Below are 72,089 nucleotides of genomic sequence, written 5' to 3' on the forward strand. Positions count from 1 at the left end.
CAGGAGCCATGAATGCAACGCTGACCAGTGTCGAGATTAAAGCCGTGAATGACTTGGCTTGAGCTTTTGTGAGAGAGCCGAATTGTGTAGCACAGCGATGTTTACAGGTTTATAGATCTGCCTGGGGCACCCGACACCCTTGACTATGATTTATTATTACAGGACAGAGATTATCTCAGACTGGGCTGGAAATGGATCTTGGCAGAGTTATTTAACTCAGCGGATGCAATGTGTGAGAGTTGATGGCCTTGTTTCTCAATTTGTCAGTTGTAAAGGGAGTCCCCGAGGCTCAATTGCAGACCCAGGATTGTTTACATAGCCCGGCAATAATACATCACATGTGGCAAAATATTACAAATTCATTTTTATGCTGATGATACGGCTCATGCATAAGAGCGGCTAACGTGCTTGTCCTTTCGTTTGAAATTGCAGCAGTCTCTAAAGGCACAAAGGGCCTTTTGTGCTTTGAACCATAAAGAAGAGAAAGTATATGACAGCTTCGAGAAGGACTAATGAAGGGTTTGATCTGGCTCGGCTGCCATCTGTAAAGCAGGCCTATTATAGCAGTTATGGCCATTATGATGCCATGCCATCTGAAGGTATCTGGCAAGATCGTCTCAGACCGTTGTTATCATTATTATTGTTTGGGAAGCCATTTCCCATGGCTTCCCATTTTGCTGGTCACATTTAGGCGATGGGAAAGGAATAGCAGGAGAAGTAATTTCCATCTGGTGTTCGGTTCAAATGCCCGGCACCAGCTTCACAGAGATGACGGTTTAGCATGTGTATTAAATACACAAGTATGCTATGTTTAAAATGTGGAGGCTGCTTTCAGCAATCACTGAATAAATCAACTCGTTATGAGTCACAACAAATTGCCTGCACTCTGTCCCTGAACAATCTTTAGCAGGAAAAAAAAAAATCTTAAACAGCTTATTTTAGAGAACTCAAAAGTGCCCCCAAAGTGGTAGAAGCTGCATCAAGTTTCCAAATGTGGACTCGGAGAACGCGAATCCTAGGCAGATTTCTCAAGTAAGAATAGAGCCTTCAAAATAAGATTTCATGCTCTGTGACACTCACAAATCAACAAAATAAACATATAAAACATCGACTTCCTTGGGAATTCAGTGTTTTAAATGAACATTTACAAAGGGAAAGGCCTGAGCAGTAGAAATGGCTTTTTTTTTCCAGATATTTCTTCAGCCCCACAAAACTGTATCTTTCTCCACACTAAAAGATGGCCAGTGGCTGCCTTTCCACGGGTAATTTGCATTTAATTGTGTTTGTGTAAGCCATACATTCCTACATTCCACTCCCAAAGCAGAAAAATGAACCCTAGACATTACAACAATTTGAAACCCCTACAGTCCATTGCCCTCAAAGAAAGATTCCCAGAAAAGTTTTATTGCAACCTCTGTTTATTTTGGGGATCTTTCTAACACACACTAAGCTATTTAGAAGGAGGTAGGAGAGACTGAAAGATGCAAACATAGCGCCTCCAGGTAGCACTGTCATGGCAGGGGTTAGCCGGAGAAGGAAAAGTAGGCTCTGATGCAGGGCCTTGGCTGAAGTCTGCTTGGCAATTGCTCCTGCGCACCGAGGAGACAAAGGACAGTGACAAGAGCTCATCATCTCTAGGGTTGAGGTAGGAAAATAGCTCTTGACTTTCTGAATGGGTGGGCAAGCTTAAGAAAGCTATTTGCCCCAGTGTAGCCTCACTGCTGTCTGCTGTGATTTGAGAGTGTCCTTCCAAGTTAATGCCTGGCATTAACACCCCCGCCATCTCTTTCCACAGAGAGGTGAACTCTGGCCTTACCAACAGGTTGAGTCATTACAGAAGGGGGTGTTATGAAAGCAAGTCTGGTCCCTCTCCCACTCTCTTCCCCTTCTGCCTTCTGCCATGAGATGCTCAACACACTGGACCTTGACAGATGTGACACCAGGCCCTTGGACTTCCAGAGGCTGCTGTCCACAAAACAGGCCAAGACAAAAAACAGTGGAGATTTTTCAAAGAGTAAGATTGGCTTCGCAGCTGGCACAGCATGGCTAAGACAAGACTGCCTTGCAGGGTGGCTAAGGATATGGTAGAAAATGGATGGACAGGGTCTTATTGCAATTGTTCTTCCACTCGTGTCAGTAGGCCCTGATGTTTTTGGATTCGTGGAGATGACAAGCAAAAGAGCAGTTATTCTGTTCTGTGGTGGGGCTGAAAATCAAACTGAACCAACCTTGGGGTGGGAGAATACAATCTTGCTGAGATTTGATCAAGGCTCTCCAAGGGAAGTAAAGCTTGAATTAAGTTTCCAGAACAGATGACAACCTAACCAGGCAACAGAACGGCTCACAGTGTGACCAGGCAAAGGGCTGAGTCTGTGGTGTACCCGACAGACAGCCTGGTGCAGTTCTTCCAGGCACATGGACAAAAGAGTTGGGCTACCTGCAATCATCTTCTATGTCCTCAAGGCTGCGGTCTGGGCTGCAGAATACGCAAGAATCCCTTACATTTTCCAAGCAAACCAAATGCTGGAGTCCGAGCCATAAGTAAGAAAGCCACCTGCAGACAGGAAGCTGTGCCTTACAGCCTTAACTGCTGGGCATTTGGGAAGCCCCAGGGCTTAGTCTGTATAGAGTGAACCAGAATCTATGCAGGAGCCCTTGGAAATCTTACTGCACCAAAGGACTCAACTCTAGAAGATTTCTGGGGTCAGAGGTTTAACACTTTTAGCCTGCTTTAATTGTGAATTTTTGGGCATAATTGCTAATTTCATTAATTTTTCTTTCCCCTTTTCCTCCTTCTATTACCTGAGACTTTGTCTTTATGCTGTACCTCTATTCCTTGTGCCGTAAATGACAATAAGAAGCAGCACCCATTGATCTCACATGCTTAATCTGACAAGGATCTACATTCATCTTTAACTGACCATTTACTCCTTCGCGACAAGTTCTTCTTACGGTCTCTCTGGCAGTGCCTGTGCATTGCTTTCCTTTCCTTCCCTCTGAGTTTCTCTCTCTTCCTCCTCTCCTTTCCCTACCTTGCTTCTCTTCTATCTGGCCCTGTTTGGATTTGTTTTCATTAACGTCTAGGAAGACAAATGGTGAGAGAGAAGGGACCATGGTGAGAGGTGCCCCACAGGCAGAGGCTACAAAAAGACCCAACATTCTCTCTCCCTTTGGATACACCTAGCCCCTCTTTGCCCCTGCTGTCCTTGAAGCTACCCTCAAAGACAACCTAAGTCCCACTACCATTCTGCCACTGCCACCAGTGATTGACCTGGCCAACTTCTTAAAAATACACTAAGGAAGAAAGGAAAGGTTGGAATTCCTCAAAGAACATTCAGAGAAGGAGTGGAGACTCACCTTCAGCGAACAGTGAGTCACCCCCTTCCCAGGCTGCAGCTTTATGCAGAACACACAGAAGTTGCTTTAGTGAAGTTTCCTTCTGAGGTCATAGCTGTCAGGCCTGCATGTTTGGAATCTGGTGAGTGACAGAAATCAAGAAAAACAAAGTTAATTCCTTGGTACTGCTCTGCCCCTAATACAAGGGTTTGAACATTGTTCCAGCCTGTATACAGATGCTCAGAGAACAACAGAATTAGAGGAAACTGGCCCATGTATTTCCAGGATATGTTCCCGGGCCTTCCCAAGCCAAGGCCCAGAGTAAGGCAAGTAAAGCTGAGGTACTCTACTTGGTTGTCTTACCAGAGCAGAATGCTATTCTGAGAAAGAATGGAGCCCAGCTCCTGAGCTCTAGGCTACTGAAGACATATTAAAGCAATCCAGGTACCTGCTTCGAGGGCAGATTTCTCAGACATGCCCAAAGGCTCTGCTTCTAGGGTGTGAAGGCCAGGAGCCTCTGTGGTTTGCCAAAGACTCCAGCAGATTCTGATGTGGGCAGTGACGGCTGGCCATTTGGAAACACTGCCTGGATTAGACACTGAGATGTCTTTGTGCACAGTTCTTGCTTTAGTGTCATTGTGGGTTTCCTTTCTCACTCTTCTAGGGCAGCTTCTTACCTAGGATGTGGTTTACAACCTGACTGCAGCTCTAACCTGGCCCATGACATCTAACCTTTCTCTAAGGAAAAGAAGGCAGCGCTGCCTTTCTGACTCCACACTCCAGCATGCTCCTGTGTGCCAGCTCCGTGGGAAGCCCCACTCTGCAAGGGAAGCAGCCAGCCTGCACTATGCCTTCGAGATCGTGTGTAGCTGGCCAAACCAGGGGTGAGTTGTTCTGCCAAGTAAACCTGCCATAATGGCTGCTTGGCGCAGAAGACACAAGCAGCTAAGCCGCTGTCAAAGACTGCTCAGAGGGAGCTGTCACCAGGATTTGTCCTGGATTTGTCCTGGAGCCCCTCTAGTTCAGGATGAGAGGCTGTCGTGCTGAGCTTTCTAAAGCTTTGGGTATTGTTCCTTTGCTGAACTCTCCAGCTTCTGTGGTTGTTTTAGGGTTTGGAGGCATATGCTTGAGTCCTGAGAGGGGATGTGCTAAAAGAAGCAGCTAAGATGGAGAAAGAGGTGAAGGAAGGCAGGTAGTGGAAGTGTGCTCACACACATTTCCTCCACTGGGAGTAGCCGTAGGCACAGGAGAGCCTTCAGAATCAGCAACAAGTTCTGCTTAGTAGCCCCACGATGGGAAGGAAATTAAGAATGAGTTACATTGGAACCAAGGCTTAAAGATTAAATTGGAACTTTTCTACCCAGCCAAATCTTGCAAACCTTTCTCCAGAATCTAGCTCCATGAGTCTACCTGACCCTACCCACTATGCAACCTCCCTAACCTTCCAGAGCCAGCATGGGTACCATCTAATCAGATGACCCCAGCCTGCACTGGAACCAACCTCCAGGCATCTGATAGGGCCCACCCTGCCTGTCACCAACACCCAGGCCCCTTCCACACCACATCCAACCATTCCATCCAGCAAGATCTTCTACACTCCAGGCTTGGGTCAGGAAGACACAGTACGTGCACCTGCCCGGTCCCCTTTGTCCCCCTGACTTCATTCCACCCAAGTCATTCCCAACTTCTAGGGCCAACCCACATTTACATCCTCTCTTTTGCTCCAACCTTCTCTGTTCACACGGACACAGAACTAACAAAAGAAGTCCACATGCCCAGATCTCATGGCAAAAATACCAACAATATGGAAGATTATACCAGTATCTCCCTTCCCAAATCCACCAGTCCTGTGGAATAGTTCACCAGTGAGAACTACCTCAATGAACCCCAGGACATGGAATTGAAAAGAACAATCTTTTTTTAAATTGATTTTTACTGAGCTCTATATTTTTCTCTGTTCCCCTCCCTGCTTGTCCCCTCCCCTTCAACCCTCCTGAAAAGAACAATCTTGAACTTCATTGACGAATTCATGAAGTCTAAAGAATACATAAATAAACAGCCCAATGAAATTATATTTATAAAACTGAAGCTCTAAAACATCAAAGAAAAACAAACACTCAAATATTGATGCTAGAGAGATGACTCAGTCATTGAGAACACTTCCTAGTCTTGCAGACCTGGGCTTGGTTCCTAGTACCTGCAGAAGGCTGCTCACAGTTGCCTCTAACTTTATCTAGCTTCATAGCATCTGATGCCTCTGGACACCAGAGTCACCTGCACTCATGCACACACACACACACACACACACACACACACACACACACACACGCATGCTTGCACGTGCCAGGGAAGGGATAAAAATAAATCTTTAAAAGACAGTAAAGGGGAATCACAGGGTCCAAGTGATCTGAAGAGGGAAATGGGGAAAGGATGTTCTAATTAGGAAGAGGGGAGACAAGTACAAAAGGAGGAGAGAAAGTAAACTAGTGGTAAGAATGTCTGAAAAGTCATAGTGAGGTGGTTTATAAATATGCATGCATAGTTTAAATGAAATGTTCTCATCTGGGCTGACAATGCTCCTGCCAAAGAGCATCTAACAGAAAAAACAAAAAAAAAAAAAAAAAAAAAAAAAAAAAAAAAAAAAAAAAAAAAAAAAAAGAACTAAGAAACTTTCAAACACTATAGCCTCCTGCTACTGCCCTTGGTTGCCCCCCAGAGGTGGAAGTTGAGTCTCTATTACTGAAGACACCATGCACTTCAGGAACAGGGCCCAGAGGCCCCTGAGCCGGAACTGACTTGAATACCTCCTCCCAGGGGACTAGTTTACATGGTGCCAGAAGGTGCCATGCAACCTTCCAACACTGGGAAGCAACCATCTGTCCTACCCACCTATGGTGCCTATGAACCCAAATAGAGCCAGCATGGCTTGATAACACTAAGGGCATAGCAGTGGCATGAGTCCTTTGGCAGTAACCAATGGCTCTCTAACTGGACTGAAGACCCAACCATCAAGAAGGAAACCATGCATGATACTGGAAACCCAGCCAACCGCCCAGGGCTAGTGAAGCCATGGATCTTGAAGGAGAACCTACCACTGCCACTTCACTAAAACAGAATAAATACTCAACTACTTTCTAAATATTTATCCTCATGCCCACAAACAAATGTAGTCTCACCCCTCATCAAGAAAACTTCTTTTTGCAACATATGGAAGCAATTAAAGAATACCACAGCTAATCAAAATACATAATTGTGGAGCCAAGTCCTAAATGACAAGTCTACAGTGCAGCTCCTGCAACTAAGGCTCAGAGATCTAATGGAAAGTGAGGCAGAAGCATTGGAAAAGCTAGAGGAAACTTGCTGGGAGATTACATGTATAAACGTCAGAAATTACGCACATACAATCTCATCAACATGACTGTCTAAACATGGATGAACAAGGGCAATGGCAGTAGACACACTAACCTTGATTGGACAAGAGCACAGGAGATCTCAATCCTATACAAAGAGCTACAGACACCTACGGAATGCTGAAAGAGGGAGAAATAAATTCCTCGGGGAAGAGCACACCACTGGTTATCAAATCCCAAATTTTCAGCCCTGAAAATATACATATAAGTAACTCACAGCTTGAGCTGTGTGTGTGTGCATGCGCATGCATGTCAGAGTGCACACATATACACACATACATCATTACTAAAAAAGAGGGCAGGATTTGAAAGAGAGCAAGGGGGTAAATGGGATGGTTGGGTGTGAATTAGTTATAATCTCAAAACATTTTTAGATTTTTTTTAAATCAGGGTTAAAAAAAACTGCACTGACCTTATCACTTGGCAATACAGCCTATGTTGGTGTCTCCTCTGCGTCTCCAATTTTCATAATGCCTTAGATCATGCAAGAAGATAACAACAGAAAGGAAAAATATTATGAAAAGGGGGAGAGTGAGACGGTGACCAAACACCTAGATAGACCCGAAGGACTCCGTAATTGTTGGGAATTTATGGATACCACCATTTTGGTTCATATGGTGAGGTATATTGACCAAGACAGTGGTAAAGTCATATGACCATCTTCCTCTTGATGAGATCAGCAACTAAGAATGCCAACATGATTGATCACCTTTTGCTTCTGGTGAGCTCAGGTCCATGATCAAATGGGCCCTTCCCCATCAAGACATAAGTTCCTGTGGCATGTGTGCAGCTGGCAGATTCAATGTGTACAGTTACCCAGTTTTCTTTTTAAAAAAATATTTTAAACCCTGAGATGTGTAGGAGGAGAAAGTACATGTGGTGTTTAGTCCTGGAAAAAGACAAAGAAATCAAAACAGAGGAAGAAACACGTGGCATTGTTGTGATTTTTTTATTCTACAAGAGCAAGTCCTGGAGATCAGTGAGTATGTAAATCCTGAATAAGAACATCAGGACTGGAGAGATGGCTCAGTGGTTATCAGCACTGATCGTGCTTACAAAAGGCTCAGATTTGGTTCCCAGCACCCACATGGTGCCTCCCAACCACCTGGAACCGAGTTCCAGGGGACCTGTTGTCTTCTGACCCCCACCAGCACCAGCATCATACGCCTGTGAGGTGTACATACATACACACAGGAAGGCATTTATACACATCATAAAAATCAATAAACCTTGGCATGAAGAGTTGGCTCAGTAGTTTAGATCACTCATTGCTCTTGCTGGAGGAGGTGTGTTCAGTTCCCAGCACCCACATGCAGCTAACAGCCACCAGTAACTCCAGTCCCAAAGGATCTAACACTGTCTTATGAACTTTATGACTCTCAGACACACACATGGTACACAAACATTTAAGCAGACAGAACAAAAAATTAATTAATTAATAAAATATATAAAAATAAAATAAATCGTAAGAACAAAAAATTTTCAATCTAATGCATTCTGGGTAGGAGGGTATATATCTTTAAGTCCCTACATCCAGGAGGTCAAGGCAGGCAGATCTCTGAGTTCAAGGCCAGCCTGATCTACGTAGTTTCAGGTCAGGCAGGACTACACAGTGAAATCCTATCTAAGAAATAAAGTATAATGGATAACAAAAATGTCAGCCGTATTTTAATATCTGTCTTTGCCCATGACTTTGCAACTTCGCTGCTTAAATTTGAATTTGTCCATATTTGTCCTTAGAGCTTGCTTGGTCAACGAATCACGAGTAACCACAATGCATCAGAACTCTAAAAGGTGATCTTGTACTGGCTTTCCCCGTTAGGTATAGTATAGCCACTTTTTTGGGCCTGCCCCTAGAGAGCCCTACTGAAAGGTGGTAGCCAGACTGAAGGGTGACCACCATACTGGATGACATATGACTGACTCCTCCTACAGCAGCCAGCAAAGGAAGCTGTCAGCTGACTGCAGAGACTGACTCCCTACTTCCTGAGCAGAGCTAACTAATCAAACATGCTACTCTTAAAAACTTCTACATGTTATAGACAGAGGCCATATTTGTTCTGTTACTATAAGGTTGTGTTAGATTCTTTTCTCACAGCTGTGACGTAACAACGGTTTGCTCTGGCTCACAGTTTGAGAGTCCATATCACTACGACAGAGAAATCGCCGTGACAGAACTCTGAGGCAGTTTGGTCATATCGCAAATACATTGGAGACACATGGAGGAAGGTAAAGGCTTATTCCCTGCTTTCTCTTCTTCTTAGGTCCAGGGCCCCAGCACATGGAGTGCTACCACTTACACTTGGAGTAAGTGTCCCCCACCTCAGCTAACACAGCCTGGATGCTTTCTTACAGATGTACCCACAGGATCATCTCCGGGGTAATTCCATATCCTCTTGACAATATCAGCCCACACAAAAGTCACTTATCTGCTAAGGCAAGTACTAAATGCGATGTGTGCTGAGCACTGTGTTAGACAGACTCTTAATATTGAAAAATGCATGTGTCAACCATTATTTTTACCTTAACTCACAGAAAGAATTGCTGGAAAGAAGAAATACATGCAGCATGCAATTACATCTTACATGTAATTACCTCTCTCTCTTTTTCTTTTTTCTTTTTTGAGCCAAGGTCTCAAAATGCTGTCCATTGAGGACACAAACTTGGATTTAAGGAGTTCTCTGCCTCAGTCTCCCAAATACCTTGCAAGCCAGGTAAATGCCACATCATCCAACTTTCTAAGCTTTCACAATTGGTGTGTGTGTGTGTGTGTGTGTGCATGTGTATATATGTGTGTGTATGTGCGTGCATGTATGTATGTGTGTACATGTGTGTATGTTCGTGTGTGTGTGTGTGTGTGTGTGTGGTCTTCCAGTTATAAATTGCTTGGAACTCAGACTCATGTCTACTGAGTTATACCTCCAACCTTGATTTCATTTTTAAAATATTTCTGAGACGGGGGCCTGGAGGAATGCTCAGCAGTCAACAGAGCTTGCTGCCCTTGCAGAAGACCTGGGTTCTGAACCCAGTGGCCAGAAGGTGGCTCATGGCCATCCTCTACTTCAGCTCCAGGAGTTCCAATCCCCTCTTCCAGATAATGCTCACATGTTATATATATATACATATATATATGCGTGTGGGTATTTATATATACATATATATGTATATATGCAGATGAAACATTCACACATGTGAATGAAACATATGTGCATATGTGATATACATATATGCACACATACACAAAACATTCATACACATAAAATGAAAATAAATAAATCTTTAAAAAAATAAAGTAAATATTTTTGTGAACTATTTTAGGGGCCAGCAGATGACCCAGTTGAGCAAGGTGCTTGTCACTAAGCCTGACAACCTTAGCTCAGTCCCACATGGGGTATGTGGAGGAAGCAGAAAACCAGTTCCCACAAGCTGTCTTCAGAGCTCAGCTCATCGAGGCACACCTTCCCTCAGTAACAGATGAATGGAATGTAAAAAGCATTCTGGAAATTCCCCAATTCTGTTTCACAGTCCTCGAGTGACTCTCAACCACAGTCTGAGAAGCATGGCGGCAGCACTGAGCAGTCCCAGCAAGTCTTTGCGGAATTAATTGTCATGTAGGAGAATTTAGCACACTCGTGGCTACAGAACATGTGGCATCCACACAGGTCATCCAGACCCTGGACGACCTCATCCCTCTACCATCTGTCCTCACCTTTACTAGGTCAGCTGGACAACCTCATCCCTCTACTAGGTCAGTTGGATAACCTCATCCCTCTACTAGGCCAGTTGGACAACCTCATCCCTCTACTAGGTCAGTTGGACAACCTCATCCCTCTACTAGGTCAGCTGGACAACCTCATCCCTCTACCCTCCAATAGTGGGGTCTGGGGTGTGAAGACATGAAGTGTGGAAGCTTGCTGGCCACCAGCCTAGGCAATGGGTGAGCTTCATGTTCAGTGAGAGATTCCACCTCCAAAGGGAAAAAAAGGCATAGAGGAAGACCTCTGACCTGCACAGTCACACATGGGTGTGACCATGAGTCGCCATGTCCAGCCATATATCCTACCGTTGCCATGAGTACCTTTCTTTAAGTAACTGCTGTTTCTGAAAATACCAGTGTCTTCCCCCACTCCAAAGGTTTTTGCTTGTTTCTGTGTGTGTATTGCATGCCACTGTGTTTGTGCATGTGTGAGCAGGTGCCTGCAGAGACCAGATGGAGGTACCAGGTCCTCTGCGAAAGCATCAAATGCTCTTAACTAGTGAGGCATCTCTCCAACCCCGTAAGTATATGTTTTTAATTGTAGGGGAAAGAGGGCAACATCTTTCTTCACTCATTGCTAGGACCCCATTAAAAAAAGACAAAATACCAAGCAAAAGACAAAACAAATTTACTGAACAAGGTCACATTCAGAAAGAGGGATGACAGATATTATCACAGCAATTTTAAAAGATAAAAGATTTAATCCATAACTGCAGTGGACTGAGCTATGAACCACAATGTCAACTTTTTTATTTTATAGTAGAAAACAGACATTTCCACAGTTCCAATATTTCATTGTGCACAAAATATGTTTTCCTCATTCTCAGGACCAAGTATGAAATAGTCCTCTGTGAATTTTGCTGGATGACGAACTTGACTAGTCTGAAAAGATACCCCCTAGGCTGTAGAGTGTTGACCTAGCATGCACAAGGTCCTGAGTTCTATCTCCATGCATAAACCCAACGTGATGATCCATGCTTGTAATCTTAACACTTGGAATACAGAAACAGGAGGGTCAGAAGTTCAAAGTTATCCTCAGCTACACAGTTAGCAGGAGACCAACTTCAGCCATGTTAGCCTCTGTCACAGAAAACAATTTAAATGGGGCTGGAGAGACAGTTCCATGCTTAAGATTGTGTATTTCTCATATGGAAGACCTAAGTTCAGTTACAAGTCTCAGCTGAACTTGTATTGGTTATTGGGTAGCTAATAACTTCCTGGAACTACAGCTCCAAGGTATCTGGTGACCCCTTCTGGCCTCTATAGGCACCCAGACACACACACACATACACAGAGACAGACAGACAGACACACACACACACATACACACACAAACACACATAAAACAATGCAGTAAATCCAAAATAGAAAACTTTTCCTAAAGTCTCCAAATGATCTAATTATAATCTCCAAAATAAAAATATATATACATACACACATACATATATATTTATACATACATACATAGGCATGTGTGTGTTTTAAAATGGTTTGGATAGTCATAAGAACAAATGCTATTTAGTTTTCAAAGCCTTTCTCCTAAAAAATAATCCTCAATACAAGTCCAGGAATTTCAAACATTAGCTTATCATTCATAGTTTGTATAAAATGTGTATGTTTGAAGCTACTTTATAGTGTACGCCAATCCAAACCAAGCAGGAAATATATTACCTATATTAGTGAACCTCAAAAAAATATTTGACATAAAAAGGATCACTCTTAAGAGGTGAGGGGCTGGCAAAGGACAGGATGGCCCAGAGGGTAAAGGCACTTTCTGCTGTGCCTGGCACACCTGAACTCGATCCTCAGCATCCACAGACCCACACGGTAGAAAGGAACACTAACTTCCACAGGTTGTTTCCTGACCTTCACATGTGTGCCCCCACGTATACTCTCATACACAACACACTTAGTAAATAAAATATTAAATAGAAAAATTCAGAAACAAAACACCTTGTGCATTTAAAGTTGCACATAACTGTAAGTAGATGATGCAGTTGTATACCCCGGGTTTGTCCCACTCAGGACGGGAGCCACTGTCATGTTCACTGCCCTGTGCTGCAAATGTCCCTCATCTCATGTTCACTTATCTCAGTTATCACGGCTGATAACCGGGCCATAACTGGGCCATACACAGTGCTTCCAGTGCTAGCTACAGCTTCAGGCATCTTCTGGGAGATGTGGGACATAGGGCTATGCATAAAGGTGGACGATAGTAAAGGGACTGGTGTAGAATTTCCAGAGGGGGCCCTCCAGGGTTGAGAACGTGTGATGTTAGAAAACTGTTCTCCTTTACTCTGGGGAGATTCGGGTGCCTCACGATGGGCGATGCTGGCTTGATCCAGAGCTGCCCAGTTGCTAATTTTATTTTGGGAAGACAGAAGTGTATATGAACACGACGTGTAAGTAGAAACATGGTTATGAACTCAGGACTGGACAGTTAGCAAACAAAATCAGGTATGAGGGATGGGTAATGGGAACAAATGCCAATGAGGGAGTTGGCCCAGGTTGCCAATTCCAAAAGGAGCAAAAGCAAATGGAGTATGGACGAGTTGAGAGACCAAGAGGCCAAGCTGGAGAGCAGGATTTTTGTCTGTATGGAGAAGGAAGTGCCCGTGGGAGGGAGCTGCTGAAGCCTGATTGGAGGAAAATGTGGCTATCGAAAAGCTAAGAGAGCTGCTTAGTTCCTTGCGAGCCATTCCACTGGGAAACAGCTAGAGTGCAGTGAGATGTATGGAAAACTCTACCACAATCAAAACAGAGGTGGTGGCATCGAATTAAACACCCGTGTGGAGATACCAAGCACATCCATCCTTGCCCAGAGCAGGAACCTGCATCCTTTGGTAGGAGCTCCAGGCTGTCTGCTCTCCTCCTTCCTCGTGCTTAGCTGTGAGGGCACAGCAGTTCCTAGAGCTGCACACCCCCATGCAGCTCGCCAGGGAAGCACAAAAGCAGGGGTTGGGGATTTTGGTTTTTGTTTCGTTTTTGGAAAAGGACAAAAGAAGAATTATCAAATTCTTATAACAGCATTTCCTGAAGGGTAGTTTACAGGATACTGGTTCCCCAAGGAAACACTCTGCAAACTCCAAGGAAGGGAATTCTGTGGCTTAATAGCATTGAAGAGTCCGGAACAAGAGGAAATGGCTTTCGGGCTGTAGGATTTCTCCGGTCTTTGGTGTCCAGCTGTGCATTGTCACCCTTGCTAGGCAGCTCTGTTATACACACTTGTCCTCAACCAAAGAGATGGGAGAGTGGATCTAACAGAACAAAAGCTGGCTCTTTTCAGAAGGAAGATTTTGATCCGTAAGGACCCTTACATCAGAAACCCTGCCCCCCAGGGACATTGCCCTAATCCTGAGGGACTGTTCCTCAAGCAAGTGGTTTTAGAGGCCCAGCAGCAGCAGGCCTGGCTGTCCCTCCACCTGTGTCACCGCTGCATGAAAACCCCCGAGTCTTTGGCAATGTTCCCTCCACCAGTGGAGGCTACAGGCTCCCACTCCTGAGCTCCTGCTATCTGGGACCTGGATAGCTGATTTCCAGGAATGCATCAGAGCAAAGTCTGTCTGCTGGGATCAAATAAGAGATTCTGATTGATCTGGTCTGTTTGCAAAAGATGGTGAGAGACGGCTGTGCTGAGCATGAAAAGAGTCTTCAGAAGGCCTACTAAGGACTGATGGGACAGTGTGGGAGGGGAGGCATGGACAGGTATGGACCCAGTAATGTTTCAAGCCTGCATATTCATAGACCTTGATTGTAGTTGACTGATAGGGCCTCAGATGTAAGGGACCAAGAAAACCTGGGTTTGGACAGCAGGGATGCGAGGGCTATGCTGTCACTCTGGATACCAAATGGCATTCCACAGAAAACAAGAAGCGCTATTATTCAAACTCTTACGCATGAGCACAGTTGTAGCTGACTACCAACAGGCTCTTAGCAAGGGCAGTTCAGATTTACATAGCCTCCAAAGGCAACACTGTCTGAGCTTGCTCTGAATCACATTCACTGAGAGCAGTGATGCTACAGTGTTCACATCTCAACCCCAACTCAAACTGAACCTCACCCCTGCCTAAGAGCCAGATTCCCATGACTAAGACCACTGTGGAGCACAGGCCTCAGAATACAGAGATGCACTTTGAGTTTGGTCACGTGTGGCTCAATGGGAGAGCATTGTTTAGCACTCGCGAGGCTTGAGGCCCTAAGTCCAATCCTAAGTAAGCATTTTAGGCTTGAATCTTTTTTGGAAGAATTCCAGAGCCAAGACCAGGAGTAGTCTCTATCAGTCCAAAGTGGAGGGACCAATGCCATTCTAAGAAAAGAAGGAAAGAGAGCAAGCCCTAGCCTTGGGGTGCTCACTAACAACCTCAAAATACCAACTGGATTTATAGTAGTCGTCCATGCCAGGGCCTGGACCTCTCCTTAAATACTTGTATGATCCATCTAGATCCATGACTGTAACTAAATGCCCAGGCTGAACCCACAGGTGTGATGTCTCTGGATCCCAGGTGCTCCCACTCTTCCAGATCAAAGCCTTCTCAAGCACCCTGGCAGTCCGGCACCCCTCCTGGGCCTGCCAGCATGGACAGCAGTGAGTTCATGCTCTCTCTTGTCTTGTGTTTCTTTGAATCCTGGGCACACCAGAGTCGCACATGCCTGTGAAGGAAGAGAAGACTGGAAGAGATATGTGGAGTCATGTGCCAGTGATCTCTAATGCCTGCCATGCTAGCCATAGTCCCCTCAAGCCCCCTTCCCCGTGTCTTCCAGTTTCTCGTCACCATCACTGGCTCCCAGAACTTGTAAGAAATATAGTTCCTGCCATTAGACTTTCTGAACAGGTAGAGTGAGGTGCCAAGGAATCTGTGCTCTGAAACCTTTGCTCCAAGATTCTTCTGCACATAGAGTCAGAAGCGCTCTTCTGGTTCCGGCTCCCACTCTCAACCTAAGGGAAGTTACCCTCCCAACAAAGGCTAACCACACACTTGCCCTCACCTACTCAGCTCCATGTTCCCTGAGAACTCTGTAGGGAAAAAGGGCAAGTCAAAGAAATACACCCTGACCAGAGCCAAAGAAACACACTTTGACCCTGTAACTAGAGTCAAAGAAAATACACACGTTAGCCCTAGAATCAGAGCTGGTGGAAGAAACATGTCCTGGCCCCGAAATTAGAACCATACAGCTAAAAAGGGTCAGTGAAAGAAACATACTTTGGCTTTGAAACCAGAGCCAAATCTGCCCCTAACCATCAAAGCAGAAAGCCAACCTGAGCAGGAAAGCAAACCAATCCCTGAGCAGAAAACCAACCAATCCCTGAAAATGAGATCTAGCCAATCTAAGCTCAAGGGACTGAAATCTGACCAATTCCCACCATGTAAACCTTCGCCCTGCAAAAACTCCGCCCCTAAGAAGCCCTATACTAGCTCTGCACCTGTTCTGTTTGCTGCTGCCTCCTTCCACCCTGGCAGAGGCAGACACTCTCCTGGATTCTTCCCTCCCAATATATCTCTTGAATGGGGTTTGGGTGAAGACCTTCTTTTGCCAGAGCAGAGACAGAGCCTGGGTGGAACAGAGTAGAACAGGGCTGTAACATTTTCCTGGGATACCTTGGTCTAGCAAAGAAGGATTGTTACACTGCCAGGGACTGGGGCAGGGGTGAGGAAACTGTTACATTGGGGAAGCCTTTCCCTAGAGCAGGGCTGTAGGCCGCTATGCTTACTCTGACCTGTGGTATTCCTTGGCTCCTGAGTGCCAGAATAATTTCCCATCCAAGCTGTCACGCTTACACACTGAAAATTCCCTTTGTGCTCAGCTCCATGGTCCCCAAGGACCCAGAAGATTTTCTTTGCACTCAGCTCTGTGCTGTCCACAGAGAACAAGCAGACCTGATGCCTTCTCCAGCATACAGCTGCCTTACGAGCGCGTAATGGACACTCCCAGGTGCTAACAAGACGTTCTCTGTTCCGCTCCACGTGCCCATTCTGTGAAGCAATCAGATTGATTTCCTTCTTCTTCTACCTCCAAACCCACTACCACTACAGCCTCTACCTGTGATGGCGGAGGATACAAAATAATCCCACACTAGTTCAGAATCACATATAATAAAAGCTTATCCATGGAGGGAAGACTTACAGATCGCTGTCCTAGATCACAATCCTGCCTGTGCACTAATAGGGAACAGGAACAGAGTCTAGCAGCCAGAAGTGAGAGCCAGAAGCAAGAAAGTGAGCACAGGCTCTACAGCTGCATTTATAGTACAAGAGACCACATTCAAGTGTGCTGGTATCTTAAAGGCTATTGGCTGAAGGAGCTTCCACAGCTTTTGTTTAAATAGGAGAGTTCCAAACTCAATACAAAACTATATACACTAGGAACAGATATCAAGTATAAGATTAGAATTACAACCAGCATAAACAATATTAAGCAAGGAACATATGCTAAATGTTTTCATAAGCATTCTATCCTAAAGAGTCTAAGCCTTGTATTGAAAATGGCTTGGCTAGACCATAAGAGGACAGTAACTACGAGTAACTAATCTTCAACCCAATCAAAGGCCTGAGAAGGGAGATAATATTACTTGAGTAGGCAGGAAGTGCAATCAAGTAGCTTCTAAAACATGCAGTAGATGACAGAGACAACTGACTATCTGAGCAATCACACAAAGTCTCATTTGCAATGTTGAAGCAACCAACTTTGGCTAAGTCCTAGAGTAACTGACAGACCATTTTCAGTGGCAGTAAGTTTTTCAAAGCCATCTTACCCTGTCTTGGCAAAATTTGACAGTCTTTTTTTTTTCTTGACTTCTGCTTGTCCAATCCGGACTTTGTGCACTATGTCAGTGGTTGAGGCATGGGTAGTTTCTTGCCCAAAGGCCAGTTATGCCAAGAAGACAAGCTCCAAGTGGAGTGTCTTTGGTGCTCACCAATCTCTTGGGAATAGATAGGTGCTGCCAGGAGCAATCATGTGTCACATCAACAGAATACTAAGTTATGTAAATGCCATATTCTACATCTCTTTGAAGTGATTGAAGGTTACCTATCTATGCAGAATACAATTTCTATGTACCTAAAGAACCTCATTAGTCTGATTAAAAGTATAACAAACATGAATGACTATTGACTTAGTACTTAATACCTATATAACATAAAGATTAAGACTTCATAACGGAATATTAAACAATCTTTAAACAACTGTTCAGTAAAGGAGGACACTAACATCAAAATATAAAAAATCTATAAATATCTTGATCAGAGGTAGAAATATAGAATGAAATATGATAAATATATCCTAAAATTGTATCAATATACAAAATGTCTTGAAGAGAGGTAGAAATATGCATGCAAACAATACAACAAAACAACTTTGCATAGGTCTACAAATGTTGTAAACAGAAGTAACAAATATAATTTGAATTTGTACCAATATACAAGAAACTATACCAGTGTAAATTGACCATAAATAATAGCTCACAAGTATTCACTCTATTACTCACGATTATTATGAGTGTGAATAAGTTAACACTAAATTACCTATCATCCAATTTAATCTTCCCTTTTTTCTTTTTTTTTTTGAGAAATCTAGGCCTACATAGTTTCCACCCCAACCCCAACCCCAACCCTATGCGAGTAATAATCAACCCCTAAATGGTGTCCCTAACCATGAGGACAAACTTTGTTGGGAATTTTTTAGAATTGCTTCTTGCTGTCGTGGGGGCAATGTTTTTCCTATGGGATCCTGTAAAAGAAAAATGATGATTAAGTTTCAAGATTGCTGTTCTGTACAATGACAAATGGCCTCTGAGTAGTCGATAGGGTCTCTTTGGAGTTCTGTCCAGAACACTGTAAGAAGCTACACCACTTCCACAGCTGGTACCCAAAAGCCAGTCCCATAGTAGCACTTTCAGCATCATGACGTCGTACCAACCAAGTGGAGTTGCTGTTGTGGGGCCCCATCTTCTTCTTGGATTACTTCAAAGATTACTACAGAAAAATCTACTATTCGTTGTGGAAAACTTAAGCATTATTCATATAGACATATATTCAATGAAAGATATGATATAAACAAAATGGGCATAGAGAAAAGTAAAATATTTCCTTAAAATCTGTCTTCTTTTTGTCCATACCAGATGTCTCCTGACATGAGACAGAAATTCTGAACTTAATTTTTCTTTTAACAGCATGCTTGGATTTAAAGAAGGATAACCATTGCCCAACTCCAAAGCCAGCTCTTATGTTGAAGTAAAGATGTATACGTGCCCAAATAATCAAATTTTACCATGAAGATAACACAGCATCATAAGGCAGATTTATCTTTTCTTGTGGATTCCTTCTGGATAGCTATATTTTTATGGTGTATGAGGTCCTTCTGTATCTGTGTTGCTTTCATTGGTTATTAAAGAAGCTGCCTTGGCCTAGTTGATAGGGCAGAATTCAGGTAGGTGGGGAAGACAGAACAGAATTCTGGGAAGGGCAGTGTGGCAAACACCATGAAACTCCTGCCCGAGATAGACATAAGTTAGAATCTTTCCTGGTAAGCCGCGACCTCATGGTAATAATACACAAACTACTAGATGTGAGAGTTATATCCAGATGTGAGAGTTAGCCAATAAGAGGCTAGAGCTAATGGGCCAGGCAGTGTTTTTAATTAATACAATTTCTATGTGGTTATTTCGGGTATAAGCTAGCTGGGTGGCTGGGACCAAGAGCAGGCCCTTTCTCCCTACTACATTTTTATCTCTATGCATCTAGATGTCCAAGGTCTCTCCACTCTTTGAAGATGAATGTTTTACTGCAAAACAAGAACAGAACCCTGCCCCAACACTTTTGAGGTTTTCTTACCATCTGTATGATTGTCACCTCTGTGGATGAGCCATCTTTTCTCTTTCTCAAGAGATTTCTCTTTTTCAAACTGAATCTTTATCAATTTTGATGGTATCCATAACTTTTCTTCTCCTGTAGAAACAAAAGAGAAACCCCTTCCTCAATGTGGCACATCTCCTGTTTTCCATTGTGAGGTCAGCACATCCTTGAAATATACTGGCTGTTTTAATTCAGAAGATTTTTTTTATTATCCAATGTCTATCTGCTGCTGTTGTTCTTTTCTCATTAGCATTAAGAAAATTCAAGTTTAATAAAGCATTATGCAATCCTTTTCTGGGGGTACTTTCCATTCCTTTCTGTTTGTTTAGCATATCCTTTATAGTACGATTTGATTTTTCTATAACTGCCTGAGCTGTAGGATTGTTTGGCATACCTGTAATATGCTTTATATTATAATAAGCAAAAAACTGTTTCATTTTTTTAGACACATATGCTGAAAGATTTTCTTTCTTTAATTGTGCAAATATACCCATGATGGCCATAACTTGTAATAAATGCATGATTACTGAATCAGCCTTTCCTGAGCACAAGGCAGTTGCCAATTGAAAACCTGAATAAGTGTCAATGGTGTGGTGTACATATTTTAATTTTTAAAATTCTATAAAGTGGAACACATCCATCTGCCAGATCTCATCCTTTGAGTACTCTTTTGGTTAATCCCTGCTGGTAATCGTGTTTGGTTATAGAAAAAACAAGTAGGACACCTCTTTAGTCTCCTTAGCTTGTTGCAATGTAATAGAAAACTCTTTCTTCAAACCTTTACTATAGACATGATGTTTCTTATGAAATTCTGAGGACTTCAGCACACTTCCAACCAGTTATATGTCAATTTCTGCATTATCTTGTGCTAGAGGACCTGGCAGGCTTGTATGGGATCAGATGTGTGTTATGTATATGGGACAAAGCCTGTTCTTGATTATATCTTAAACCTGTATGAATAATGAAGTCAATTCTGTATCATCTGGTATAAATTCAGCAGTTTCAATATGCAAAACAATCCGTTCTGCATATTGTAAAACAGCAACTATATTGAGAGGTTCTTTAAAATCCCTTAGTACCATAAGAATAGCATATAATTCTGCCTTTTGGACAGAATTATAAAGGCTTTGTTCTACCTTACTTAATTCTTCTGATTATCCAGAATAGTATGGTTTTCTACAGGAGGCACTAGATTGTTTAGTTTTCTGGGTGAGACATGTTCTCCACAGTGACTGGGAATGACTAGGCCTTGTTTGACATCTGGGCCTACAAGAGGCCCCCTAAGGAGTTTCCCAATGGAATTGGGTATCCTTGTCTGTCTCTTGTTGACCTAAATTCATTAATCAAATGTCGGCCTTTGCCATACCTCCTACATATCCCAGAAGGCTGAGTCCTCCTATTCTTGCCATTCCTAGAGGAGACATTATTCCTAGGAATTCCTTGTCTACAGTCCCTTCTTAGATGTCCTATTCTTCCACAATTAGAACATTTGGCATTTTGGTGTCTCCTCATACCATTGGAAATTGCTTCTTCTACCCAAGCTTCAGTACTATAGTCAAATGTTTCAAAATTCATTGTATGCAAGATCCATTCATCTATGAGTGCTGATATAACCTTTAAAGCCCCAAGGATCTTCTTACATTCTACGTTGGCATTTTCCTTTTGCTCCTCATTTGGACCTTGGGAGATCAGTCCAGTGCTCCAATGTGGGTCTCTGTCTCTATCTCCATCCATCGCCAAATGAAGGTTTTATGGTGATATGCAAGATATTCATTAGTATGGCTATAGGATCGGGCCATTTCAGGCTCTCTCTCCTCAGCTGCACAAGGACCTAGCTGGGGACATCTCTCTGGACCCCTGGGAACACCTCTAGTGTGGCGGTTTCTCAGAAAATTTGGGATCATCCTACCCCAGGACCCAGCAATACTACTCTTGGGAATATACCCAAGAGATGCCCTATCATACTACAAAAGTATTTGTTCAACTATGTTCATAGCAGCATTATTTGTAATAGCCAGAACCTGGAAACAACCTAGATGCCCCTCAATAGAAAAATGGATAAAGAAAGTGTGGCACATATACACATTAGAGTACTACTCAGCAGTAAAAAACAATGACATCTAGAATTTTGCATGCAAATGGATAGAAATAGAAAACACTATCCTGAATGAGATAACCCAGACTCAAAATTATGAATATGGTATGTACTCACTCATTAGTGGATTCTAGCCATAAACAAAGGACATTGAGCCTATAGTTCGTGATCCTAGAGAACCTAAGTAATAAGGTGAACCCAAAGAAAAACATATATAGATCCTCCTGGAAACTTAAAGAAGACAAGATCACCAGGCAATCCTCGTTAGTATAATGGTGAAAAAAAAAAGATTGCCAGGCAAAAGTTGGGAGCATGGGGGTAGGGGTGAGGTGAGGAGAAGGGAAGAGGGGGAGAGAGAAGGGAGAAGGTGAGGGTTGGGGAGAACTTGGGAGAGTGGAATGGTTGAGATGGAGGAAGGACGAATATGGAGCAGGGAAAAGGATATCTTAATTAAGGGAGCCATTTTGGGATTGGCAAGAGGCTTGGCTCTAGAGGGGTTCCCAGGTGTTCATGGAGATATCCCCAGCAGGACCCCGGGCAGTGGAGGAGAGGGTGCCTGAACTGTCTTTGTCCCATAGTCAGACTGATGACTATCTTGAATATCACCATAGAACCTTCATCGGGCGACAGATGGAGATAGAGACAAAGATCCACATTGGAGCACTGGACTAAACTCTTAAAATCCAGTTGAAGAGCAGAAGGAGGGAGAAGATGAGCAAGGAATTCAGGACCTTGTGGGGTTGGTCCACCCACTGAGACAGTGTGCCTGATCTAATGGGAGTTCACCAAAGCTAGCTGGACTGGGACTGATGGAGCATGGGATCAAACTGGACTCTCTGATGTGGCTGACAATTGGGGCAGATTGAGAAGACAATGATAGTGGTGCTGGGATTTGTTTCTACTGCAAGTACTGGCTTTTTGGGATCCTTGTCTGTTTGAATGCACACCTTCCTAAGTCTGGATGGAGTGGGGAAGGCCTTAGACTTCCCACAGGACAGGGTACCCTGCTCTTTCTTAGGACTGCAGGGGGAGGGGGAAGGGGGAGGGGAAGTGGAGAGGGAGGAATGGGAGGAGTGGAGAGGGGGGAATTGAAAGAGCAGAGGAAGTTTTGAATGGTATTATTTATAAAGCAATAAAAAATAAAATAAATAAGAAAAAGAAAGAAGCGCTTATACAATCTTCATCAATGGAGAATTGATATCCTTGGTTTTCAAAGAGTCACTGTATAAAGAAATTCACTGATAACAACACATTGTCAAGTATTGCTCCGAACTACAGGTCAAGGTAATCTCCTGGACCCAAGCTAAAACATTCTCTCTGGTCCTGCCCACTCCAGTCTGAGATTGGGGAGACCCAGCCCACACACTGATTCCTTCTGGTTTATTTGAGAGGCTAGGTCCATTCATAGAAGACCAGAATCAACCTTTCCCCTCTCCAAATTCCAGGCCCTTCTCAGGACCTACTCCTAGATATTGTTGTCCTACCTCTGTTGAGTTCCCAGAGAAGAAATTCTAAATCAGTTTAATGTTCTTTTATTCCCAGGGGCTCATGACTTTCTTCAGTTCCTATTGCAGTAGAAGAAGTAAGGCAATGGTCAGCTGGACATGACTTTCCACATTGTGAGCCTTTCCTCTAAAATTCCACATGGAAAATATCACGTGACAAAGCTTAGCTCCCACAGTCCACCATGCTTCATTCAAAAGCTTATACTGCCTAGCATGGCTTACGGTGTCTATGATATTCATATACGCACACAACACAAAGGTCACTGATGTTGGTGTGGACGTGGAGGAATTGAAACTCTATGCATCACTAGCAGGGATATATCATTGCACTCGCTGTGGGAAAGATGGAAGGTCTTTGAAAGAACAAAGCATAGAATTCTCATTTGATATATCAATGCCACTTCTGGGCACAGATACAATATAACTAAAATCAGAGTTTCAAAGTATAACTTGCATTGCCTTGTTCACATCAGCCAAGAAAAGAAGAACATGGACAGAAGAATGAATAAATGTTATACATGCATGCAAATATCCCACTGTAAAAATAAAATTCTGACAGAAACATCACAACTTGGTTTGGTAAGTGTTCTGCCACTGAACTAAATCCCCAGCCAACACCACAACTTGGATGAACCCTGAATAATTGTGGGAAATGGATATGGCCAGATATAAAAGAAGAAGTAGTATATGATTCTATTTATACAAAACACCTAGAGTAGCCGAATGTGTAGAAACAGCAAGTGAAATGTTGGCTCTGTGTAGATGACAATGAGAAATTATTATTTGCTAGAATACAGATTTATATGTCTAAGTGGATGGTAGTAATGGTTACACAATATAAATGTTCTTGATGTACAGGGCTGAGAACTCTAAAATGACCAAAATGATAGATAGATAGATAGATAGATAGATAGATAGATAGATAGATAGATAGATAGACGATAGATGTCATATATATATATGTGTGTGTGTGTGTGTGTATACATATAAATATCTTCAAATACCAAAGATCAGAAGATAATCCCAGAAGTATTAACATCCTTTTATACCAAACCGAGACTTTCTACTTGACTGAACTCTAACTGCAGCCAGAAAGTAGACAAGGTTGACTCGAAGTGACTTGTTATTGTGGGGAGCCACATTTCACTGTCTTTGTCACTGTCCCAGATTTTAGGGAAAGACTCTCCAGCTATGTGCTGACTGTACAGCAGAGGACAACACACTCTGGATGTTACAAAGTGGCCTTTCCAGCATCACATACAGCAGGTGTGGCTTGGCAGGTGGTCCCCTAGATCCTGGCTGGACGAACCCTGCTAGCCCAGACTGGTCCTTCTCCCCCACAGCCCACTTCTTCTCCTTTGACATCCCAGATGCTGACCTCATGGTTCTCCTACTCATTTCCTTTCTCTGTATTGTTGTAAAGGGTTTTCTGTTTTGAAATTTCAAGTAGCATGTGGTTTTACAGGGAAGAAAATGAGCAGAAAGTGCTGAGTATTTCTCTTTCTAGACAAATAAATTAAAATTTTAGTCAATTGATAAAAAAACCATTAAGTCGATAGCTCAAAAGGATATGTCAGGAGAAAGGTCCCTTTTGATGGCACCTGGAGAATGGTGCTACATAACCCCCTCCCCAGCACCCCAATTATTAATGTCTTGCTCTTTGTGGGTCATCTGTTAGCTAACAGTGTGATGTTCATTTGGAGAAATGACTTGTTCCCACCATCACACAAGACACTTTCTTGACCTGAAATCCTGCTGGTCTCTTTTCTTACCCAGGATTAGACAGTCTCCAAGTCCTGTCCGTGGACATTTGCCCCCCCTGCTCTATTCTCTCCCTGGAATAATTCTGACCCTTCTCCTTCTCCTTTGAGGCAAAGGCCATGAGAGGAAGGAGAAGGCGAGACAGGTTGGAGGCACGTCTGTGAGGGGCTCAGACTCCCTGGCTGCAGGAATCTATCTTCAAGTCCTCCGACCCATACAAGGCAAATGGCAAAAGTAATGACCTGGTGAGCTGGCAGCCACGCACACAGAAGCCCTTCTTTGTAGTCAATCTGGGAAAGTCCTTGCTCTCTTTCCTCACATCAAACAGGTCTTCCCCTCCCCACCCCCTCTGCCGCCTTTGATGTCTTTCCTCCTGACATGGGTCTTGGTGCTGGTGGGAAGACAGTCAGGATCAGACCAGATTTGCTGATCACCCACAGAGTGATGGAGCTTATTGTCTGAGGTCAAAGTTCAAAGAACTCATTACAAGTTTCTTTTCAAATATAAAGCCATCATTCTAATTAAAAATTCACAGGGCTAAGAATCACCAGAAGTCTCCCCTCAAATAGCTCATGGGGCAGTGTGGAGAAGTCCAGGGGAGTCACTGATGAGCCAGTGATGTGGTGCCAAGCTCCATGAAACCCTGGGGCTCTAGGCTGCTTCTCCATCTCTCTAGCTGTCCCCGCCCCTCCTGTTTCTGATCTTCACCTTCAAGTCTACACAATGACTGCTCGCACTCCAGACACCATGAGCTCTGTCTATGGAAACTAGGTCAAAGTGAAGGCTGAGAGGCATGTGCCCAGTGAGACTGTCCTTCCTTAAAAAAGAAAAGAAACAAATTTGCCTGGAAATTTCATCCTGTTGATTTCTGCTCTTGTCTCATTGGAGAGAGTGGTGCCATCAGGCAACCTGAGGTGCCAGGGAGCCATTGTAACGTGACCACAATGCTGTGCTGAGAAAAACTTGAGAACCGTAGGAAAGGAAGACTGAAACAAGCCGGCCACACCTCCATCAGCTCTGGGGAAGTCCCACGTGGCAGGTCACTGGGGCATTCCAACTGCTAGCACTGACAAGCTAGCCATGGAGTGCACTCTTGCAGGAGTCCAGGCTAGCTCACCACACAGACAGTTGCAGCCCAGCTCAGCTACATGCACCCAGCTAACCCTCCTGGATTTGTCTTGTCTGTTCAACATGCTATAACGATGCCATAGACTCAGGCCATGGCTGTGGCTCAGTGGACGAGTACTTGCCTAGCGTTCTTCGGGCCTTGTGTTTGATCCCCAGAACAGAAAAAAAAAATGGAATGTTTGAGGCTGGTCTTGGTTACATGCTATTCCTTAAAAAAGAGGTGAGGGTAGAAAGAAGGAAAGAAGGGGGAAATGAGAAAGGAGAGAGAAAGAGAGACAGAAAGGTTTGCTTATATCCGGTGACTTAAACAGAGCAGGAAAGTTATTTCTCAGAGCTCTGGAGTCTGAAAAGTTCAAGATCACGATGGTATCAGGGTCTAGTGAAGGTCCGCCTTATGGCCCATAAATGATTATCCTATTGCTGTCTCCTCACGTGGCAGAAAGAGCAAGAGAACTCTACAAAGTCTTCTCTATAAGGACACTAACCTGGATCATAAGGACCTATGCTCCTGGCCTACTCATTCCCCAAACTTCACCTCCTCAAACCACCACGCTGAAGGCTAGAAGTTCACCATACAAACTTCAGGGCGACTCAGACATTCAGACCACGACAATCAATCCCTTACACTCAGAAACAGTATGAGCTCATAAATGATTATTGATGCTTTCATTAAATCTGGAGATAATCTGTTGCATACATCAACGGAAAGCAAATACAGAAAACGAGAAGGGAGAACGGAAAAGAATACAGACTGGGCAACCGGCTCCACCCATGACAAGGAAGACAGATTTCGTTTCCCATCAGAGGGAGAGTGCAAACTTTAGCAGAGGAAATAATCCTTCAGGGAAGGATACATGCACAGATGTTTGCCAGAAGGAAAGCACGTGGGAAAGCTCCAGTGGATCAGAAGGGAACCTGTGCAATCACAATTCGAAGACCAACAGGCAGGGAGGAGTCTGTGAGCTGTAGAGAGCACCAAAGCCTCCATCTTACTTCACCCTCTTAGTGACCACACAGGCATCAGGGGGAACAACATACGGGGAGAAAAACGATTGGAAGGAATTGGAGAATTTGAAAGAGCTGGACCACAGAGGTCTTCAAGTCCTTTATAGAAGCTTTGGGTTTTGTCTCACAAATGATGAAGAACTATTGTAGCTCTCCGAAGGGATGACCGTGGTCTGGTACATTTTTAAAAGATCACATGAACCATAAACTAGGTGAACTTCCTGTATCATTTGAAAGAGGATTCTGCTTACACATTTACACATGCAGTCATGGGCAGCCACACAGCATTTAGCTACTTCTCACAAGTTTCAAAAACGACCAAAGTTTTCTGTACCATGTTATCTAAAACACAAGTTGCAGGCCATGAGTAGAGCATGGCTGGCTGGCAAGAGAGTTCAGCCTGGATCGGACTCTGTCCTTAGGAAGTGCTTTGCCCCCCTGAACCTCAGAGCCATGGTGAGGATTAGAAGTAACCTGATGAAGATGACAGACAAAGCCCTGCTGGGCCCCACTGTCCTCGGAAAACTGCTCTCTCAGCACTTAAGACAGTGGTCGACAGTGTAACCCTCTTTACCAGCAAGAAATCTGAAAGACGTAGGCAGAGCCAGGGTTTGAAGCTGGGCATCCCGATTGTCAGCCCAGTGCTGCTCCATTCAGACATGATACACAGCCAAGACATTGCATGGTGGCTTGTTCCAGGTCCCAAAAATAAGAGTTGAGAAACCTCAGTGAAAAATAAAATGCAGAGACAAGATGAGACCTGAGGAGTATTTCACCAGCAGCTGGGCATGCTTCATCCCCCTGCTGTCAATCCAGCTTGCCTGCATCCCCTCTGGCAGCATGCCTTGAGCCACGAGCGGAAGTTGTACTTATGCCTCTGTGAATAGCCACTTGGCTGTTCCATGAATGGGAAGCCCTTGGTTTTGTCACAAGGCATGTGTGCACTATTCTCATTTTGAAAAAAAAATGTAGCTCTCTTTTGTGCTGGTTATTGAGTCTGTCCAGATCAAGAATCAAGAGTCTAAGCCCTGGAGAAGTTTAGACTAGTGGAGAGACAGTATTTGAACAAGCAGTTGTCTTAACAGAGAGCAAGTCTCCCCGGGGGGCCGCACAGTCTCCCCGGGAGTGCACAGTCTCCCCTGAGAGGACAGACAGTAACCACTCAGTTCGTTTCACAGCGGCCATAAAGAGATGGATGCTCCCAAGGTTTTAGGGAGGGCAAACCCTTGAACTGGGTTTTCAAAGATGAGTAGAAGCTTACCAGAAGGAAAGGCAAAGGAGCCAAAGGAGATTAGCATGATGGCAAGGGTCCATAGGCTGCGTGGGAAAATTAAAGAACTTGGGTCTTGCAAGCAAAAAGGGTGCCCAGTCAAGCTTGGCAAGAGGCAAAGCTGGAAAGATAAGCTGAGGCTGTGGTGTAGGGAGAGAGATAAGTTAGGCTGGGATTGGAAGGCCTTGGAAAGCATGGGAGATGTTTGCACGCTCTGAGCTCACCATCAGGTGACGCTCAGGGTGGTTCCTTGAACGTCAAGCCTCCTCTCGCAGTCCTGAGTATTCTCAAGCTGCCAGCTCCACAAGGCACGCAGACTAACCACTTTATTGGACACCGAGTCTGGCCCCCGGAGGAAGCACTGGAGTACAGTGAGACACAACACGTATAAACTGCGTCATCGGGAGACATTTAATCTGGGCCGAATCCATTTGGTCACGAGGGTGATTTATCAGGATGCAAACACACTGCCAACATATGGGAGGGGGTGGCTCCTGGAGTTGATTTACATGCCCAGCAGAACACTAACATCACTGCGGGGCTCTCTGGAGCCAGCACAGCTCCTGGGCCGCTCACAGTCCGCCCCCCCCTCCACGCACCCCACCAGTCTCTAACAGTGGAGCCTCACCTTTCGGACCACCCCACTGGCGACGCCAACCAACCAGAAAGGGTCTGGGTCGGTGGAAGTTGTTGCAAGTTCCCTTAGTGACACCAACGAGACTTAAATTGTGCACAGTGACCTCATCTAGGGGCCACCTGGGCGTTCTTGGAGACACTGGGCGCCACTGGGACTGAAGAAATTAATCACCTGCAGTTTCTAGGCCCAGGAAACTTCACGGCTCCCATGGTTCAAGGAACATCCTGCCTAAATATTATTCTGCACCAGGCGTTTACAGCTTTCTCGGTTGCCTCTGGATTCTGGCTCCGGGCTCCCACCACACTCTGGGGGAGGAAATCCCCGAGTGCCCCCATCATCCCATCCAGCTTCTCAGGTGACATCAGCTCCAGCCAAGGAGCATCCCAATCTCCCTAGCAATGGAGCTTCTGGCCACCAGGGAGACACATTAGACTCTCGGGGCAGGACCCGGCATTGTTTTGTAACATAAACGCTTTGCACCCAGGCTGAATGAGTCAAGGGGAGTTGATGTGGAGTCGGGATGGTCCCTATCGCGCTGTTATTGTAGCCTCCCGCTCTTCCTCCTGATTACAGAGCTCAACATAATCTACGGCCACTGGGTGATAAACCCGCTGCACTCAATTTATAAGCAAACTATCCCTGTCTTTTTTTAGGCACTTATCTCCTCCAGCAGTCAAAGGAAAACTGTATTTAGTGTCTCCCTGGCGTCTAACCCCCTCTTCCCTCCTCTCCTCCTTCTTCTCTTTTGACACAAGAGAGGCAGATTTTATGTTGGGTAAAGGAGCAGATTTTAGCTTCTTCCTGAATCGTAACAAACCGCTTTCTACCAAAGAGCAGGCTGAGCATCCGGGACTGGTTGAAGGAATCAGAGTGTGGGCAGGGCTGACTGGAGGCAGGGTCCTCATGTGGCCTACTGAGGCTGTGTCTGGAAGCCCAAGCCACAGGGGAGAGAAACAGTCATTGGGAAATAAAATGGCAAGGGGGCTAAGGACCAATGGCAGGCCTGTCTTACAGTGCCCAGCGCTTTTCCCAGGATCAGTACCAGTGATGCCATAGCAAAGCTGCTGCGTTTATACAGCATCTTCACAACATTCCATGACATCCCTGTAATGATCCCTTAAGGCTGTTGAGATAAGAACTACTGTTTTTAGATGAGGAAATGCGGGTAAGCAGGGGGGTGAGAAGGGTAGGGGTGGGAAAGTGGAGGGAGAGGATGGGGGGGGTGAAGGGTGTTCTGATGTTTTCCTGGTAGTATTTCTTCATCTTGGGCAAAACCACTTGCACTCCACATAGGAGCCCACACAGCCTCCCCCAGCACTGGAAGGACTCAAGTGGAAACACAGAATAGCAACCCAAACTTTTATCTACGGAATTATTTATTGTATTATTCCTGTATAGATGTGGTTAATTGCTACTGAGAAAATAATCTTAGCATTCTAGAAAAGAAAAAAAAAACTACTTAGAAGTGCAAAAGAAAAACTTTCTTTTAATGTAATGTTTTCCATACCCCACTTTTAGAGAGGTCAGGGGATTCCAAACACAAACTGACTGAACAGCTGCTCAGTTCTCTTCCCAAACTTGTTGTGGTTCCTGCTGGGACAGGGAGCTTACAGCGCTGTGTTCCTGATGGTACAGGAGAGAGGTGTTACTGAGGAAAATCTGCATCAGGGGCTTACAAACAGGAGTTTTCTGTTTCAATGTATTACATTTGATCTATTTATATACGTCTCTCTGTGTGTGTATACATGCGTGTGTATACACGCATGCTTGCATGCTTAGGTGCGGCCAAGCACATGCTGTCACACATGTATGGATGTTGGAGGACATACAGGACTCAGTCCTCTCCTTCTACCACGTGGGCTTCCAGGACTGAGTTTGTGTCACCAGACTTCTCAGCTAGGACCTTTACCCGTTGAGGACTCTCACTGACTTCAAAGGGAATTTTTAACTACAAATTCAAAGGAGTAGCGTTTCTCATTTCCCATGTGTTCTGGACAGTGGAGGATTCCTGTGCAGGACTCAGCTGGCTTCCCACATACTTCTCAGAGCAAAGCACACTGGCCACACAGGATGAGATCATCTGCCTATCAGCCTGATGGATTTTTAAAGATGAGACCCCTCCTTTATCCCAAAAAAGTCTGAAGCACGATTAATAAACACTCAGAGACAGAAATTAGGGTTCAACCTGAAGGTCAGAAAAACAAAACAGCCAACCACTGACTCTTACCTCTACCTCAGTACGAAATGGCGATCCTGCCTCCAGGAATCTCAGAATAAGACTGTGTGTGAGAATTGTCTCCTCTTGTTTTATATTCCTCTCTAGTTCTGGGATTAAGGGCGTACACCACTACTGCCTAGTTTCTATGGCAAGCTAGTGCGGCTACTGGGATTAAAGGTGTGTGCCATTGCTGCCTGGTCTGTAAGGCTGGCCAGTGTGGCTGTTTTGCTTTTCTGATCTTCAGGTAAGCTTTATTTATTAAAATGCCACTACTTCACCAGAAGTGTTGTGACCACACTATGTCCCTCTCCATGTTTTTAGTTCTGGCCAGGCTCATGTCTAAAGGAGCATCTTCTAGAATGAGGATTGTTCTGGAAAGCAATGCATGGTGCAGACCTAGTGAGAAGCAGGCAAACAAAGCAGGGACATGTTGCAGATGTTTGTGGTGCTTGGTGAGTGTGTATCAGATGGAAGGCAGAGACAGGCAAGGCTTTGGAATGTGGGGGGCATGTCATGTGACCTCCAAACAGAAGACATCACTGGAGCTTAGACAAAAGCTTTAGTTAGTCCTCATGAGTGAGAAGAACTGGTTGTGGCCCTAGGAGCAGAGGACAAGGTTCTATTTGAGGATCGTATGCACGGCCACATGGGAACAAAGTACCCAGGCAATAAATGTCATGTCAACAGCAAAGGCCTACAGGACCAGCACTCACCATGTGTGTGACAGTGTAGGTCATGAAAGGGTTTATGGCGAGGGTGACCCATGGAGGAGAAACTTGAAGAATCGCTCTAGGTAAGAGGGGGCTTTAGTCTTGAAGGAATACTTAGAGTAAAACTAAGGAGGTTGTCATGGGTAGATCAGTGGTCCCCTGAACCATATGACACACACCTCATCCCTGGTGTAATGTGTACGTATTTGGAAAAAGGATCTTTTTGGGCGTTATTAGGTTGTGTATCTTAAGTTTAGACCTTACTGGATAACCAAGGTGAGTACCAAATCCAATGACAAGTGTCACACAGAGAACAGGGACAGGCCTTGGCACAGTGGAGAAGCCATCAGAGACTAAAAGAGCTTGCAAAATGATGTGGCTCCACCAGTTCCTTGATATTGGCACCCAGAACTCTGAGGGATAAATTTCAGGACCCTAGCTCTAAGAACTGGCTGCTGTGGCCACAGCTCCTGGCAGAGCTGTAGGAGCATTATCCTCTGCAAGCTCTCCTTGTCCCCAGACCCATTTCTTACCCTTGTTCTGTTCTCAAAACTGGATGGACACCTGCCATATGTACCTTCACATGGAGTGGCCTCTGTGTACATTTGTGTCTGACTCTCTTTTCCTATGAGAATGCCACCTGTGTTAGATTGGAGCCCATGCTAAAGAAATCATCTTGACTAATTATCAGCTATAAGAAGAGCGTGTGTCCAAATACTGTCACATTCTAAGACATAAAGTTTTAAGAATGAGCATGGGAATTCTGGGAGACATAGCCCAGACAATACCTAGACTTATGCAGTAGTGGAAGATTGGGAGATGGTGAAAACCAAAACACGTCCAGGGGGAATGAGAGCAGCAGTTTCACAAGAGAAGATGGGATCCAGTGAGCTGGTAGGGGGGAGGAGCACTGGGTCGAGGCTGCAAGATGCTGGGTGGAAGTCAAAATCCGTAACAAGGGGAAGATGCCAGGGTGAGGCATAGGGAAAGGAAAAAAATGTGTCTTCTAGGAATCCAGTAGGGAGAGAACAAGACTAGCTTCTAAGCGCGTGTGAGAAACCTCAGAAGCTTCCAGGAGGCTCAAGCTGAGGATCTGGTGACTGGGAAAAAAAATGTCAAAAGTAGAAAGGTGTCCATGCCAGGCATTGAATCCCAGCTAGTTGGAAGGCTAAGACAAGAGGATCACAGGTGAAGGCTCTCCTGGGTTACACAGAAAAACCCTGTCTATAATACATATATAGTTAGGGGTACAGTGATATATATATATATATATAGATCAATGGTAGACTGATTACCTAGCATGCTCAAGAGCCTAGGTTAAATCTGTAATATAAGAAAGAAGAAGGAGGAGGAGGAGGAAGAGGAGGAGGAGGAGGGGAAGGAAGAAGAAGAAGAAGAAGAAGAAGAAGAAGAAGAAGAAGAAGAAGAAGAAGAAGAAGAAGAAGAAGAAGAAGAAGAAGGGGGTTTCATCATTTATGCAAGTCTATGAGTATCCACAGGGAGATGAAGCCCCTAAACTGAAAGTTTGTACATTTTGAAAGGAATTAAGTTCTTCCCACAGCCTAACCCTCCACATGACAACACAAACATACACACTTGGCCTCTGGTCTTCTTTATGTTGTGTCCCTGTGAAAACAAAACTCAGGCTTGCAAAAGGTCACTGCAGGAAAGGGAGGCCTCTAAGAGAGGCAACAAGCTGGCTAGGAGCCATGCCTGTGTGTTAGCCACACACAGCCTGCAGCCCCATTAGGGCCGTGGTCCCAGGGACCGTACACACGTGCTTCTGCAGATGAGCCTCCATTTATTAATGCAACGCTCTGCAGGGTGCGGTGCCGTAAATTGTAATGGGTGAAATTTATAAACTGAGATAGTACTTGCAGGAGGTCCCGTGACTTGTAATTCTCTGGACCTGACAAACGAACGCCTTTGAGCAGGGACAGCTTTAGCAGAGGGGGAGAAATACATCAGCCGGCTGAGCTGTGCTAAGAAAGCAAGCAGTTTTATTGGTCTATGGATCTGGAGAGAGGTTGATTAAGTCAGGTTTGGAATCCCCCATGGTTGTTTTACAAGGTGCTTTATCCCGGAGACCAACTGCGCTCCCCCCATATTACCATAACCTCCATGGAACAGTGAGGAGTGAGTTACATGGTATTTAGGATGGGAAACAAAAATATATCTCTTCATGGTCCTGGAACAAGGTGAGTGTGACATCCTAGGAGGCCCCTGGGTGCCAAAGCCTATATTAGAGGAAGTTCACAGGTGGCTTTCCACAACAGTGATAAAAGTCCTTGATCACTTGAAGGAAAAAAAAAAAAAAACAAAGCCAAAAATGCCTTGAGTTGCTGAGCCCATTTTATGAGAATATATTTAGAATAAGTAGGACTGGCCAGAGGTTAGCTTGTTAGATCACAGAAGTCTGGGCTTACTTGGCAAGCTGGGGGAAAACCCCAGAATGCAACGGGCAGCAGTTAAACAGCAGACACTAGAACAAACTGCTTTTAATTATATTTATGTCCTAAGAGAATCAATTTGCTATCAAATAACTAATGTGCTAATTATATCCACTGGCCTGTTGGTTGAAGCAAGTCCCCCAAAGACTTCATTGGAGGAAACAGTTTGGTTTTGTAGAATAGTTAGACGTTATAAAACAGAGCCTTCAAAAGCCAGATAGTCAAAGTTTGTCTTCCTTCCAATTACCAGAAAGGAACTATTAAATTCAGAAATGTATTTGTTAAAAAAAAATCAGACAGGGAAGAGCAGAGTTCCAATTAAGCGGAAGGCAGGGGAACCAACACCGGATGACCTCTCTGCTCCGAGGAGTGGGCTCGGGGTTTCAGGGTCCTCCAGAAGATCCTATCGTCGGGCTTCAGGGTCAAGAACACCGTTCAGGGCACGTCCCCACCTTGCTGTAGTCTCACAGCAGTGGTTAGAAAAGGCAGGAATTAAGTGACCTTCCGTGTCCCCAGCCTCTGCCTGAAGACACAGATTTCCTCGGCTCCTAAACTTGATCAGTGTCTACCGCATTCTCCATCACACGATGTCTCCACAGACAGGGACACTTGATTGGTCCTCCCCTCTGACCCCCATGAAGCAGAGCCTACAGGGACATGGGACCTTTACTAATTTCAGAAGCCGCTGTGCCAAGGTGGAGAAAGGCAGGGCAGAGTCTTGCTGTGGCAAAGACCTGAGCAATTTGTCGCAGCCACAGGAGACTTCCGAAATGTCTTTCCCAGAAGCTGTGCCTGCAGGAGCGTTTGTGTGGCGGCAGGGCACCTGCCTCGGAGCCCGGGACTATCCAGGCTCCCTGCCACAACGGGAGCAAGAACGTCAGGGGGTCGGGCACGTAAACCACAGCACTGGGATCTGACGCAGAACACAAATCCTGGAGATGTTCACTGCCGGAACTCTTGGTCTGAGCCAATCACCAAGATTCCTGCGGTAGAGGCAGGGTAAGAGCCGAACCTTTCCTTTCCTGTGGAGATGGATAGAGCTCACCCTACCCCACTTCACCCTGCCTACTCAGGCTGACGCTCCTGCGGTCTTTCACTCAGGAGCAGGGTTCAAGGGCTTTTTCCACCTAATCTCCCCCTGGAACCGAAATCTTCCTCTCTCGCCCTTAGTCTAGACCAGCACTGGAATAAGAATCCTAGAGCAGACTGTAAATCAGTGGTTTGCAGCAAAGTGGTTTGCTAACAGGCCCTGAGATTCAGGGATCAGTCATGAATGGGGTAGTCCAGTAGAGACGCCTCATTTTTCTAAGACTGGTGTTGAAAACCGGTGGCTGCTTCCCCAGAAAACGTTCCCAAGCCCCCCTGTGCAGGCTTTAGACAGATGCCCAACATCAGCTGACAGAGACACTTTAGCCCTAGCTCACCCCATGTACTTCCATCCCTGCCACCCCCCCCAAGGCATGCACCCTTCTTTGCCACTGGAATCCTGCATCCAGACACGTCCTAGCTTCCCATAAAACCCATTGTCTGACCAACAGGAAGAGCTGAGTTCCAGTTATTGGAGCAAACTGCTATCTCAGGAAAAGGCAAACCCGGGTGCTGTTTGAGGGAAAAAAGACAGATAAAGACCACTTCCCTCCAATGCAACAAGCCCCCGAGGAGCTGCCTGCGCTGAATCCGCTGCAGTCAGACCCCTGCCCTAGGACAGAAGAACATTCACAAGACTTTAAGATGTATGACCATCTGGGGACCCTAGGGGACTTGAGTTGAATACCATGAGAACTAGCTGGGCCAGTAGAGTTCGGCTTTCCTGCCTCACCTTGATGGGGCTAATGAAAAGCAGATCCTGAACTGCATACCTTCTATTTGGGGACACTCACTGGGAAATGACCACGGGGCCCTTAGACGTTCTTTGTTAAGGATGAAATACTCAAAGCTTTTCTCTTCACAAAGCCCTCCATGACAGTTATCTGCAGCTCTTCCCTCTCTTCCTGCTTTACTGTAAACAGTGAAACCGCACCTGGGTCTTCTGATTGCAGATCCTCTGCTGCTCCTGGTGCCTCACGAGGAGGGATGGAAGGGAAATGTCTGTCCATCTTGTCTGTCTTGTTTTGCAGGGGAAGGTGCCTTGATCAGTGTGCAATGGGGGCCAGGGAAGCTGTCAGCCCCACAAAGAATAATAAGTTTTCTCTTCCTCAGATTTGCTGTCTGTTGTTTTGAAGGGAAGTAGGGGCCAGATTTTAGGATCGCTTGGATTTGAAGAGATAACATTGATTATAGGCAGTTGTACTTTCTGATTAAAAAAAAAAATACATAGTTTCAAATAGTTCCATAATGAGTCACTACTGAGTAGTCAGAAATACATTTCCTGTCATTATTCTTTGGGACTTGAATTAATAACTGTATTAAAATGACTGCCTCAAGAATTTACTTTGAGCGTTAACAAAGTATCAAAATTGCTCAAGCAGTCTTTAGAGACATACTAGCAAAGAATTCAGTATCAAGAGGAGCATGTCCTCCACTTCCCCAAAGCAGTGGCAGCCCGGCACGGGAACACAGGTCAGATAAAAGTCTGTCAACAAGTATGCAGGACACAGGTCAAGGTTAATCCAGCCTCTTCTTCAGCAAAAAGCAGATACCACATGTCACTGATGCGTGTCACAAAGGCCTCGTCTAAACATTCAGTGAAGCTTCAAGATCTTAAAGGGGGGAAAAAAGCCAAGTTATCTTGGTGACATATCGGGCTGCCCTGCTGCTGAACTACTTTGTAAAGCTGGGTGTGCCTTGTAAGAAATCTGGAAAATGTGGTTGCGGACTACTAACCTTGCAGGGGCCCTGTGACAGTCACATCAGACTGTCCCTCAGCAACCACTATGTCAGCTCACAAAGAGATGAAAACCCTGTGGCTGGCGCAGTAGCTTCAGCAAGTTTGGGAGTTCAGCTAAGCTGAAAAAGGGAGAAAGGAAAGCAATGGACAGGTGAGAGGGACCAGAATCCCCTCCGCTTTTACATGTGACTCGAAATCTCTCCACCGTGGCTTCATACTCAGTCCTCGAACAAATTCTCGCATCACATCTTGTCTGCCCTCTCCGAGACACTTGCTGCCTTTTCTCCACCCTGGGGAAGAGGCCACCATTTTGTCTCAAAGGAATATCGCCTATTGTCTTCTCCAGATGAAGGAGAAAGAGACAGGGGTGTAGGAAAACAAAACCTGTCAGAGATAATAGGGCTTCCTGTAGGGCCGAAAGGAAAGGAGACCTGTAACCCCCAAGTGTGGAAGTTCTACCTTTCTGGTAGTGCTCTGGAGAGGTAGCAGGGACGGAGCCAGAAATCAGAGCTGGGGTAAAGCTTTGCAAAGAATCACTATAGCACCTCAGGGGTCCCCTGTATGATCAGAGGACCCCCCCAGGGCATATTTTGAATGAATGTCCAGGAGTTGGGAATGCCCCAGGAGACCTAAGGCTGAGTTTCAACCCAGCAAATTGACTATCACAGAAAACTAAAATTTAAGAAACAAAAGGAACATGCATTTCTTATGCCCTACCATGGCTGTGGAGCTTCCCTGCATTCTTTTCAGAACATTCTTTAAGATAGCTCTGCTTTCCATGGAGACTCCAGACTTTAGAATAAAGAGTTTTAAGGTTCAGCACAAGTTTTCTGAAATTACCCCCTTCCCTGTCCCCAGTCTACACCGGGAAATACCAGCCTGGCAGATACTTCCTCTGTAATCTGAAATTCAACCCTGAAATCCCCACTCCGCCCACAACACTTCCCAAAAAACCTGGAGCAGAAAAGGTTTTATCTTTCTATTATGCACACCATAAACACACCAAGAAAGAGAAACAAAACTTTACAACGAGCAAACACTGCAGAGTGTTAGCAGACATGAAGCCGTGCTGAGCCCTGCTTACCAACGAAGGCTCGCAGACATGCTATCTTTAAGACTGAAAAAAATGAGAATTAAATTTAAAAATTAAGAATTAATTAAATTAAGTTAAACTAGGATCTGTTAATAATCTTGTCAAAGATACCACACAAATACCCAGCAGAACTGGGATTAGAATCCAGCTCTGGGGCTGAGGGTCCATGGTCAGCATAGGTGAGGCTCCAGGTTCTCTGGGTGAAGATTGTTCAGTTATCCGACGTTATTTAGCAGTATGCTCCCATTTCTTGGGCACATGTGTAAAGACTCTGAAGCATGACTGTTGCCATGTTTGTTAGCTGTGCGTTTTAGTTGTGTCCACTGGGTTACGGCTGAACTGGGCCAATGGGTTCGATGACTGTGACGAGCAGGACAGGGCCCTGGTGACAGACCATAATGCATTGGATGTTGTGCTGTGCTTTGATGTTCAGAGTTTGTCAGAGCTTCACTTCAGCACTCCAAAAAGTGCCACGGCTTCATTTGTCCCACACTCCACCTGCCGAAACAAATGGCAGGAGAGTGCTCATTACCCATCCTAAGGTCGTCACAGGCTTAAAAAGTGCCAACCCTTTCTGGAGGCCAGTGACAGATACTACGGAACCTTACCAGCTCATACCCAGGGGCACCTTTCTCTGCTTTCTGTCACCAGATGAAGGGGACCTGCAGATTCCTGAACTCAGCTGCAGGTTTCTGGGGAAGGGGACCCTCTCTCATACCTTTGGTCATGAGCTGAGCTTCAAGCAGAAGGACAGAGTTCTCATGGAAGGATGAGTTGGCAGGCTGAGATCATCCCTATGGCCATCCTCCTTCTCAGAGTTGGTCCCCAGCAGCGGCTGGGCCAGGAAGTAGTCACAGCCATTTGGCAGTCAGGGTCACGCAGGCCTTCATGAGCAGGAATGCATGCTGATACTAGGTTCCAGGGCTAGATGAGTCATCTGGGAACTGGACAGCTTGACCACAATCCTTTCTGAAGTGTGCTCTAACCCGTGTGGAGACCTGGGATCCTGCTGGCACCTGACTGTGGATATCATAGAGGCTTCTCCAAGGCCTGAGATTTCTGAAGGGTCGCCCTGCCCTGTAGAAAGAAAGGTTTGTCTAAAGTCTACAAAATGCTAGAGTGCCATCGAGCTGTCTTGTATCGACCTCTGGGTTGGTGGATCTCAGTCTATGGCAGAAGGCCTCAGTGGGTCCCTGTCGCTGTAACATGAAACCACTGTGCTGATCCTTCCTGGACAAAATACCACCTCCTCTGTTGAGATGGCAATTTCTAACTGGATCGAGACAAAACCATGTGGCTTATCTTAGGCCAGCTGCTATAACAAAATGCCATAGGCCATGAACTTTATAACCAAAAGAGTCTCATTTCTCATGGTCGTCTAGCTAGGAAGTCCATGGTTAGAATACCAGCAGATTCTGTGCCTGGTGAGCATCTGCATTCTGGTTCCTGGAAGGAACCTTTGTGATATAGCCTCATATATTGAGAGGCGTGAGCTAGCTCTTGGGGCTTCTTTCACAAGGACACTAATCCCATTCCTAAGGGCCCTGACCTCATAGCCAAATCATGGCCCTAAACCTCATCATCACTTTAGGTGAGCGGATTTCTGCAGGGCCACAACCATCCAGCACATCACGTCACAGACGGCTTTACTGTGTCTTTATCTCCCCACGCCTTAATCCCTGATGTTAATGAGAGTGCAGAGTTCTAGCTGAGAGGGCTGTTTTGAGAGCTCACTGTAAAGCGCATGTTGAAATATTATCCTTAAGCACAGCGCTCGGCTCGTCCTGAGATTCCAGCAGACTCAGGCTGCTTTCCCGGATCCACCGCCTTGCCTTCCAAATGCTCATATTCAAAGGGAAAAGAAAGAGGATGCTTCTTTGTAGACAGGAAGTAGACAGGACCACAGAGGTGCTAGGCTGCTGCTCAGCCTATGCTGAGGGAGGGCATGTTCCAGCCATCAGTGGGTGATGGAAGATCACGCAGCAGAACGCGGAGGGGTACAGCTGACTAGGATGCCAGCCACCACAGACTAAATGGGCAAGGCTTCAAGCTATGAGACTTGGATGCTTCAGACAGTGGTCTGCAGAGAAGGCAGCTGGGGCAGAGAGAAGCCATCAATTTCCCTTCCGTTTCAATTTGAAGGAGATTCTTCCTTAGTCCAGAAAGGGTCACTCCTTGTTGCAACAGTATCTAACAGGAAAGTGACTTGAAGGTTCGCTTGGGCTTAACTACTGGGAAATAATTTCAGAAAAAGGCCAGAGCCATGGAGACAGCTTGGCTCCCTGTGCAGAGAGGGTGACATCAGCCATGCAGATCAATTCCAAAGACTCCATTGCCCCTCAAACAATGTTTTACTAGCTTGTAGAATGTTCCAGAGCTCTGTCCATCCCGACTCCTCTTGGGGGCTGTCCAGGGCATTCTGGAAAGTTACAGTAAGAAAGTGTCTGTCCAGTTCTCCTGCACCCAGAGCCTAATTTCTTTTTAGACTCAGTCTAATTTCTTTCTGCTGTGTGATTCACTGTTAAATGGGAACACTTGTTTCAGCCTTAATATTAAATGTCATGCAAAAGAGCGTGGAAGAAGGAGCCAAGTCTAGATTGCAGTTGGAAAGCCTGCCCCAGCCGGATGATGACAACAGCATTAAAGTGGCTCCCTCTGCCTTCCTGTGCCCTCACTGGGTCACTGGGCAGGCTCTGCCTACAGGCATCCTTGTTTTCATCCCCGGAGTTAGCAGAGCAACATCAGTAAAGAAAGGAGATGTGCTGCTTGCTAACACTTAGCAGAAGAGCTGTTTCATCAGCACTGTCTGTCCAGACATTCTTGCTATCATTGTCAGGAAAAGAAAATGGGGTTCAGGACAGTAAACAAGAGTCCAGATGGAAGAGTCCGAAGACATCAGGAAGCGCTCTTGAGTCTGTGAAAACCTGGTGTGCTTCAGGGGACTTGGTCCCAGGAGGCAGAGAAAGCACATCAAATCTAATCAAACCTTTGCTACCAGCCGTGATTCCTTTGTAGAGGAGCACAAGCTAGGTTTGCAAAGAGCACATGGAAATATATAATGTCTGACTTGCTGCTAACAGAGCCGAGTTCAGTCTCATTATTGCTGTTTTCCAGGCGAGGAACCAGACGCTTGGAGAAGGTACCTTGCCCAATGTCATCCAGCTAATAAGTAGTCAAAAACAGACCACCAAACCGCCTAGCTCATCTGAGTCCAAGGGAATGCTCTTTGCCCTACATTTCTGAACTTCACAAATAGATGAGTGAACCAGAGCTTGTGTCATTGGACATCAAAGGAGACATTTGTCGAAAGACTAAACATGTACTTGGGCAGCTGAGTTGTAGAGGAGGGGGTCACTAGAGCTCCCCCCGCCTGCTCACACATGATGTGAATGGCAGAGGCTCTCTAGAGGAGACGCCTCCAAGAAGCCTGGCCTGGAGGGGCGCTAGAAGCCTGGCCCTTCCCAGTAATCCCCCTTGAGACCAATGACCAACCAAATTGTCCACTTGGACCTGAGATCCCAGAACCTCAGGGAACCCCTGGGCTTTCAGTCTTCTGGCTGTTAGGATCTGATTTTAAGGGGTACAAGCCCGGGCCCTGTTTCCAGGGTACCATTCACACAGTGCTCCTCTCTGCTCTCAGTCTTCCCAGAACTGGCTCAAGAGGTGAAGAGGGGACAAGACGGCACTCCCGGGTGTTACCTCCGGTATAAATGTTGCCTACTCGGTAGCCAGACCACGGCAAGATAGCTCATTTTGGCCGACACAGTCCCAGTCCCAGAAGATCCTAAGGAAAAGAGGCAGGAACCCAGGAGGCACGGAAAGCGGACTGTCATCCAAGGACAATAAAGGCTGTGTGTTCCCAGACATGGGTCCTCCCACCTAATCAAAGCCAGGGTCCCTCCACTGAAAAGAACTTTTCTCCAGGAAAATGGGAGAGCAGTTGCTTTGAGGTTAAATTTAGATTTCACCCACAGGGGACAGGCTCTGGTTCTCTGCAGCTGTGGACAGAACAAGAACAAGGTTCAGTGTCTCTCCTGGTTCTGGCCAGCTTCAGGAGTCTTGGACCATGTTTGCTTTTGGTCACTGCCCATGTCACAGCTCTGCTTTGACTTCACCAGGGAGCAGTCACTCAACACCCACTGCTCCAAAGGCTAAGGCTCAAAGTCAGCACAGAACGACCGAAGGCCAAGCCTCCTCCCCACCCAGATAAACTAAGGGTATTTTGGGAATACACACACCATTAAGAAGGCAATACTTAGCAAAGAACCCGAATCAGTATAATACAGAAAATGGAATGATTCCAAAGAAAGAGGAATAAATTACCACAGTTCCGCAGGGCAATGGTGAGAGAACCAGGCAGAAGGGGGGTGGGGGAGTTCCTAGTGCGGGATCCCTTCCTGCATCTCCATCCGACCTGCAGTGACCTCTCTCATCCACCAGTGCTTTTCAGGGCAGTTCAAAGCAAGCAGGGCAGATCATCAGAAAGTTGAGGGGGGGGGCGTGACTGTGGTCACCACCAAAGCAAGCCAGACAAGGTCTTTTGTTTCTCTGATCTTCTTTCTCAAATAAGAGGGAAGACATGGATGGGGATGCTCTCAATGCTCAAGATCTCGGTCTCATCTTAACCACACTCCATCCTGACCCCATCAGTAACGGCAAATCCAGGAAGGGACGGCAAACCTGGAGGCTGGTCACATGCGAGTTGAAGCTTCCTTAAGTCCCAGCTGTTATCACGAATAAAACAACCAGTTCCCCCTTCTTTATTTCCGGGGGAAGCAGGACCCCCTCACTCCAGAAGAGGTGTCAGGGCTTCCTGGCATCCCTGCCCTAGTGGAAAGATGCTCCTCGGAGGTCACAGGCTGGCTCCCCAGGTCAGCTGCCTTCAAGAACTGTTCCCACCAGTCCTTTATGAATGCACAGTGTCCAGCTAATAAAAAAATGTGGGTGTAGCCTCAGGAGCAGGACATTAATCTGGAGCTCTGCAGCTTGCTCAACCAACCAGGAAAATTAAGGACCCAAATCCTACTAAACAAAGTAAATACACTTTTCAGCCGCTAGACACTTCCAAAGGGGTTTGAGCCTCAACGACACAGTGTAGCAGACAAGATGTTACACTGGGAGCTAAATGACTGCAGTGGGCATGTGTGCTTCCTTCGAAAGCAAACAGAAATGATTGCCAGTACCATGTGCATTCCAAATCACAGTAAAGACACTGGACACAGCAGGTAGGAGCTGTCGCCCTCTGCTGGGTGGAATGCCACAAAAATGCCCTGATTTCACACTTGACAATTGCCTGGATGCTTTCTACTTTCCAAGGATGATCTCCTTAGTGGTCAGGATGAGTTTTCCATAGTGAAGGGAGAAGAGAGAGAGGAGAGAGAAGACCCCTCTGGACAGACATCCTCGCACTGACTTGCAAAGTGTGTTCACGTGGACAGGACACCTGAGCCCCAACTGTCCCTGCAGAGCTGGTGCTGGTGCTGACAGAGGCCCTGAGCAGAGCATAAACCAGAGCCAGAACGGTCTTCCTTCCACTTCCCCTTATTTGTTAGACTTTATTTATATTACTCAAACATTTATTTTGGGGAGAACCTGGTTCTAAAACTAAACTCCAGGGAATGACAGAGAGCACGACAAAGCAAATGCCTTTACGGAGCTCTCTTGGGGCTATAGCAAAGGAATAAACTAACAATATCAAGATGTCAAGACGTAGTAGGGGACTGTAGAGATGGCTCAGTGGTTAAGAGCACTAGCTGTTCTTCTAGAGGACCCAGGTTCAACTCCCAGCACATACATGGTAGCTCACAACTGTCTGTAACTCCTGTTCCAGCTTACCTGACACACTCACACAGATATACAAACAAGCAAAACCAAATACACATAAATAAAATGTTAAAAGAAAAATAATGTTGCCAGGTGGTAGTGCACACCTTTAATCCTAGCATGCAGGAAGCAGAGGCAGGTGGATCTCTATAAGTTCAAGCCCAGTCTGGTCTAAAGAGCAACTTCCAGGACAGGAGACAAAGCTACACAGAGAAATCCTGTCACCCTGTCTGAGAGAAAGAGAGAGAGAGAGAGAGAGAGAGAGAGAGAGAGAGAGAGAGAGAGAGAGAGAATATAAGTTTTTTTAAGGTATGGGGGATGGGTGATGCCCACCTTTACTTTCAGAAGGTAAAGGTGGACAGATTTCTGTGAGTTTTGAGGCCAGCCTGGTCTACATAGTGAGTCCCTGCTCCTGTCTGATACCCAAGGCTATACAGAAAGGCCCTATCTCAAGTAAAAGAAAGAACAAAAGTGGGTGAAGATGCCCATGGCCCCAGGTGAGAATGAATTTGGCAGATGGTAAATTACTGCACTAGATTTTTCCACAAGGTGATTTCTGAAGAAAAGGCCAGCACACTTGGTTCCTAAATATAAGTCTGAAAGTGGTTGGCTCTAGATGAGCAATGTGGAACTGTGACGTCTGGAGCAGGTGACAGAGTGGCGCTGGGAAGAGAGACAGCAAAGATTCCACTATGGGGGAGAGACGCTGCCTACATCTGTATGACTGTCAATCCTTTAACCTCACCTGCCCACATTCACAATTTGAGCAGCTTCATTATACGCAAACCCTGGAAAATGACCAGATGTCCTTCAGTAGGAAAAGGATGGACACTGTGCTCCGCCCACAGCTCTGAGTGCTACTTAGCTACAAAAGGAACAAAGCATTGATGTGCAAGACAACCTGGGTGCATATGAAGGGCTTTATGCTGAATAAAACAAGCCGGTCTTGAAAGAGTTTCTTCTGATCTCATAGATCACTGCTTCTCCGCCTTCTTATTGCTGTGACCCTTTAACACAGTTCCTCACGCTGTGGGCACCCCTCCCCAAATATAAGATTATTTTTGTTGCTACTTCATGACTGTAATTTTGCTGTTATGAATAATAATGTAAATACCTGTGTTTTCCAGTTGTCTTAGGCACCCCCGTGAAAGGGTCACAGGTTGAGAACCACTGCCCTAGATGGTGGAAGCACCGGAGAGATGGGACCGGCAACTGCATGCCTGCTGGGAGGACCGAGGAGAAAGTGGCGGCCACTACAAGTGGCTCCTGTGCTCCTGAAGCAAATCTCCAGGACGTAATGCTGTGGCTCCGTGACTCTACACCACAGCAAACACAGGAGCGTGCAAAAGAGCGTGTGCAAAGGCTGGAGAATAGGAACGGCATCTGTGAGGTGTGTGATGATCTCAAGCCCATTCAAGGCCTCTTTTCATCAAGGTAAATGAGCTGGGGGGAGGAGGGGCTAGACCATAGAACCATGGGCTTTCTCTCTGCTATTGTTATAATTTTCTGTAATCCACAATTACTTCAAAATAAAAAGAAGACAAAGATGATGGAAATGTCCTTAGAACCATTGAGCACTTAAGAGACCTACTGTTACTTCCTGTTTTTATTTGGGTTCTGTTTGTTTGTCTGAGACAGGGTCTCATTCTGTACCTTAGGCTAGATGAACTCACTCTATAACTTAGACTGCCCTCAAACCCCCAGCAATCCTCCTGCCTTAGCCTCTTGAGTGTTGGAGTTAGAAGTGAAGTGCAGTGCCAACTTCCTGTCCTGGCTGTTAGGGAGCTGCACCCTGAGGTCCTGGGCTTTGGAAGCTGGTATAGTGGGAAACAACCAGACAGTGACAAGCACCCACACAAGTAAGGAGCTCTGCAGCTGTAGGAAATAAAGAAAGAAGGAACTAGAATTTCAACCAATACTGAGTTTTCAGATCAAAGGAAAAAACCTCCATATTGAAAACCAGTCTTAAGACAAGACCTAGATCCTCAAGCAGGAAGAAAGGGTACAAGCAGAGTGGTACACCGGGCAGGTCCCTCACCCTTCATTGCCTTGACACCCCAGGGCCTCATTTATAGCAATGGGGCTCTGGTATCGGCATCACAGGGTTTAGCGGAACTGTGGTAGGTTGAGCGACAGCTGCTTTCAGCGTTGGGAACACAGCAGCAGAGCCTGAGGTGAGCACAGCATGAGGTACTCTGATCACTGGGGAGCCTCTGGTGACTGAAGGTGCCGCTGACCGCGAGGGCAGGACGTGGGGGTAGGACTCAACCAAAGCACCAATCAGAACGTTTGCTCCGTGTGCAGAGATAGGATGAGATGGCTCTTCAGGCTCCTCTAGCCCTGACGTCCCACACTGCTGTGAGTCATCCAGCTGATGTAGTCAGGGATGCAGCAGCCACTGCTGCGCTCTGCTCTATTTCCCGGCAGCCAACATGAAATCACCTAGTTTTGTGCCAAGTATTTGACACTCATCGCGGACAGCTTATATTATTGACTATAATTTTATGTATCTTGTCCTATAACTAAATTTCAAGCTTCCCCTGAGACCATAATTGACTGTTACTTATAACCCCTTAACGTCCTTTTACACAGCACATCTAAAGGAGACTTTTAATTGAATAGAATTCAACAACAAAAAAAATGAACAATTTCAGTTTAAAATTTTGATAGATTTAACATTTTGAATGTATAAGAGATTAAAAGTTCTGCAGAGTAAAAACTATTACAGAAATTGATATTATAGTAAACTGGGCAATATATTTGCAAAATACATGAAAGATAGCAATCCAAGTATGGATAAGCAAGGAGCAAAGCCAAGAGCTGACTGATAAACATACAGCAAGACAGACGCCAGTCCTCGACACACCAGACACGTGACCAAGGGACATAATCAGCAGATCAGCAAACAGCAACATGAGTCAGATTATTTGGTGTTGGTGATGATGTGGAAAAAAGGGTCATCCATATTCTCCGATCCTTCCCAGAAACGATGACAGCGGAGATGCAGGAAATTTATCGTAAATTGATCCCATAGCTTGGCTATTGGGAACAATAGAAATAGTGCCTCGGTGAGCACGGCATCAGCCACCTCTGTAACAAACCATTTCCTTCTGGTGTGCAACCCATGGCCCGGCTGGATCACAGGGTGGGTGGAGTCATAGTTTTTTGAGGAAGCCTCTATGCTCATTTCGGCACTCCCACCAAGAGTGTTCCCGGGCTCCTCCCCCACCCTGCAACACCGGGCGTGGGCTGCTCTGTATCTTCTTGATAATTGACTTGGCCTGCCGTGAGATGGACTCTCCGTGCAGCTCTGACTCGTATTGCCCAGGTAGCTTAGGATGCTGAACATCTTTTCATATAGTTATCAGGTAATCGTATTTCTTAATTTGAAAAGTCCGTATCCATGGTTCACTTATTAGATTATTTGCACTTATATGGTTCAAATTGTTTACCTCTTCACGTGAATTCTACACCCCCCTCCCCGGCTGGGTGATTATTTAGCTGACTGTGGCTATCTAATGGCTGTTTCCCTGACTGAGCAGGAGCTCTCAGTAGAGACTGTGCGATTTTTCTGCTGCTGTGATTAAACACCATGACCAAAAGCAGTGTAGAGAAGAGAGCTTGATTGACCTCAGAGTTCCAGAGAGGAGAGAGAGAGAGAGAGAGAGAGAGAGAGAGAGAGAGAGAGAGAGAGAGAGAGAGGGAGAGAGAGAGAGAGAAACCTGAGAGAGATCACATCTCTCTTCACAGGAAGGAAACAGAGAGAGTGAAATAGGAGTGGTTATAAACTCTCAAAGCCCACCTCCAGCAAGGCTCCATCTCATAAAGATTCCAGATCCTTCCAACACAGCCCCATCCATTGGACCAAGTGTTCAAATACCTGAACCCACGGAGGACATTCTCACCCCAGATGCCCACCGACAGACGAAGCGAGGAGAGCAGATTACACTGCACGTGCACAATGGAACTTTGCCCAGCCATAAAGATGAATGAAACCAAGTCATCTAAGAAAATTGATAGAAACAGAAACGATCATATTAAATGAAATGAGCCAGCTCAGAACGACTAATAGTGCCCATTTTCAGTGGCAGATGGAAGTTCAGATAAAAAGGAAATAAAAGCAAAAAATGTAGGTAAATTGATAGTAGGTAATATAACTCTTTCATATGTGCCTAAATAGTTCATCTGTGAAATATTTTTAATTTTTCACAATCATTTATATATTGGAGCAGGGAGCCTGCATGAGCCACCGCACATGTGTGGAGGTCAGAGGACAGCTCGTAGACGTGGGTTCTCGGCTTCTGCCAGAGCTCCGGCTCAGGCCATCGGGCTTGGCATCAAGCCTATTCCCTGCTGAGCCATCTCAGCAGCCTCTTGAAGTATTTGTTTAAAATAATGACAATAATGAGGAAACGCACACAATAATACTCCTCTCAAGGCCTGGGAAGTTAACTCGGCAGTGAAGAGCATTTGTTGCTATTACAGAGGACCCAGGTTTGGTTCCTAGCACCCACATGACAGCTAACAAGTGTCTGCAACTCTGTTTCTGGGGGATCCAACCCCTCTTCTGGCCTCTATGAGCACTGTACACATATAGTAAACAGACATTCGGTCAAAACCCATACACATACAATAAAATTAATTAATTCAAAACCAGTCATTTTACAGTTGTTGTAAGACTCTAAATTTAGTTGTTCACTAATAGAAAAATTAATAAGCATCAATTTTTATTCAATGAAGTATTTTATTACATATAAAATAAGTAGACAAGATTTGTAAATCTCTAAGATAGGTTATTGATTTATTCCAAATATCAGAACAGAAAAGGACATACACAGCATGATAGCAGCTGTTACACATTTTAAAAACAATATATATATATTACTTTTGCAGCAAAAATATGCAGCAAGCTGTTTAAAATTTCCCAACAGTTTCAAAATTGTGTTTGAGAGACAGGGACAAGATTGAACAAGAATACAAATAGAACTGCTTCTACGTTTCATGTCTTTTTTAAAAAATGGATTAGTGGAATTGGAGGGGTAGCCCAGTGGTCAAGAACACTGCTGCTCTTGCAGGGGACCCGGCCATCAGAGATTCCCAGCACCCAGGTGGTGGCTCACAACCACCTGTAACTTCACTTCACTTCCAGGGGACCAGACGCCTCTTCTGACCTATGCAAGTTCCAGGCACACACATAATACACATACATAAATGCAGGCAAAATACTCACACACATGAAATAAATCTGAAAAAGAAAAGGCCCTTACAGGAAAAGAAGGCATTTGAAGTAGCTGGGGGTGGGCGGAGTCTGGAAGGAGTTGGATGAGGGAAAACATAACCATAATGTTATATGAAAAGAAAACCTACATTCAATTTTTAAAAAAATTAAATTGAACAGGTTAGCTATAAACACTGATCTGTAATTTCTGGTTTACTAAGCAGAAATATGGCTCATGTGTTCAATGTGCCTTATACGCATAGCCCAAGAAGAGCCTCTGAGCTTGAGAGAACCCAGAGTAAGGACTGAAGTGGGGGTGAGCCATGCCCATGCGCCAGGTATACTGTGCTGTGACAACCACCCTCTTCCGGAGTCCTCAAGGCCAGGCATTATGTATTGTGCCCCTTTCGCTAGCTTACCAGATTCTGTAATGTGATCAAACTCTGTGTCTGTTGGTGGGAGATCCGGGAGGCGAGTCCTGCCGGGACAATGTTAAGTCCCATGATCTTTCAATTGAACCCCTGTGGGGAGTTGCAGTGAAGAGATGTGGGAAATTGATACCCAGACGGTGCCGGGTTTGCCGAGAAAGCCAGAACCTACCCCAAAGCTGCACCCAGCCATGTCCTTCAAGGTTCCTGCATTTGGGTTTCCTGCTAGCAATCCCGAAAGCCAAAAGAGGCAGAGAGGTGACGGCAGCAGGCCAACCTTGCAGTTAGGTGGTGATTCCTTCTCCTGTGCCCAGGCCAACAGAGCATGGCCGATAAGTAGCTGAGAACCACTTGTCATACAAAACAAACCTTCAGTCTTGGGGACTTTGTGGGAAACTCAAGGTTTGTAAGGATTTTGTTTTTTCCTTTCTGTTAAAATTGCTGAGACCTGATGTTGTGAAAGTGATGGACGTGTGCTACTGTCCATGCAGATAACACGAGCTAATACGTATGTTTGACAAGAGAAACAAGTGAAGAGCCACAGCCTGGAACATCCCATAGGCGGCAATTATCTGTCAGACAGCTACAGACCAAGCGTGCTGAAGGCAGTAGGGCCTCCCTAGGGTAAAGGTAAACACAGCTCAAACAAGCTGCTGGTCACAGGCCTGTGATCTAAGGTGACACCCAAGGCATCAGAAAACTGCCTACACTTTGTGTGGGCTGGAACTGGGTTGCTTTGGCACAAGGGAGGTGCTGGTGAAGAAATAACAGAACCAGTCATGGGTAAGAATCTAGACTCTGAAAAAAAATTTACACTGCAAAAAAAAAAAAAAAAAGTCTCCAGAAAATGGAGACCTACAAAGTTATATGAGTATTTATTTTTGTCAAAGAGTTCTGAGGACTTATCTTTGAGACTTTGCCATGGAAAATTGATCCTAGATACAGCAAACGACTAAATACTCCCATGCACACTTTCATAGATCTAGACAGACAGAAATAAGCAAGAAAAGAGCCCCGAGCCTGGGTCAGGTCAGGAGCATGAGGCAGAAGATTGTCCTTCTCTCTAGGCTGGGCTCTAAATGCAGTTGTGAGCATCCTAAGGAGGGAGGCCCCAGGAAAGCTGGTCCAGGAGAAGGAAGCAACATAATCAGAGGAAGAAATTGGAAAGATGCAGCCACCAGCCACTGAACTCCAGAAACCAGAAGAATCAAGAACAGCTAGAGCAGTGGTTCCCAACCTTCCTGATACTGCGACCATTTAATACACTTCCTCATCTGTGATGCTACCCAACTGTAAAGTTATTGTCATTGCTGCTTTATAACTTTATTTTGCTACAGCTATGATTCATAATATAAATATCTGATATGTGACCCTGTGAAAGGGTGGGTCATTCATCCCCCAAAGGGGCTGTGACCCACAGATGGAGAACCACTGAGCTGGACTCAAGGGCACATGCCCCTGCTACTGATGCTGCTGCTGAGAACTCAGCCCAGCCAGACTGATCTGGAATTTCTATTGCCATTCTCTTGCAAGAACAAACCTTTGTTATTTTAAACTCCCAAATCTGGGGGAATTCGTTACAGCAGCTGTAGAAAACGAATGTAATCACTAAGATTCACTTTTAGGAAAAAATCACCATAAAGCCTTGTCTATAAAAGACGGAGTTTGTGAACTGTTAATCAACAGTTTAAACAGTTTATCCAGTGATGGATTGTGAAACTGTGATAAAACTGGGGGAAAGTTCAGTGGGTAAAATACTTGACTTGCCTTTCTGGAAACCATAGTTGAAATCCCCAGACCCTAGAAAAGCTGGACATGTTAAGTACACATCTGGACATGATAAGCACACATCTGTAATCGCAGTCCTCCTACAGGGAGCCAGCAGCAGAGAAAAGACGATCCAGGGAGCTCATAGGTCAGGTAGCCTAACCTAGGCAGTGGTCCACAAAAGAGGTAGAAGACAAGTACCTACACACAAAGTTGATCTCTGACTTCCGCATGATGAAGAAGGCCCATGCTTGCCAACACACATACACATGAACACACACACACAAGCGCACAGAAAGACTTTTTTAAAAGAATGGTTGTTGACATGTTCTATGTTCATAATCCACTTACAATTTAATTAACAAACCCAAGTCATCGTAGTTTCAGAGTGAACTTGTCCTTATTTATGTGTGTGAGTGTTTGCCTGCATGTTTGCAAGTGCCCCAGGTACCTGCAGTCCTGCAAAGTCCAGAAGAGGGTATCAGATCCTCTTCTGTCACTGGAACTGGAGTGACAAGCCTGGGCGGCACCTATGTGGGTACTGGGAACTTAACCCAGGTCCTCTGAAAGAGTAGCCAGAGCTCTTAGCCATGACCCATCTCTCCAGCCCACGGCATTAATTAGGTTTTAAGACATGTTCTGGTATAGCCCAGGCTGGGGTCAAACTTACTACATAGCTGAAGATGACCTTGAACTTCTGACCTGCCTCAACTCCTGGATCTAAGGAGATCACACACAGGCCCTACTCTGTTTACTGACTTGAGAGTTAGCCTTTTGGTCTGTACTGGTAAGGGGCATGAAGTGCAGTTTGGACTTGCTCTTTTCCCCCAAGTCTGCAGGGTTCCTGGTTTGAATGACATGCCCACTATGCTCCTTCACTCATTCCTCCATGTTCAGTGTTGTTTGGGGACTTTTCATTCTGTGCCCCAAAGTGTTTGTGCATACAGTAGTGCATAACAGTTGCTATTACTAAATATTCACAACAAAATATCTTCTTTTCTAGAACGCCACTGCTCTTGCTTCACAATTGCTTTGCCATTTCATTTACCATCTTGTGTAAACTGTGAAGCCTCACGTCTATATGGTATAACCTTCCTAAACAAGAATGGCTACAGTTGCCACTGTTCTAGTGTGCGTGAAGGGATTTTAAAGGTTTTTTTTGTTGTTGTTGTTCTATTTTGGTTTAGTTCTTTGTTTTGTTCAGTTTTTCAAGACAAGGTTTCTCTGTGTGGCCCTAGCTATCCTGGGACTCACTCTGTAGACCAGGCTGGCCTTGAACTGAGAGACCTACCTGCCTCTGCATGCTGAGTGCAAAGATTATTGGCATGTGCCACCACCTCGAGGCAAATAAAATAATTTTTAAAGTGGTATGTATTTAATCATCATTATTCCAATGGAGAGCCTGTTAGCATCAAATATGGTCTATGTGGTTTTGAGACGGAAATATATACCAATGAGGCATATGACTATCATTAATATTTCAAGTATCTTATCAAGAACCAACAAGAGATTGTATCAAAAGACCTAGAAAGAAACAATTTCTTTCTACATTTCATAATTGTTTAATCCATCATACAGTCTATGATGGTTAATCATGACTGCCAGCTTGATTAAATCTTGGATGATTAAGAAATACACCCCTAGGCAGGTCTGTGAGGTCATTTCCTGGAAGGAAAAAATAAAGGTGAAAGATCTTCCCTGAGAGCTCAGCATCTTCCAGCATCAGCACAGACCTAGAAAGGGTTGAGGAATGCGGCCAGACACTTTTTCCTGTCTTGCTCTCACTCCCTGCTTGTGGGTGCATCTACTCTGTTACAGGCTCTGCTGCTGCCATCCTCTGTCAGAACCCAACTTCTTTGGCCTTTGGATGGGAGGTGTCTACAGTGACGCTCCAGGAATCCTCTAGACCTCCTGTGGTTTATCAAGGCTGCTGGGGCACCCTGCCTCCTGTGCTAAGCAGTTACCAGAATTGCATCCTTTCCTTCTAACAGCCACTGTTGGATGATCCCGCTCATCCCATGTAAGCCAATCAGGTAAATCCCCTTTGTAATAAAAATATATTCCTCCTATTGGCTCTGCTCTCTAGACCACCCTAATACACATGCCTAGGGCATTACTTAGCTAGGTTACTATTTTAGTGGTTTTTATATTAAAATTTTAAGATAAATACTTACTAAAAAGTTAACTGTTTTGCAGTCTTTGGGTTTTGCTCTCGGTAGTAGTTAAAACTGTAATTTGCTATGGTAACTTTGTCTGTGGAATATTTTGGACCTGGTATTTCTGCAGCGGCTTGCTCTTTGATAACTTTGCATCTTCTGTGGAAATATATTGGCTTGGATTCTTTTTCTTTTCAGGGGTCAGCTTTGGAAGTTTATACTTTCTTGGAAACCTGTAACTTGCATCCAATGTCACATTCATTTTCATTTGATGATGGATCAAATAATGAAAAAACATTTTTATGAGTTTTTAATTCTTTCAATTTCCCTTTATTATTTCACAGTTTTACAGATAAATAGAAATGTTCTATTATATAGCCAGGATGGAGAGGGAAAGACCTTTTAACTGCAATACAGCATCTGAAATCATACTGAGAAACTGAACAATTCTATCATTTGAAAAACAGCAACAAAAACTCTTTACATAGAAAATAAACAAATAAAAAAACTATTGGCAAAGTAAAAAGTTTAATAGTAACTTTGCAAAAACATTAGCAGATTATGTAATGAACCAGAAGTAATATTCTCGCATAGTTGTTAGGGGGTGTGGGGGAATGTGTGCATGTGTGTGTGTGTGTGCATACATATATGTGCGTGCACGTGCGTGTGAGTGCGTGTGTGTGTGTGTGTGTGTGTGTGTGTGTGTGTGTGTGCTGGGAATCAAACCCAAGGTCTTATGCAGCTGGGAAAATGTTTCACCACTAAACTACATCCCCCGTCCTCATTTCTTTTTTGAGACTGGACCTTGTTATGGCTCAAACTGGCTCAACTTTTGCACAGCTGCCTCCTGAGAGCTCTGCTTTCAGGTATGCACCTGTAGAAGATATGTTGGAAACATTTGTAAACACATTACAAAAACTCAGTCTCATAGAAACTAAGCAAGATGTATGACCATATGAATCATGGAAAAACGACATATTAACCATGGAACTTCTAGAAGATACTCCCTACACACATAAAACAAACAAACAAACAAACAACTATCCACTTACGCCATTTTTAAGTCAACCCTTGGGGCTGGCTAATAGTTTGTTTCAGGATTCCATGGAGCCTCTCCATCTCTTCCAAATACATCACATCTAGGTGACCTAAAGTACCTAGTACAATACAAATCCCATATGGATAGATGGTATTCTGTAGTGTTGAGGGAGTGGAAGCAAGAAGAAGACTCTGAAGGTGTTCTGTCCATACAGCACCAACTACCATGCATCCTTGGTCGAGCATCCAGATATCGAACTGGGAAATACAGAGGGTGAGAAATTGCCAAAGTTTGATCACATGCTCCTTACGGTGTGGTCTACAGGAAAGAACTAAGATCTCACATCTATCGAAGGAGGGAAACCTGAGCTTATCCGCCACAAAGGAAAATGCTTTGCCCCAGACATTCCACCTGCAGAAACATAAGCTGTGTTGCTGGCCAGCAGGGACTGACAGCCAAGGGCAGCTCCTGACACCAGCTCTGCTTACAGGGAGCTCCATAAACTCTCACCGGATGGGGACAGTTTTCACACAATGGAGGACAGGAGCCACTACACGCTGTCAAGAAAATCACACTTGTTGATATTGGCTGCGGTGTCCTTACAGCTGTTTCTCTTTCCTGGGCTTGACGTCCAGGGATCGCTCTCTTACACACTGCTCTGCTCGTGCAGCGAGGCAGCCCCAGCCATCTGACCTCAGCAACACAACACCTCCAAGTCTTCAGACAAAGAAAAACCACAAATGAGAACTCCCCTCCCACCAGTAATGACTTTAAGATGTGACGCGAAGCCGCCCTCTCCTCCCTCTTTCCATGCAGGCCACTCTGGTCATTCTGTTACCCAGAGGTGATTGCCTTCATTTTCAAAATTTGGTTGACATGCTCTTCACTTCAAATCTATGCCACATTTCTTAAAAAGCATTTGGGAGGAAGTGACCTGACTCCCTTAGGATGCCCCACCCACCCGCGAATGCAATCTTCATCTTTCTGTAAGTCCGGGTTCTCACTGGCAGTAGGAACTGAGCCGTGAACTTCTAAGATCAAAACTGGTCATGATCCTAATAGAAGACACTCCATGTCATTCTCCTCCCTTGTCATCAGCCCCACCCGATCTGTGCAGCCCTTCCTTTGCTACAGGAATAAAAGACAGCATTCAAGGGGTTAACCTCACCTCACCACACCCCCAGGAAAGCTTTTTTTTTTTTTTTTTTTTTTTTTTTTTTGCTGACCCAGTGTGAGCTGGATTCAGCTGCAGTCAACAGGAAAGTAGGAAGGAAAATAGGATTTAACAAACAAAGCTTTTGTAAAAGGGGAGTGGGGGGAGAGTCCACAGCAGGAAATAATTATTTGGGCAATTGTTCACTTTGTTAAAGGGCTGGCCTGGGATGAATATCCCTCAGGACACTTGCTCTGCTGTGCTCGAGGTTTCTCTGCAACACCCTGTCCGCTCTAATTAGTTACAAAAGTGGTTCCCCGGGCAGGAGAAACATATGATTGTGTCGTGTGTTGGGGGAGCAAAGACACATGTCACGGGAGCTGAGTCCCGCACCAGCTCGCGCTGGTGAAACCTCCGGTGCTTGGCCAGAATGGAATCAATACAAAAGGAAGCCTGCATGCCAGCAGAAGTGGTTTACAAAAATAATCCACTGGCCACTCCATCTGCCTCAGATTAAGCATGTGAAATGGTTCAGTTCAAGTTAGCGTTGCTAACATAGAGATAGACATAAATAAACAAAGCCGCGTATTTTATCAAATATTTGCATTTGAAAAAAGACGCCGCACCTCTCCAGCTCTCTTTCATCTCTCCCTTCTTTCTCCCCCTCAGAACATTTACCCTGAAAACATGAAAGAACTCCCTTTGGAAAGGAAAGTGAAAATAGTATTTTCAGAAAAAAAAAATCCTTCGAGTTTATAGCCTAGCCCCAGGGAAGTCAGCCAGAGGATGGACTGATAAAGAGCAGAAGGAGCCCTGGGAGCCCCAGCTTGGCAGTTTACTCTGTCCACAGCTCCAACTGTGGGTGCTGAAGATCAGCCAGGAGCCTCTTGATATAAAACGGTCTACCAGCCTGGAAAACCCCACTGAACACATTTAAAGGCACCTAGCTTAGAAATTAAGAAGGCGGCATGAGCCAGACAAATAGCAAATAGAGCGTGTACAGAATCTTTTCTAAAACTTTTGTCCCATCCATTTATGCGATGTACATTGATCATACCATTCAGCAATGGAGCACCGCCTCCCTCTAACACACACCGAATTCTTGCTAACCCAAATACTTCTTGTGTGGCGGTTACAACCACCCTGAATGGTGACTATTTTATTAGAGCTCTTTCTGATCAGGGGAGACAGCAGCAGCGCAGGACGGTGAGATCATCCCTCAAGGTCACCAGCCAGGAGGGACAGGAAACTTGGGTTGGGGTCTGGACACACCACTCCAGGCCCTACTGTCTTTTGCTCTTCTGTGTACGCAGGGTCCTGGAGTCTCTTTTCAGAGCCAGGAGCTAGCCATTTTTCTTAGGAGCAGGCAGGACATGAAGCCTCTGCTTCCCTAGGCTTTCTTGTGAAACCAGGGGTTCCTCACCCAGCTTGTCCTTTGCTGCCACACTGGTGTTTGCCCCCTCACCTGTGGGGAAGAAGGTGACCTAGGATGGCTGGACAGTCCTTCAGGAAGCTGGCTTAGTCCTGAGAGCCAAATCCTGGGCTGAGCTAAGGACACATTTGCAGGCTTCAACTTCCAGGACCTTTGTACAAACTAAGATGAAGTACTTAGGTGCTGGTCAAGGCTTCTTCCCTCACTGGGTTAAGCCTGCGGTAACTAGAACCAGGCTGGCAGCTGTTTGAGGGGTCTGAGCCCAGCAGTCTGCCAACAACGAAGGGGGTTCAAAGATCATTCTGACTGATATAAGACCAACTGCAAGACAATAGTCGTGACTGTAAAGTTCTGGGACTTGCCTGGCGTCAGGCTGGGGCTCAGGACTTCCACAGCACCCAAGGTAACGGGAGAGTTGAACAAGGTAGGTGAAAAGCCAGGTCTAACATTTCCATTTACGTACTCGTCCGTCTGAAGAAGTCATTAATTCAAACCATCCCGAGCGAGACTTGATGATGTGTGAGAGCAAAAGCCGCAGCACTAGGCCTCTCACATCCTGTGGACTCTATCTGCTTGCAGCGATCGATGATTCCCCTCCCATTCTCCACCCCGAACCCCACCCCCAACCCTGCAGACGTTCTGTGAGAACCACCAGAGCTGACCACTAATGCGCATGTGTGCAAGACTCCAGCTGCAGACGGCTGTGCTTGCTCTTCCCCACACCTTTCCTGAGCCGCCTCTCTGGCTGCCACCAGCTCCTCCTTCTTCTCCTGCAGGGAGATCTCAGGACCCACACTCCAAGACAAGAAAATCTGGGAAGCTGCGGTCCTTTCGTGAGGAAATACCTCCACAACAAATGCTCAGCTGGGCTGGCGTGCTTCTTGATGCTAACTTTTCTAATGGCGGCAGAGTTCTTGCCGCGATGAAAGCTTGTCTTGATAATGCTGAATCCTGAGGCCAGGAGAAAAAGCCGAAGACCAAGTCTGAGAACTTAGCAACGCACAATTTTAATATTTTGGTTGATAATATGCCATGAACACAGACTATTTTCCATTTCCTCTCTTTCCTTTTTCCAGTGACTTCAAAGATCTTCATTAAATGCATTAGCATCTGAATATGACTTGTAATGCTAAAAGTGGATTTTTTTTTTCTTCCAAAAACACACTAGACTCATACAAGTGAAATCCTGGGCTCCTCAAGGTACACTTTTGAACAGGACTAGGTTTACTGCAACACCCCCCTCCCCCCCCCAACACACTCACACACGATCACCACCAAATGCAGGTGCTGCCAACACACACACACACACACACGCCAGTATTTGCATAAGAAGTGCTTTTGCAGTTTCATTTTGCACATCATTATATGTATGTTTCGTGGATCATGATTAAATTTGTAGGGAAAGTCCCAGAAGTCGAGTGTCAGGTCTGATGTCTTTAGGAAATAGGCCAGCTGAGTCGGGCAGAGCTCTGGATGCCTGCAAATCCCTGAGGCAAGGGGATGAAGGAAATAGCCTTGACTACACACTGAATCCTTTGGCTAGTGGGAGGGTAGAGAAGATGGCTCTTGCTGTAGCAATTTGACTGACATGTCTTGAGTTTAGGAAGGGAACGCCCTTTCATGCACTTCTATTGGTCTTTGCTTATTAGACAGTATTCTGCTATCTAATAAATCAACATTTTATTATAAGGCATATTTTGTACAAGATGATTTTGCCCAATTGTGTTAGGCCATGTATATTTCAGGCAGACTAAATTAAGATACACATACTAAATGCATTTGCTAAGATTAAGGATGTTTTCAACCTACAGTGGGTAGGGCTGCGACCCTATCACAAGCCAAGGAGCATCTGTATTTGAGGCTTAAAATGAGATCTCTCCAGCAGATCCTTGATAGTTTGCGTGGACCGTAAGTGGGATCTGCCCGAAGACCACAGCAGCAACAGACACAGTGTTCTGAACACGTCAGGCGTCCCTGCCTAAGTGAATAGTGGCAATGTTTGGAGCCTTGTGTTTTCTCATAGGCAAAACAGAAAAATTGATAGCTACCACATCTAGCTCCCAAGACCATCAGAAGGACACTTCCTGTGGGCGGCTTCAAATGTGTCCTCAGAAGTCACCTGAACTAGAGCCCAGCGTCCGCAATGACTCTAAGCAGCGCCTTTCCAGCCTATAACCAGGGAAAGCCCAGCAGGAAGGCCCAGTGCTCAAGTCCTTCCTTAGCTCCCAGCAGTCCCTGAGCAGCTCCGGGCTCCACTGCCCACCCTTTGCACTGAGCCTGCATTCAAACATCTAATCCAACCCGGGCAACATTCTTTGTAAACTGTAAATCCCCAAATAAACACCAGCCCACTTTCCCCAGATTTGCTGTCAGTCACAGGGCCCGTCATTTGTGGACATTTATGGCCACCACTAAGATTCTTATCTTTTGCAAGCAGTGGTCTACTGTGGATGACCCTGACTGCCAGCAGTTTATTGTCCACATGGGGATTCTAAGCTCTAGCTTATAATCGGTCCATCCCAGGGTTCTTACCCCACCCCACCCTGCCATCCTATCTACCATAATCTCCAGATAGAAGTAAGGTTACCAATCAGGCTTTCAAACAGAGAGATTATCCTGAATTATCCAGGTGACCTGACAGGATTAGCCGGGTTTTATGTGCAGAAAGGGAAGGTGAGCAAGTCAGTGAGACAAGAAGAAAAGCAAAGTGGGAGGTCAGGAGGACTAGAAACGTGAGCGCTCAGCCCACCAGCGCCGGCTTTTGGAGATGCGAGGACACAGTGATAGGAGAGGTGGGCTCCTGTTCCATCCTGGTCATTGGCCAGTTCCCCCATATACCCCACAGTCCTAGCACTGACTAAATCTGGAGTGTGCTGTCCCCAAGAGCCTGCTGCATGAGGCCCACTGACACCTTGATTCTACTTTGGGAAAAGCAGTCTGAGACTTCTGACCTGCTGAACCGCGAGAGAGCAAATGGGTCCAGTTTCAAGCCGCTAAATTGGGGCTAATTTACGATGGCAGCAATAGAAACCTGATATAAGCTCTGCGATGTTTCTCTGGAGTCTCCGGCCTTCCAGGAACACAGGTCATTTCTGGCTGTTAGTAAATATTGTCTCAGTCTGGTTCATTTGGCAAACACACAGAGTGCCCACGAGCTGGCGTGAGCCTGGAGAGAGGAGGCAAGATGCGCAGGGGTAGGGAAGACATTCCCAGGGAAGATGACGTGGGCCTAGCAGCGGGGCCTGATACCACGCAGTCACTGGGATCACTCGAGGAGTGCTCAAGCCCCCTAAGTCAAATATCACACCGGCTATACTGAAATCCAAGCTATTTCAAACTTCTCCAGGCGACGCCGATGACCGCCGTTTGCTCTGTGTGTTTGCTCAACCAGGGAGTAGAGAGGACAGTGACCAGTTGGAAGAGCTCATCCGCAGGAAGAATTTGTAGAAATTCTCAGTACTTCTGCTCAGACTTTGGTAGGTTGTTCTAGTGACATTTATTTCCTCGTTGATGAGGATTGCTTAACAGAGAGCTGCCGACACTGGGTGCCATGAATGCTGTGTGGTGTCCTGTCCCTCAGAACTGCTGTTCAATGTGTTTGATAAATGATTTTATCTCTCAAGCGGTTACCAGCTCCAGTTAAAAGGGTACAGAGAGTGATGTTCCCTGATGTGGAAGAGTCAGCAGGAAAGCTGTCTGTGGTAAAATCTTTCCCTTAATCCAATAGAGCCTGAGCATTTGCACAAGGGTTAGCACAGCTCTCTCTCTGAGCACATGGAAGGTTTTGTTTAGACTGGGGTGGGAGTGGCTGGGCATAGAAAATCTGTCTGTTGTAAGATGTTCCCTTAATCCAATATGCTAATGAGCAACAAGAGAGGAGTAACCCATAGAAAGGGTTCCTCTGTTGCCAGTATCAAACAATGACCCTCACACACCCCCACCCCATTTATAAACTTCCAGAGAGTCCATTAGAATCCTTATTGCATCCGCAGTACTTTGGTGGGAGAGAGGGATTTGTATTTTTGTGGCATCAACTGTTGACCAGGTCCATTTGCTGTTTGATGTGTGAGGGCTTAGGAAACCAGGTGGGTTCGGATAACCCGTGCCTCCCAGGACCCTGTTCCACAACCTCCATCTTTGAGATTTGTTTTCTCCTCCGGAGTTAGCATAAGGAGCCAGCATCCTGGAAAGTGTGTTTTACATTCCAAATGGTTGCGAATCCTTTTCCTTGAGTTACTTCTCCAGAGTCACAATGGTCCAATGCTCCAACAAGGGCTTGTCCCACACTGCAGACACGCGTGGTGTCTCTGCCGTGTGGATTCGTCTGAGGTGGGTTTCCAGCCTAAGCTTCCCGCCCTGTGACTTCAGTCCCGTGAGCTTGTGTACTGCTCACATCTGCTCACGTTCAGTCTGAATGTGTTTGCTGTTGTTTCAAGGGCTTCAGATGCGAATCTGCTTTGATTTGGCCACTGGCCAAGACAAACACCATTAGTGTTCCGAGTGCAGGTTAACACGACAAACACCCAGAAGCGCTTTTGAATGCACAAATGCTACTTTGTCCAGGGCTTCTCTTGCTGCTATTCCCTGGGCAAGGTCATGCAAACGAAAGTGTCTCAGCTGTTGTTGCTGCTGCTGCTGCTATGAGCTGTACCTTTGCTGACCCCTCAGCTAGCCCTTCTAAGGGCTTAAAGAGAAATGCAGACACAGGAAAGCAGTGTCTGGGGAGGGGAGGCGGAATATCAAAACTGCACAACTAAAAGGTTTTTACAGTTAATGCAGCTTTCCCCGCTGCGAAAGGCTACCTTTAAAAGCTGCCGTTTCCTCTGCATTAACTAAAAATGGACACATCTGTTGAAAGAACCAGGGAGGGGAGGGGAAGACAATAGCTATTACGATGGGGTGTGTGTGTGTGTGTGTGTGTGTGTGTGCATAAACCAATGCAGAAAGTGCAAAGAGGGGCGAGATGCCGAGAGATTGCCAGGGAGTCGCTGCCAACTATTATTTATGCGGCACCATAAATGCGTGGCTGTCAAAGTCAACGGCCGTCTGACTTAACTGCTACTTATGCGCTGCCAATATGAGACCTCAGAAGAATGGCTCTCCTATTTAATATTTAACCAGATGCTTCCATTTTTGAAAGTATCATTTGCTCCTTATGCAGGAGAGAGGGCAGGCTGACTTACAACCCCAGTGATGTGTGAGCTGATACACCAGTGACGGAAAACCAGTTTGTGTTCTTTAGACTTCTCTGCCAATATTCCCGCGATGTGAGTAAACAGTGTTCTCCTACAAGTTTAGCCCACCCCTTACGTTCCTGTCATTGCCAGCCTCCTGAAAGAGCTTGGGTGATTATTACAGTCTATGCGTGTAAAGGTAACTGGGGAAAGAAGGTTTTGTAGGGCTATGGAGTGTGTTTGTAAGCTAGAATGGAAAGGCCCCATTACTGGGACTGCTGAGGTTCCCGAGAAAGCAGATGCTTCCAGACAAAATGAAACGGCCAGTTCCACTTTACCCAGAGTGATGTGCTAGGTGTGGGTGTCCGTGCACCCTCAGAGCAATGGTGAATTTTCACTGCCAGCCGTGAGGTTACCCTGTCCGTGTCTCTTCATGACTGTCTCTTCCAAGCCACTGAAGGTATTGTTTCAGACAGATGTAGTTGCACAACTGGTCCGGAGTGTTCATGTGTTGTCCTGGTCTTAGCTGACAGAGGGGGCCTTCTATGAATCAATCCCTGCAGTGACCAACAGGAACATAGAGAGAGGTCACCATGGGCCTCTGGCCTCACTTGTCTGGCACCGTCCTCTTAGCCGCTCTGTGTCGTGAGGAATTTAGCCCCCTCAGTGCCGTCTGTTTGGCTTGTGTCTGTGTGTGGCAGGTCCCGGAACTGCTCTGTGGCTCTGCGCACGACAGAGGGATGCACAGGAGTGGCCAGCCTGGTGTTATTCTACTGCTGTTGTTTCAGCCTGGCTGTCAAGCTCTATCTCCCATGTCTCCCACACATCATTTCCTCCTGTGCCCATATATTTGAAATGAAAAATGTAAGGGCATAAGACAGCCCAAGAGTAAGCGAGCAATATCCCCACAAAGGAGGACTGTCTGCTCTCCTTGTTCTTGCTTTGCTTAAATCTCCCCTTTGGGCCTCTTTAATACATCCCACCCTCCTAAAGGGAAAATCGGAGCGACAGAGAAGGTCTGAACAATGAGGCATTTCTCCGCTCCACTCCCCACCTCCCTCCCCCACAATCCCAGACCCCCTAGGGCCAAGAATGACCCCATCCTTCATAAAACTTCAGGTACTATTGAGAAGAATGTCAGAATGACTTCATGTTCAGACAGACCTGTACCAACTCCTGAGGAAAATGGGATCAGGCACAGAGCAGCTCCTTGTGTGGGGACAGAATCAGAGGGTCCCATTATCTGCAGGAGGGATGTAAAAAAAACCAACAGCTCCAGTTGAGAACGCAACAAGCCACGCCATTTGCATGAAACACACGGTGCTAAGACCACCAGCAGCTGACTGGCTTTGATCTCGGTCAATTTTTGAATCATGTGTGACTAAAGAACTCTTTACAAAGAATTATTTCACCTCTCTGGGTTAGTGAAAAGCCAGCCAGGACAATTTATGAAAGCAAAAGACCAGCTTTAGATGGGGAGAGAGTCATATAAATATCGCCAGGAGCCTTTCATGTGACAGTCTTCATGGTCTGTGTGGACCTCAGAGTCCACATTTTTCTCTCAGAGTTGTTGGGCTTATCAGAATTTATTCTTCTCAACACTGGGGTTTGTGGCGGCAATCTTGGGGAGAGAGATGGTGTGAACCAAAGCTGACCAACTGATAAGATAAAGTCAAAGCAGCAAGCCACAGTGTCACATGGCGGCAGAGATGCTTCTGCACTGCTATTGCCACACGACGGGGTGGGGGTTGGGCGACTGGATCCAAGGCGCCAAGTTCCACAAAGCCACCATATCCTGGTGATGAGGAATGCTTCTACCTCCCTCCCTGCTTCTTGGTAAGTGATACACTCCTAGGAGCAAGGAGACAGGGGAAGTGTGGGGAAGGCCGAGTGCTTCCGTGGCTCTCCTAAAGCCAGTGATGTCCGCAAGAGTCGGCACAAACGATATTACATAGTCACCTGCTACAGAATATATCAGAGGACCCATTAGAAGCGGATTAAGATGTGAGTCACCAGTAATACAGAAAACCATTTTCCTCCCAAACAGGGAATCCTTCACCACCCTGCATTCTTTTTTCAGAAGAGATCAGTGGTTTCCTGGAGTTTTCGACTGTGGAACAGTAAGTCCAGATTCTTTTATTGGTTCACTATCAATAACAAACTTCTCATCAGTAGTTAACCTTGGATAGCAATAGCTGATGTTCATCTGGATAATTTTCTGGCTACAGGGAAATCACCCTAGAGTGACGACTGAATGCTGGGTTTTGGATGCTTTGAAGTCTTCTTTCTTGCCCACTCTTCTGTTCTTCCTGGAATTTTGGACTCTGAATTATTCTCCAAGCTTCAGGATCATCCTGGGGCTAGTCACAGCATCTCTTCCTTGGGTTTTGGATGAGAATCAATGAAACAATAGATGAATGATAAAGTCTTGTTCACAGAAACTCTGCATCAATTTAGCTTCCTAAAACTAGGTGCCTTGGAAAATAGATTAAAATCTAAATCTTTTTGCTTGATTTTAAGAAAATTTCCTGTTTGAAAAGGAATGGGTCATTTCAAGACAAAGCAAGTGGAATAACAGGGCTGGGGCACAGCTCAGCAGGAGAACCCATTGTCTAACCTGTACAAGACTGAGTGCCGTCCAGGGCACCGCAGGAAAACAAAGAACCCAACCATGGCGGACGGTAAATCATACTTCTCTGTTACTCATTGTATAAACTGCCAATAGCTGTCTATGCATGTGCTGGGTGCCATTGTATAAACCCCCAGCAACTATCTACACATGTGCTGGGTGCCATGTCTGAATTTAATGTAGTTCACTCAATCTTCCTTTTCAGAAGAAACATGCCTTAGTTAACTTTAACTGTGAACTTGACCTAGAAGGTTCAGGGTATCTCAGCTGAGGGATGTTCCAGCTCAGAATGGTCTGTGGGGGATCACCGTCATTGTTCACTGATGCCGGTGGGCCCAGCCCACTGTGGGTGGCATCATTTTCTGAGCAGATGGTCTTGGGCTGTATAAGCCAGTCAGTTAAGCGTGTGCTGGCGAATGAACCATCAAGTAGCATTCCTCCATGGGTTCTGCAGTATTTTGTTGGCAGTCAGTGAGTTCCTTGGTCAAAGGCGATGATACATAGAATAGCAAGAAGGCCTGTCAAGTTCCTGCCTTGAGTTATTGTCCTGCTTTTCCTCAGTGATAGACTGTAACCTGTAAGCTGAAATAAATGTTTCCTCCTCAAGTCTTCAAGTTTTTGGCCTTGGTATTTATCATAGCAATGGTAATCAAACTGAAACAAAACATAACAGAGTGCTGGGAAGTGCTCAGAGATATGCTACTAGTATACAGTTTCAAAGATAGACGGCGTCAAACTTAAACTCATTTCCTGTTTTTAAAGATTAATTTAGCTCTATTTTCTATATTTGAGTACTCCAGCTGCATGTGTGTAAGTGCACCATGTACATGCATGTGCCTGCCTTTGGAGATCAGAATAGAACATCAGGTCCTCTGGAACTAGAGTTACAGGAGGCTGGGAGTCACCACGTGGGTGCTGGGAACTGAACCCAGGTCCTCCTAGAGAGCAGCCTAAGCTCTTAGCCACTCAGCCACCTCTCTAGCCCAAACTCATATATTCTTTATCCACCAAATACACACTTATTGTAGACACATACTATTTTTTTTTTTTGCAGTTTGCTTCATTTATCCAGTTTACAATTTGATAATACTAATAGCTTAACACATCCTTAAATAAATGTAGGATCTTGTTATAAGGTTAGAGAAATATGCATGATTTTGTCATTGCTGAAAAGCAAACTGTGAGGCCTTGGGCAACCGAAAAAGAAGCATGTGGTTACAGGATGCTGCTCGTTGAAATTTGAGGTTTAGGGAAAATTCTCAAATCTCTGAGAAAATAAAGTGAGAGTTGGAGGTTTATATGTTTTGGAGTTTTGTTTTTTTTTTTTTTTTTTTTTTTTTTTGTCACTTGAAAGGAAATGCCTCTTGTCTTAAAAATATCCCACCAATAAACCATAGACTCTTCTCCCTGCTGCTTAGGAGTGGGTGTTAGTAAACCACTCCAGGGCTGCTTCTTTCTTTTTCTTCATATGCAACATTCCATAACATGAAAGCAAGTTAATCTGTGGGTTCCTACCCTTCTCCAATGCGGTTTTTAAAAGGCAAAAGGTCCCCATGCTGGGCCTCCCAAATTCTTGCCCTGGCAGCAAAAATGGAAGTGGGCAGTTGAGGTGCAAGAGCAACTTTTGCTAGGCTATCTTCTCCACTGGGAGCCCCCATGCCAGACCTGGGTGAACGTATGATGCTGCTGTAGCAACATACCAGGACTGCATGGCTGAAACACAGAGCTCCAATGGCTCCCAGATCTTCTGAGTTCTCTGGGGGAAGGGTGTGTCAGGCTATGTCGTTATGTCCCTCTGTCTTTCTCTCTGACAGACTATGTCCAAATTCACCTTTTGACTCTGGAAGTTTGTCTAGAAAAAGTTGGCACTAGCCACTGAACATATGAATGAGTATTGTTAGCCCCATCGTATCATTCCCATTAACATATTTTCTAGAAACGTTATACAAATGTAGTGAGAGTCACCTCTGTTGTCTCTCTGCAAATGATTTTTCTCAAACAGATAGACTTCCAAACCAACGCAGTCATGTTATAAAATGGCACCCTAATATGTAGAGCATCTCGCTTGGTTTTAGTGAACTTCTTGACACTGAACTAAAAGGAGAAAGGAGCAGGACAGAAGGTAGGAAGCCAGTGAACTGACACTCAGAGGTGATATTCTGTCAAAGTTGCAATCTACCACTTAGCAAGATGGAAATGTGGCTTGTTCACAATTAGCACATGTGGGTCAGTGCTGGGTGGCCCTTACCAGACACTTCCCAGGAACCCACTTCTCCATCCCCACTAGCAAGATGAGTTCTCTGCTGGTCTCCCACCTCGCTAGCACACTGCCTTTTCGGCATGGCTATTGCTCAGTTGCTGACAGTCTCCTACAAGACCCTAAACCCTTGGAAGAGGGAGGCCGTGTTAATCACAACAGACAGAGTACAAAGAACAGCAATGCATATATGCAGTAACAGTAGATCATCAAATCTCAAGGGTGTGAACACTGAACAGTCCTTGCAGAGTAGAGAGGCACAGACAGCCCCACCTTTCTTTCCCGGGGGCGGGGGGGGGGGCTATGTTATAGAGAGATTGCAAAAATAATTGGGATCTCTGTAAAACTGCTGCTCAAAATGATCATCACAATGCCATCTCTCCTATGAATTAGGTAGGGCCCTTGCAGGGACCTGCACAGCTCCGTATCAGAGAACTTGAACAGTAATTGCCTCACTGTAACGACAGAAAAGACACTGTAAATAATTTTGAGCCTCTTTTAATCCAAAGGACTAAGATTTAATCTGTGGTTTCCTTTATCTTGAACTATGGTTGCTGAATCACTAGATCAAACTGATAGGAAGGATATACACACATCTTTTCGTAGTGATTTATCTTCCATGAGAATTTCTCTGTGGCGTTCACAGCTGTTTTATTCAGACACATTTCCTTTCTCAAACTATGACTATATTAGCTGGCGTTAGGAGGGCTTAGAAATGTGTTTATCCTAAAACACTCTCGAATTTGACTCTTCAAGATGGCCCGAGTCTAAAGAGACTCTTACTTATTAATGCAGCTCTAGTCGCCCGAGTATGCTTTTGTGAAATAAAATTCTCTCCCATATCAAACTTGGGATAGGAGGCAGCAAACAGACCCCTTATCAACTCTTCCCGTTGCCAAGCAAGGAAGAGTTGACGGCTCCGGTTCCCGTGGAGGAGCCAGCTCAGCATGCGGTGGAAGTTTTGGCAACCTGAGTTAACTGCCTTCCAAAAAGCTGTCTTCAGGAATCTTCCGGAGCCACCTTTGCACTCAAGTTTAAGCTCTTAGTTGGAAAAAGTCAGAACAGTGTCCCAGAATCCCAGGATGTGAACTGGTTAAATAAAGGTCTAGATTTGGCCAGAGCCTTCAACTATAACAGAAGAGAAAATTTGAATTCTCATTCCAAGACATTTTTCTCAGAAAACAAACAAACAAATAAACACGAAGCACTTAAAGAAACAAAAAGCATACTGCCTTTGCTTCCCAGTTACTCAGCTCTGTAGTGCATTGTCCTAAGGCCCTGCTCACCAGTCTCCACTTTGAAAAAAAGAAGAGATAGCCACTAACATTTAAGGTCACAGTGCAGCCAGTATCTTCTGCTCTGTGGGGATGAGACCATGTTAAGAGTCGGTGAAGACATGAGTCTATCCCGGAACTTTGGAGTCTATCCTGGAAATTGCTCTTTAGACCAAGCTGACCTTGTCTATTCTTTTTTAAGATTATATATTAGGCCTCCTCACAGTCTCTAAACAGCAATCTGTTGAACCACACATCTTAGGCCAGTTGTGTTGGCTGTTTTCAGAGGTCTCCTCTAATCTCTTATCAGGTTTGCCTCCTGATAAGGTCACTCCAGCCTCAGCTTCCTCCCAAATCAGTTCCTCCCTGGTGGTTTCCATGCCTGCCTTACACCCTTTGAAGCTAATGCAATCCCTGGATCTCATGAATTTTGCTGAGAGTCAGTCAGTAAATGACATATCAGTTCTCAGGCATGTCCAGCCTTTTGTCATTGGAACACAATGTTCTCATTTACCAGTTAACACCCAAGTAGAACACAATAGAGTCACCCAAAAGAAAACCCCATATTGCTTTAAGTAAGTTTACAGTTTTGTGTTGGGCTGCAGGAGACCATGTGGCCGAAGGGGAACAGAACTGGACACACATGAAGGCTATGCGCAGTCATTACAGAAGAGTTCAGAGGCCCCAGAGGTGAGAAGCCAGGTGAGAAGCCAGGTTCTGCACACCTAGCTGTAGAACAGGAGGCTTAAAAAGAACACGTGGAAGGAGAAAGAAGTGTCTTTGAAGGATGGGTGAGTCTAAGCTTCGTCCCTCTGAATTACCGAAAGCCAAAACGACAACACTGAAAGCCAGTTTATTAGTGGGTGATGACAAAGCACAAGCATTGGGGTCTCTGGGTCCCTTGAGAACACTGGATTTGGAGTTTGCCCTCTTGGGTTCCAGTCCTGCTTTGGTCCAGTAGTTCCTTACCATGTCCCATTCCTCCCTTCCGGAATGGTGACGAAGAGTCAGTGCCATTGTATGTTGGAAGCATGTAATTTACTCTTTGATTGTTATAGGGGGCTACAATTAAGAGATTACCTTGAGTCTTAGAAGAGACTTGGACTTTCAAACCGTGTTGAGAGCGTGAAAAACTATGGGAATATTTGAAGACTAAATGCATTTTGCATTGATATGGCCAGAAACTTATAGGAACCAGAGAGAGAAATGTGATCATTTGAATGAGAATAACCCATAAGCTCATATTTTTTTTTATGCTCGGTCCCTTGTTGGTGTAACTGTTTTGGGAAGAAGTAAGAGGTGTGGGCTTGGAGGAGGAGGTGTGTTACTGGGGATAGATTTTGAGATTACAAAAACCCACACCAAGCCCAGTTCTCTCTCTCTCTCTCTCTCTCTCTCTCTCTCTCTCTCTCTCTCTCTCCCCCTCCTATTTTTGGGTAAGATGTTAACTCTCAGCTACTGCTCCAGCACCATGCTAACTTGCCTGCTGCCACACTTCCCACCGTGATGGTCATGGACTCCCTTCTAAAACTGTAAGCAATTCCCCAGCTCAACTTTATTTAAAAGAAAATATAACAAATCAGTAACAACAAACAGAAAGAACTCACCGTACCAAATGACTTAGTAATTCAAAGTTGCTGATGGGGAAGAGTCAACGTCCTGAATGTCTGACTCTTTATGAGCCATGAAATCTCGGACATGCGATTCGCTCCCCAGATGTGTTCTCAACTGGAGGTGGGGACAATGCTCCTCTCCCGGAGGTGTTGCTAAGAACGAGGTGGGATGATAATGCAAGCATAGCACATAACCCAGTCATTAAATGAACGGTAGTGAGTTCTACAAATGTTGCTTGATATTTTGATTGATGTTTTTAAGTCAGCAAGTACTTTTCAAGCAATGACTGAGTGTCAAGTATACCGTCCTAGCCTCTTGGCATGTAGCAGCAGAAGAAACGGACATTTGTACTCTGTAGAATTCACATTTTGGCTGGAGAGACACACCTACAAAAAATGAATGAAAATAAATAATGGCTAGGACAAATTAGAGAATATTGTTACCCACTGGAAAGAAACAGAAGAAAAGTAAGCAATATTGGATTGCAGGTGGCAGACATTACAACCCCCAGTGGTGCAGGAGAAAGCCTGGCTGGCCCCCAGTGAGTGGGTAACACGCGAGCCAGCCAGCATTCCAGAAAGGTGTAAGGGTGTTCCCAAAGTCCTTAAAGCGGGATGACGATGCATTGGACGAATAGCAAGACCTGTGTGGCTCAGTGGCAAGGAAAAGTATAGGCCTGTCTAAATGGGAACAATACCGCATCAACTCTGGAAAGTTCTGAGAAGCCCAAGTGCCCTGTTTGGCATGGTAGAGATTTTGGCTTTGATTTGGAGAGGGATAGCAAGCCAGGGCAAGGCTTTGAGGAGAGGAGTAACAATCTGTTTCATATTTGGAACACATCAAGCTGGTATGTTGGGAAGCATACACAGACAGGTAATGCTAAGTCAGGGACGCGGGTATCAGGTAATGGCCATGCTACAGGGAAACACGAGAATGAATGCCTCACACAAAGCAAAAGCAATGGAGGAACTGAGAAGAGTTCAGACTCGAGATACATTTTGAGGATAAAGCTCCTAGGATTTCTTGATCGATCTGCATGAGGTGTGAAAGAAAGAAGTTACAAGCACTCTAAATTTATAATGGACAAACCACAAAGACATTATCCTTGGTGAAATAAACCAGATGCAAAGACACATATCCCAGAGCAGCTCTGTTTACGTGGGTAGGGCATGTGTGACTACAGAAAATGGATCAGTCCTTGCTGGGGCCTGGGGAGACAGAGAATGATGGTGACGTGTGCAGGAGAGAGACGGCTTTGGGGGTAACGTGCAATATATCATGAATTTATTACAAGGCACTGAGTTTTCACACTGTAGCATAGTCAGATGATGCATTTTATGTTCTGCGAATTTGACCTCAACAAAGAAAAACAAAATATTTAAGTACTCTGGCTTCAACAACTAGAAGATGGAGCAGCATCCCCTCAAGTGAAGAAGTCTGGGTGTGGCAGGCGAGGGGAGGAAGTCGATCATTTATATTTTAAAATTTCAGTCAGAATGATCTTTAAGTACCCAAATATAAATGCTGAAATGATTGAGCAGGAGAATATTTAGGGTAGCTTATCCCCTTCTGAGAGCTGTGGACATACCCAGCCGTGAGGAGCTATCTGACTTTGGCTGTGCCCTTATACATGAACATTTGAGAGCAGGTGATTTCTGAATCATTTATCTTCTCATAGGTACAGAGGCTGGGGAGCTCAAGATCAAGCTCTTGGCAGCATCATTTATCTGGTGACTTCTCTTCTTTGCCTTGGAGCTGGTGAGATGCCCCAGTTGGCACAATGTAGTCATAAAATGTTCAGATAAAAATGCCTGCACCTGTAAGCCCAAAGGTTAGGAAGTAGAAAGAGGAGAACCCCTGGGGTCTGAGGGTCACTGATCCTGCCCAATTCATGAGCAATTAGTTTGGTGAGAAGCCCTGTTTTATAAAAATTAAAATGGAGAGGAATAGAGGAAGGTATACCCAGCACTAATCTCTGCTGCCCCAGACAGAAGTGTGTGCATATGTACACACACACACACACACACACATGCATACACAATACACCATATGCACATGCAAATGATGCTTGTTC

The 72,089-nt window shown here is 45.3% G+C and overlaps 1 long non-coding RNA gene across 1 annotated transcript; it reads right to left on the reverse strand.

Moving 5' to 3' along the window:
* Window positions 1-3,355: 3,355 nt before the first annotated feature.
* Window positions 3,356-36,487, reverse strand: LOC126490188 (uncharacterized). Its single transcript, XR_007589131.1, has 3 exons — window positions 36,152-36,487; window positions 19,332-19,445; window positions 3,356-3,475 (listed from the first exon to the last, which is right to left on the reverse strand). It is a non-coding gene; the product is annotated as an uncharacterized lncRNA (long non-coding RNA).
* Window positions 36,488-72,089: the final 35,602 nt, after the last annotated feature.

Source organism: Alexandromys fortis, unplaced genomic scaffold (genome assembly GCF_014885135.2).
Source record: "Alexandromys fortis isolate MF-2015 unplaced genomic scaffold, M_Fortis_MF-2015_v1.1 scaffold_204, whole genome shotgun sequence".
Lineage (NCBI taxonomy): Eukaryota > Metazoa > Chordata > Mammalia > Rodentia > Cricetidae > Alexandromys > Alexandromys fortis.